We start from the raw sequence: 72,089 nt of genomic DNA, 5'->3' as shown, positions 1-72,089 counted from the left end.
CTTGATTTCTCTCAAATTGGGCTAACTCTTCCTGCATAGCTATGATCTAGTCCGGGTCAGGTAGTGCTTCTTCTATTGTTTTTGGTTCGATTTTAGAAATTAGGGCAATCTGACTGTGGATTCTATAGGAGGATCTAGTTCTGACTCCTAGATTTGGATCACCCAAAATTTGATCAGATGGGTGAGAGGTGCTGGCCCTAGTTGGTCTTATAAGTGGGTCAGGGGCTGGTTCCTCTGGTTTATTAAGATTTGGTTGAATTTCATCATCTTCTATATTTCTTGGATCAATATCAACATTCTCATTTATATTTGGTAGATTATTTTCTTCATCAAATATTATATTAGTTGTTTCTTCAACTTTTAGGGTGTTTTGATTGTAGACTCTATAGGCTCGACTGTTTGAGGAGTATCCTAAAAATATTCCTTTGTTAGATTTGGGTGTGAACTTTCTTAAATAATCTTTAGTATTTAAAATGTGAACTTTACATCCAAATACTTTTAAATAATTTAAGTTAGGAATTTTATGATAATATAGTTCATAAGGGGTTTTCTTGTGAAATTTGTTGATCAAAATTCGGTTTTGAATTTATTGCTTTAGCCCATAATTGGTGATTTAAATTATATTCATTTAACATGGTTCTAGCGGCTTCTTGTAGAGTTCTATTTTTACGTTCCACCAGACCATTTTGTTGGGGGGTTCTAGGACATGAAAATTCATGTTGATATCCATTTATTTTACAAAATTGGGTAAATTTATGATTTTCAAATTCCCCTCCGTGATCACTTCTTATTCTTTTAATTTTAGTATCTTTTTCATTTTCTATTAATTTACAAAAGTTACTAAATATTTCATAGGTTTCATCTTTAGTTTTTAGAAATTTTACCCATGAAAATCTAGAGTAGTCATCAATTATTACTAAGCAATACTGGTTCTTGCTTAGTGACTTAGCTCCATGTGAATCAAATAAGTCAAGGTGAAGGAGCTCAAGTAAGGAGCTGGTTCTTTCAAGATTTGTTGATTTGTGTGTTGACTTAGTTTGTTTTCCTTGTTGACAAGCATTACAGATTGAATTTTCAATGAATTTTAGGTTTGGTAAACCTTTAACTAGACCATTTTGACTCATTTTTGAAATGAGTCTAGTGTGAGTGTGACACAATCTTCTGTGCCACAAAGCAGTTTCCTCTTCTTGTGTTAGAAAACACTTTGTTGAGGATGTCGGTAGATTAATTGAATACATATTATTTATCCTAAGTCCCTTAAGTAAGATTTCAGGATTTTCAATGTTTTTAACTAAACACCTGGTTTTGTCAAAAGTTACTAAGTATCCGCTATCACACAATTGACTTATACTTAGTAAATTAAACTTGAAATTTTCAACTAAAAGGACTTTTCGAATAATAAAATCGGAGTTGAGTTCGATATTACCTCTTCCGATTACCTTAAGTTGACCTTCGTTACCGAATGCAACTGATCCTAAGTTCTTGTATGTGAGTTTAGTAAACTTCAATTTATCTCCAGTCATGTGTCTGGAGCAGCCATTATCCAACATCCATTGATCCAATTCCTACATAGGAAGTGGTTGAATTGTTTTAATGGATTTCACGATAGTTAAATTGAAGTAAACTTGTTAGAGATAAATTTTGAAGGAGTTTTGAAATTGAATTTTTTAAATAATTTTGAAATTTAAGTTTTTAAAAATAATTTTGAACTTTAAGTTTTTGAAATTAATTTTGAAATTTAAGTTTTTAAAATAATTTTGAAATTTAAGTTTTTTAAAATAATTTTGAAATTTAAGTTTTTAAAATAATTTTGAAATTTAAGTTTTTTAAAATAATTTTGAAATTTAAGTTTTTTTTTAAAATAATTTTGAAATTTAAGTTTTTAAAATAATTTTGAAATTTAAGTTTTTAAAATAATTTTGAAATTTAAGTTTTTAAAATAATTTTGAAATTTAAGTTTTAAAATAATTTTGAAATTTAAGTTTTTAAAATAATTTTAAAATTTAAGTTTTTAAAATAATTTTGAAATTTAAGTTTTAAAATAATTTTGAAATTTAAGTTTTTAAAATAATTTTGAAATTTAAGTTTTTAAAATAATTTTGAAATTTAAGTTTTTAAAATAATTTTGAAATTTAAGTTTTTAAAATAATTTTGAAATTTAAGTTTTTTAAAATAATTTTGAAATTAAGTTTTTAAAATAATATTTAAGTTTAAAATAATTTTGAAATTTAAGTTTTTAAAATAATTTTGAAATTTAAGTTTTTAAAATAATTTTGAAATTTAAGTTTTTTAAAATAATTTTGAAATTTAAGTTTTTAAAATAATTTTGAAATTTAAGTTTTTTAAATAATTTTGAAATTTAAGTTTTTTAAAATAATTTTGAAATTTAAGTTTTTAAAATAATTTTGAAATATAAGATTTTAAAATAATTTTGAAATTTAAGTTTTTAAAATAATTTTGAAATTTAAGTTTTTTAAAATAATTTTGAAATTTAAGTTTTTAAAATAATTTTGAAATTTAAGTTTTTAAAATAATTTTGAAACGATTTTGAAAGGATTTTATAAATAATTTTCAAATGAATTTTATCACTTAGTCATCTCACCCGATCTAAATTTTCAATCAGGGAATCCTATGATTGATGTGAGATGATTTATAATTCAACTTTTAGGTTTGGGTTAACTTTGTGTTAAATTCAGGTTTAGCTTTGGGTTCAACAAGTAAGCATTCTTTGGATAAACTTCTGGGCTATGGTGAGTCACAAGGAACTCATTAAAGTAACCATGCCTTCGAGGTTTTCCAAATAGTCCTACCCATTGAGCTTAGTACTAAACCTTGGTCTAACTAGTTAGAATCCATTTAAGGGTAGCTTCGGTCAGTTCCACTTGGCCAAATGCACCAGGTCGAAACCATATCTTCCTAGACATGAGATGCCCAAGCTTCCCTAACGTACTATCATCCAAAAACTTCACCAGTACTGTGGTTCAAGTTAACCTTAGTCCGTTTTAATCTAACCTTAATTACCCTGCCGGGTAATCTACTCTTGTTTTACCCATTTCGGGTAGATTAGGTTTAATTACCCTACCGGGTAGTTTCGTTGGGGGTGACAGCGAGTCTGGAACCTCCATCTTTATTTTGAGTTTTAATTTATGATTTTATTTTGACTTTCAATTTCGAATTTTGAATTTAACTTTAATTTTTAATTTCAATTTCAAATTTTAAATTTTAATTTTAATTTTTAATTTCAATTTCGAATTTTGAATTTAACTTTAATTTTTTAAGTTAATTTCAATTTCGAATTTTGAATTTTAACTTAATTTTGAAGTTTATTTTATTTTTGAGTTTTGAATTCATAATTTAATTTCAATTTCGAATCTTGAATTTAACTTTAATTTCAATTTCGAATTTAATTTTTAATTTCGAATTTTGAATTTCAATTTCGAATTTAATTTTTCATTTTTAATTTAAATTTTGAATTTTAAATTTTTAGGATTGTTTTTCTTTTTGCTCCCCCTGGATCATGGCCTCGATATGGTCTTTCGAGGTAGTATATTTGATCCTTCGGAACCCAGTATTGGCCAAGTCCAACTTGATTGACCAAGTTAGACTTGGAGACCCATGCTTGGACTGATTTAATACTTTGTTTGTTTATTAGTGATAAATAAGATCTATATTTACTTTTGTATCCCAACCCAGTTCTGTTATAGACGGCTCTTTGTGTCCCAAGAATCAAGTCCAAATTCTTGGAGCCCAAAGTAAACCGTTCTAAGGTATTTTCTAAATCTTTAACCTTATTTGTTAAACTTGAATTTTCTTCCTCAAGTTTTTGAACTTGAGTCGGAAATTCAGTCTGACTCTGGTCAGGTATGGGTTTGGTGTTAGCCACTTCTTTAAGGACACTTACTTCCTTTAGAAGTGACTTAACTTTCAGGTTTGACTTAGCTAATTTGCGCAATAAATAGCTAACTAAAATGTTCAACCGGGAGATACTTACAGCGGTCCTTCGGAAGCGGATACGGATCCGTGGCTTTGCTCGGACTCTGCCTCAGACTCGCTCTCGCATCCGTATTCGACGACTTGGTCCCGGGCCATTAATGCGAGTAGACTTGTTTGTTCGAGCTCGTCGTCGTCGTCCTCCGATGAAGATTTGTCCCATGTTGCCTTAAGGACCTTTTTCCTTCTTTGCTTTTTGACCTCCTTCAGGTTAGGGCAGTTGGTTTTGATGTGCCCTTTTTGGTTACACCCGTAGCATGTAACTTCAAACTTCATCTTTGTATTTTGTGGGCCTTCCTTTGATTTCACTGCCTTCTTTAGATCTCTTTTGTCGAATCCTTTCGTCTTGTAGAGCTTCTTCACGAGATTTACCAGCTCGGTTGTAATGTCACCTTCTTCATCATCAGAGTCTGGTTCAGCTTCCGATGCTGGTTAGGTTCTCCGTCGTGGTCTCGGTTCCCGGGTTCGGCCTGTACCTGCAACCAACGCAATACCTTTCTCGGTAGGCTGTGCATTAGTCTGCTCATGAAGTTCAAATTCACTAAAAAGTTCATCTAGTTTTAAAGAAGATAAATCCTTGGAAACTTTGTAGGCATCTACCATTGATGCCCACAATGTATTCCTTGGAAACGAGTTTAGGGCATACCTTATTATGTCCCGATTTTCTATCTTCTGGCCAATTCCGTGAAGAGAGTTAAGGATGTCTTGTATTCTCGCGTGAAGAGAACTCGCCGTTTCGCCTTCCTGCATTTTTAGATTATATAATTTATTAAGTAAAAGATCTCTTTTACTTACCTTGGTGTCGTCAGTGCCTTCGTGGAGTTCGATTAGCTTTTCCCAGAGCTCCTTTGCAGAGGAGAACGGGCCAACTCTGTTGAGTTCTTCCTTGGTAAGACCACACTGGAGGGTGCAGGTAGCTTTGGCGCCGGCTTCAACCTTTTTTATTAAAGAAGCGTCCCACTTCTCGCAGGGTGTAGTTTTGTCGTCGTCATCGATTGGCAGTTTCAGTCCCGTCTTTATGATCATCCACGTTTCGAATTGTATCTTTAGATACGTTTCCATTCTTCCCTTCCAGTAGCCAAAATCCTCTCCGGAGAATAGCGGGGGGCGTACAGTGCTGAAACCCTCTTGTTGGGCCATTTATAATATGTAACAAAAGAAAACAACAGAATATGTTCCAAGACTAAGTCTTGGATTAGTAGTGCTGGAATAAAGAATAATAAAAACGAGCTCGAGTGGTGTTGCACCTACTTCGAGCAAAAGTCGATTCGAGGGAAACAAAAATTAGAATATAGCTATAAGGCTAAATTCTAATTCGACTCCGAAAACGAAAAAAAACTGCGAAAAATTTGTTTTGAAAGGTGGTTGCACCAATTCAAAACGACCCCGCTCTGATACCAATTGTTGGATCGAGACGCGCTAGAGGGGGGGTGAATAGCGCTCGTGGCTATTTGTTCGATTCATAAAAATGTCGGAGTTAATAACGCAGCGGAAAGAAACAAACACACAGAAAGACAAGGGAATTTACTTCGTTCGGAGCCTGTGACGACTCCTACTCGAAGGCCCGCGATCCTTGATCGCTTTCCGTGGGCAACAACTATAAGCTCGACAAGAGTACAAGTATTACAGTTAAGTATAATGAAAAAGTACAGTTATACCGATTACAATATCGTAATCTGAAGATTTCGAAGCTCCGGGTCGTCGGTGTCTCGTAGCAGCACTTCGGGATCATCTCGTGAGCAGCTTGTAGCAGAAAGATCGCTTGGAAGAAGTTATTGAGAGCTGCTGGTCGAGACCCCTTATAAAGAGGGTTCAAGGCGCCTTATACTGTTCATCAAGGCGCCTTGAACGAGCCGAGTCACCCGCGTGGATCAGCACTGACCTGGTCGAACTCTATCTGGTTCAAGGCGCCTTCAGCCTATCCAAGGCGCCTTCAACCTCCGGTCCAAGGCGCCTTGAGCTCCATTCAAGGCGCCTCCAGTCTGCTGCGCTACAGGCGCCTCCAAGCTCCATGGAGGCGCCTCACTATTCATCCGAGTTGTAACTTGCTCCTTTGTTCTCGAAAATGTGTTAGTCCAAACACATACCGCAAAACAAAGTTAGCACAGTACACATGATAAATAAAGTGTAGACAGTCTCCGGACTGACTTCGGGTTTCTGGAAACCCTAGGTCGACCCGACGCCTACTGTTCCCTCTACGGGGAACGCGTCCTCACCTACTCCACTCAGGAGATTTACCTGTTGCCAGTACGATCCTCCAGATCGACTGGACTTTTGCTCGGCACTCGATGTTTCCGGACTTTCTGCTGAACATCCGCTTCACCGGCCAGTTCAGACTTTCACCTGGTTCGCGACACCAGGACTTTTCACCTAGGGTTACCACCCCCTAGGACTTTTGCCTGAAGCCATCGACCTGCCAAGACTTTCCTCATAGGGTTACCACCCCCTATGACCTAGGGTTACCACCCCATAGGGTTTTGCCTTGCCTAACTGCAGTTAGGACTTTCCTGAAACACTCAGTAAAAGCTGTCAGACAACAAAGCACCTTAACTTTGAATCCTTTGCCATTATCAAAACTTAGGTTCGATCGTCGGATGCTTCCCGCACCAACATTCTCTAACACTCAAGGATGGAGAAGAGAGCACCCCAAGTGTGCTAGCACTTTCTAGGGCTCTCGGATGGGATTGGAAAGGAAAAATAGAGAAGATGAAATACAAGAACACTCTTCTTCTTCTTCTATGTGGCAATCACTCTATTTTTCTTTCATGAAACTCAAAACCACTCACCTTGTTTCTTCCTTGAAACTCACGGCCAAGAAAGAGGAGAGGGAGAAGAGAATGGCTAGAGGAAGGAGATGAAATCAATAATCACATGAATGAAAATCAATTTTCATTCCAATACTAAAGTGGTCGGCCATTCACAAGTGTAACCCCCATTCACAATTAATGTAGCCATTAAAGAGAATGGAATTGTAAATCCCATGAGGTGGCACACTTTGATGATGTGGAGCATCATCATTGGTCCACATCTTGTCATCTCACTAATGATGTGGCAATTAGTCAAGTCAAACTTGACTCTTCCTCTTCCTCTCAAGTCAAGTCAAACTTGACCAAATCTCTTCCATGGTTGATCTAATCTAATCATTTGATTCAAGCCAACTTAATATAATGAATCTAATTCATTAAATTAGGTTGATTTAATGAGTCATAATCTAAATTAGACTCATTGAATACATGAATCAACTTGAGTCCAACCCAATTAGCCCAATTTGGATTACTCTTAATCCAATTTGATTCATCAAATGAATCTAATCCTCTTGATTCATCATATGAACCTAATCTCCATCCACTTGTTCTTTGTGTGTGACCCAATAGGTTCTTGTAACGTTGGCAATGCCCCTAAACTCATTTAGAAGTATAAGTAATGAGCGGTATCTAGCAATACATCATTACTACTCAAGTTACAAGAATGTTGAGATCCAACATCACCTTGTGACTACTAATTGTGACTCCTCACAATATATGACATTGTCCTTCTATCCTAAACATCTAGATTGATCAATGTGAGGCATAGACCGTGTCATCCTCTAATCAATCTAAATCTTGAACTCCAAGTAGACTCACTCGATCAAATGAGCTCAACATCTCATGTTGACTCATTTGGGCATGGCCATGCACTTCGTGGTCTAACTCTATCAAGAATACCGATGTCGCTCCCGTCATATGGGAGGGATAGATCCCATCTACATCACTCACATCCCTCTGCATAATTCGTTATATACCCAGTAATCGCCTTTATAGTCCACCCAGTTACGGGTGACGAAACCAAAGTACATAACTCCTTATGTAGGGAACCATGGTGACTTCAGGTCTAAGGACTAGTAGTCATACTAATAGCCACATGAGAAAGTATATGACACTCATATAACGATCCATGATACTTTCTCATGGTGGGTCATTCAGTATACATTCTCTAATGCATACTCATGTGTCAACTTGATATCTCTATATCCATGACTTGTGAGATCAAGTCATCGAGTTGACCTACATGCTAGTCTTATTGCATTAACATTGTCCCTGAATGTTAATACTCGACTAGGAATGATTAAGAGTAGTGTTCCCTATATCATCTCACTATTGATTCAATCAATCGATTGATATAGGTAAGAACCTTCTACTCAAGGACGTTATCATACTTAGTTTATTTGGCACCAATACAAGTAAGTATAATAACCAAAAACCAAATGCCTTTATTTATATAAGAATATGATACAATAAGTCCATAATACAATCATCTAATGATTGGCTCTAGGGCTCTAGCTGACAAATGCAAAATATGTACTCACCCTCGTTATAAGAATCGTACTCGCATACCAGGGAAGAAGAAAAAAAAAGCTTGGAAAGTGATGTATTACTTTCCTTTTAACTGCTAGACTTCAACGTTTGTATGCATCTGTCGCTAAGCTTGTCACATGACGTGGCATCATGAACATGAGCATGGAGGAATTATGTGTCATCCTTGTGATTCCTCTGCATGGAAACATCTTGATACTGTATTTCCCTCATTTGCAATGGAACCATGTAATGTGAGATTGGGACTTTCCGCTGATGGATTTCAACCATTTGGTCAATCGGGACAGCAATATTCATCCTGGCCAGTTATATTAACATGGTATAATTTACCACCCTGGATGTGTATGCAAGATGAATTTATGTTCCTTACTGTGCTTATTCCTGGTCCAACCAATCCCAAAGAGAAGATTGATATTTTTCTTACAACCGCTAATTGCAGAATTAAATGATTTATGGAATGTAGGGTTAGTGACTTATGATGTTGCAAGTAAAATGAATTTTAGATTGCATGTTGCATTATTATGGGCGATCAGTGATTTTCCAGCATATTAATGTTGACAGGATGGAGCACAACGGGTAAATTAACTTGTCCACACTGCATGACAGATTCTGATGCCTTTTCATTACCTTATAGTCGGAAAGTATCTTAGTTTGATAATCAACCGAAATTTTTATCTGTTGATCATCCTTTCAGGCGGAATAAGAAAAATTTCCTAAAAAATGTTGTAGTCAGAAAACCTCCTCCAACATTCCATACATCAGGTGAAGAAATCATTGAACAAATAGACAGTTATGGATTTATACCAATATCTCAATCTGGTTTTGATGAGATAAATAAATACATTGTTAGGATGTGTCAGTGTGGTTGGAAAAAAAGAAGTATTTTTTGGGAGCTCCCTTATTGGAAGTATCTGCTCATTCGATATAATTTAGATGTCATGCATGTTGAGAAAAAATTCTTCAATAATATCTTCAACACTGTGATGAATGTGCCTGGAAGAACTAAGGACACTGCAAAATCTCATGAAGAATTAAAATAATTAGTAAACAGACCAGAGTTGCATCAAAATGAAACAATCAATAGATTTCCAAAGGCTTGTTATATATTAGACCAAGACGGGAAGCAGGCTTTATGTAGTTAGTTGAAAGAAGTAAAATTCTCAGATGGGTATGCCTCAAATATGGATCGTTGCGTGGATATAAATAGGTCAAAGATGTTTAGGATGAAGAGTCATGACTGTCATGTATTCATATAAAGACTTGTTCCAGTAGCTTTCCATGACTTACTTCCTTATAATGTTTGGCAAGCCCTCACAGAATTAAGTCTATTTTTTAGAGATTTGACAACGAGGTGTATTATGATGGATGATATGCTTCGGCTAGAAATAAACATTCCTCTCATATTATGTAAGTTATAGCGCATATTTTCACCTATTTTTTTGATTCAATAGAATATCTGCCAGTACATTTGTCATATGAGGCACAAATAGTTGGTCCTGTGCAATATAGATGGATGTATCCATTCGAACGGTTTTTGAGAAAATTAAAGAATAATGTTCGTAACAAAGTAAGAGTTGAGGGTTCAATATGTAATGCTTATCTGGTTGAAGAAGCATCTTCATTCTGCTCCTATTATTTTGTTGATAATGTCAAAACCAGACATTGCAAGGTTCCTAGAAATTATGATGATGCTCAAGCAATAGACCATTCGATGCTTTCTATTTCTAAATTTCCTGGCAAGCCAATGGGTGTATCTATTTCTAGATTCTTAACTCTAGAAGAATACCATGCTGCAAGAACATACATACTCTTAAATTGTGAAAAGGTCAAACCATACATAAAGTAAGTTGACTTCTCTAGTTAAAAATTTATCCCCCATTTAATTTGTTGTTTGATATCTCATTTACCTTAAAATTACCTTCTTTTCTAGCTTATATGAACAACAACTATATCTACAAAATCCATCAATGGATGCAAATGGCGTAGCTAAAAAGTTAGAGGTTGAATTTGCATTATAGTTTGAAATATATGTAAGTTGGAGATTTTATCAAATGTTTAAGTTCATGTGTATTAAGTAGTGTTCTAATGTCTACTAATTGTATAGGTTAAAGACTGTAGAATATCAAATGTGACAGATGATAGGATCATGAATCTTGCATCATGACCCCTTCGTAAAATAAAGGTCTACTCTGGTTTCTATGTTGATGGCCTCAAATTCCACGTGACCCAACGAGATTCACAGAGATTAACCTATAATTCTGGTGTTTGCGTCAAAGGATCTATGAACAACAATAACACTCAGTATGATTACTATGGTAGACTTGAGAAAATCATAGAAGTTGAATATCCTGCATTACCTATTAAGAGGTGTGTGCTATTTAAATGTGCATGGTATGATTTTACCCCAAGAATAGGTACCAGAATACATCCAAAGTATAATTTAGTTGAGGTTAATGCAAAAAAAAAAGGTTCAACAAGTTTGAACCTTTTATTTTCGGGGTATAAGTGGCGCAAGTTTTCCATCTTGAATACCCTACAAAGAGAAGAAGACCCAATGAATGGTTGTCTGTTTGTCGAATGAAGCCTTGCTCAATTATAGAAATGACGAATACCATCACTGCTCAGATTCCTGATGCATTTTAGAATGACGAAGTGGAGAGATATTCAATTGATACACAACTTGAATCAACATCTCAATTACTTGTAGATGTTAATGTCACTTATGAGGAGATAGACAATGGAGAGATGTCCAATAGTGAAGATGAATTTGTACTAACAAAGTCTAGCGATGAAGACTTTGAAACTATTAATGTTGATTAAATAGTTGCTAAAGTGATGTCTGAACTGTTATTTTATATATAATTTTGTATTGTGATGCTAATGTTAATGTTATGCATGTTTGTAGATATATTTTTGTATTGTGATGTTAATGTTAATGTTATGCATGTTTGTAGATATATTATGTAGATATATTATTACTAGTACATGCATGCTATGTTATTGTGCAGATATATTATTATGGTTGAGCAGCAGACAGTAGCACTCCGTGGCTACAAGGTTATTAGAGTTATCGGAGATACGTATATATTTTTGTTATTAGTAATACAAGTTCATTGGTTTCTTCAATAATTTTCATATCTATTTTTTTTTTCCTTGCATATTTATTCCTGATGGCCACCGGGTAGCCTCTTATATCACTAAGTTTAAAGAGCAAGTATGTACTTCTGGTACTACATGGAGGCATGTAGACCATGAGATGAAGACATTTTATTACCATGAATTCGTAGTAAGTAAAATTAATATATTTGGTATTCAATAATATATTTATCCTTTCATATACTAAAATCTATACTTATAATTGCAGAAAAGATATACATGGGAAGATGGCCAAGAAGAACAGTTCAAAGCTACATGGAATAGTTATTATGCTAAACCTTACAGAGACCTTATGTATTATATAAGGAAAAAGGGCACTAGGACAACGTATATTTCAGAGACAACATAGAGTGCATGGACGACCACCTGGGCTGCAAAAAGATGGCGAGAAAAAGCTAAAAAGGCTCGATTTAATAGAAATACAGAGCCAGGTGGCCCGAGCATCAGAATCGCTCAGCATACATCAGGATCGAAATCTATTGTTAAGCATGCTATGGATTTGGTAATTTAATTTAAAGTTATACTTTCTAACAATTTTTTATTTTATTATCACATTAATATGTATAACTATGTCCCAAATTATTTGTGTATGCAGGAGCATGATCTTGGTCGGCAACCCACATGCATGGAGGTCTTTTTGAAGACCCATAAGAAAGATGGGTCATTTGTCGATTCTCGATCTCGGGCCCTACACGTAAGATTATTAACTTTATTTCATTTTTTCATGCATTTTTGTTTTGATTAACTTTAACAATTGTTATCAAATTAAATATTGATCAATATTATAATTTTGAACACAGGAGCAAATGACAGAAAGAGTGGCTCAAGCCTCTTAGCCACCATCAGAGGGGGAGGAGCCACAGTCTCTATCCACCGACGCGCTAAATGAGATATATTATGATGTTGTCGGTGGAAGGACAAAAAACTCCACCCTATACAGCCTTGGCTCCCAAGCCAAAGTGGCATTTGATCGTTTGAGGACTCCTAGGGGTCGTGCTAGTTCCTCTTCTTCTAGTGAGGTGCAGTCATTAAGACACAAAAATAAAGAACTGTGCACTCAACTGAAGTCAATGGATGAGAGGATGGCTTCTATGGACCAGTGGAGGGCTACTGAAGAGAAGAGGAGGATCGATGAGGAGCAGAGGAGAGCCGAGCAGGATACTCTCTTTGCCCGTATGCAAGCGATCGTAGCAAATTTCGCCTGCACCCAGACGCCACATGGTCTTGAGTCACAAGAGACTCAAGATCCATCATATTGTGGTGATTAGCATGTTTTGAGGTTTGTTCAACTACTATTTAAATCTTTATTTATCATACAAGTTACATGCAAAATATATTTGATTGTTTTATTCTACTATGCTTATTTCTAAATATTACATTATTATATGTTTCAAGCGTCAAGGTGTACATATTCAGCACGATCATCATCATCATCATCATCTTCTTTCTATCTAGGTATTTATTTTTTAAATGTAAAATTCATTATACATATATGTAATATTTCGAATTATACATCAATCTCATCATAATTTATTGTATTTTACTTTCTGCAGAATTTTACACTATTAGTTATTTTGTAGTATTTGTTATCATGATATGGATTTATATATTTGAGCATGGAAATATTATGATCTATATATGGATACTTTGTTTATATTATGTTTGTTTCTATATGTTTTTATATGTATGGAGTGTTTGTTTCTATATGTATGGATTGTGTTAGTTTGTTTGTATCTATATATGGATTGTTAGGATTTGTAAACTGTGATTGTATGAATTGTTAGTATGTGTAAAATATAATTGTGTGTATGGATTGTATAATATGATGTTTATATGTATGAAATACCATTTATTGTGATGGTTTTATATGGATATATAATTTGTATACACGGTTGAATGGGAATACAATTGGGTGTAGTTTGTTTTTTTTTATTTTCTGACGGAATACCGACGAAATATGTATTCCGTCGGTATTTTGTATCGTAATTTGCCAACAGTCGGCAATTGCTGACGGAATTGATAGTTCCGTCGGCAATTGCTGACAGAAATCACATTTCCGTCAGTATTTTACGATACAGGGCCTACACCGGGCTCCAACGAAATTAATTATTCCGTCAGAAAAGTTGGCAACAGCTGTCCAGTGGGGTTTGCCGACGGGATTATATTTTCGTCGGTAAGCTACCGACTGAAGTTTTATTTCCGTCGAGAAAAAAGGTTCCAACGCATATCCTCGCAACCGATTATTTTCCATCGGAAATCCGTCGGGACAAGACCGTACCGACGGAATACCAACGGATAGTTCCATCGATAAGCCTAGAAATTTTCGTAGTCGACGGACAAACTTTAGAGATTGGTGTGGGAGCAATAGTGTCATTTGGCACAAATTTGAGTCCTTTCACGATTGCCAAATATTTTTGACCCATAGTGTTTGATGGTTTTAAAAGACACAAAATTTGAAGGAAAAAATATATAAACAGACTCAATGGACCAATATGATTTAATGGTGTCAATTTGCCATGAATTCAAACTCTTTTTATAATGATCAAGTTCTTAAAGTATTTGATGACCTTAAAAAACTTATCTTAGAGTAAAAAAAATAAAATAAACTTAATAAATTAATAAGAGTGTAACAAGGTTAATTTGGTATGAATTTAATTTCTTTAAAGTCATCAAATGCCTAATGAGTACAGAACTTGAAACAACAAATGTGAAAAAAAAATTAATTATTGCTCAATTCTGTAAACATTAACCAACTCAGCTATGCTACCAAAGGATTCCAATAGATAGAATATATAAAACTCATCAATTATGTGATATTATATAACCTACTAGTAAGTTGACTACTTGAAATGATATCAAATGACTTATCTTATGTTGGATCATCAACTCGATCGATCGGTTATTGCCTTACCATTGTTTGATCAGCTCTTGAATTAGTTTATGGCTGGCTAGTTGTTTGGCAGCCTTGTTTAGTTTTTAATTAGATAAAGAGATTTGATACTTAATTTTGTGATTGAAAGGATAAAGCAGGTTTTATTGTATTAGTTGAATGATTGAAGATATTTGACTAAGCACCTTCAATCAAAATACTTGATTTAATAAAATATACGTGATCCATTAATTATATATGGTTGGGCCAGTACTGTCACAGCGTCTACCAAGCCATGCAAACCATACATCCTATTGTTGAAGGTACATCAATTATTGTGGTGTTCAGTTAACTACATCGAGTAGAAATTAATTTTCAATGGGCATATGAAGGATGGGTTATAAGCTGATCTCTCCTATTCCCTACTTAATTTGACAGTCAATTATAAATTAATCTTATAATTTACTTCTCTTCCCGTAGCTTGTAAATAAATTATAATTAAAGTTATTTTCCATTTCAAAGGATATAAAGTACAAGTATGGGAGGTAAAACACAAAGGCTGGGGCTCATTTTAGGATTTAGGGAAGAAGCCAATATATTTTATAAAAAAAAACAATACATTTAACTATTTTAGCCTGGGGTTCTTTGATCAGTTCAGGGATTTTATATATATAAACTCTATTATCGACCGACTAACAGATTATAATTTTTGACTCCGCGGCTAAAACTATAGCAATTTTACCTTATATTCAGACATTGCTAAAGTGAAACTTTTGAAAGTATGCTTTAAGATGAAGAGATCCTTTACCTTGAAGCCTAAGCATATTGCATTTGCAATTTTTGACAGTAGCATGTACCATCCAAGTACGGCAAAATTTATTTCTTCATAACAGAGGTACACAGCATGCTCGTTGCTCGACCAGCATCAGCTATTATTTTAACTCGAGCAGACAACTTTTAGCTAGGCAACCACTGAAATGAGCAAGAAGCGTAGCACATATAAATTGGTTTTCTGACAAATAATAAATTCAGTGCTCAAGTTCAATGAACTACAAACCTACACGTGAGATCGAGAAGCAAGCTACGGTGTTGGATTAGTTTGGAAGAGCGGTAGGAGACAAGCAGGACACGATGGCAAGGCATCTTCAAGAAATATACAGGAGACAAGCAACCTAAAGATTATAATTCTCACTGGAATAATAGCAACCATGTGTTGTGGGTTTTAAACAAATGGGGATTGTTTGCAGATCTCCTACATTGCATAGTAGGACTTAAATTTTCATCACATGGGGGACTTGATGATTTAGGATTCTCTGTGTCTCCTAATTTCCAATTTTTTAGATAAGTTGTTGGTGGAATTTTCAAAGTATATAAGTAGAGCAGAAGGATCAGAAACACTTCACTCTCCTACTCAAACTTTTCACAGATAGAAAGCAAAGACCTTAGCAGAGAAGAAGACGGCAATGGCCACCTCCAAATCCAATGACGCAGAGTTTTCAGTCAATAAATTTCACGTTCGTTCGATCAGTTTACCATCTCAAACTCATCCTGCCACTCGTAGAGTAGAAGATGAGCTGCAGAAACTTAGAACCTGGATGGAATCATCGGCATCTTCGATGACAAAAGAGATGATTTGCAATGGAATGCGACGGCTGGGCGAACTATACGATGGCATGGAGGATATTTGTCATCTCCCAGGCATTCGTCAAGGTCTGCTCCACTTTGAGCAGAAGAAACGGTTGCAGCAACACGCGGATGGATCGATCAAATTGTTGGACTTGTTCGGCACCATCAAGGACGCGGTCATTTCAATGAAAGAGAGCGTTCAGGATCTTCAACTGGCAGTCCGGAGAAGAGGCGAGAATCCCACGGAAGATAAAGTAAAGGCTTATATTCGTTCGAGAAAGGAATTGTTGAAGATGATCAAAAAGAGTTATAAAGAGTTGAAGCAAGTGAATGGCAAATGCAAACCGGTGCCTGAACAAACTGAGCTCTCAGTGATCTTGAGGATGCTGAATGAAGCGTGCTCGATCACTGTATCTCTTCTTTGCTCGATCATACACTTGACGTTTTTCCCGGAGGCAAAACCTAGCTGGTGGTCTTTTTCCTCGAAGACCATGAGAGCTATTAGTCGGACCTCTTATGAAAAAACCTGGAACATGGATGTCTCACTGTTTACGGGTCTCAAAGAAGCTGGTGCTGAGAAGATGGTGATTGTGCAGGATCAGTTGCAGAGCATTGAGAAGAGTCTCGGTGATCTTGAGAATGGTATGGAATGCTTATTTCGGAGGCTGATCCAGAATAGAGTATCGCTTCTGAACATTCTCAGCTTATAGACAATCAATCAATCACCTGGCAGCTGATCACATATTTTAATGGAGAAGCTAATGAATTCAAATTTTGCTTGTAAGATGCGAACTGTAGAGTTGTATAAATAAGAATATACCGTTTTCAAGTGAATTTACTCATCCATTATGATCCTCTATTTCCCTTCTCGTTCAGTAAATTTAAGAACAAAAGGTAACAATCAAATTGACTTAAATTTGTATCTCAACTCCAACACGGCATCTAATGAACTAAACATGGACAAATGAAAACAAAATACTGTAAGGGGCCTCAGATCTTAGAGATGATTGATTGGAAACTTGAAAGCTAAACGAAGATGAGTTTCATGTGAATTGCAAGTCTGTCAAAGATATTTGTTGTCTCTCTAAATCAAAATTAACGGTGACAAAAGGTGAATACGCTCGTCCCAAGTACCCCCGTCAATCCATCCCAGGATCAACACGGAGGAGGTAAATCACGGGCGACTATTAACCTTTGAAATAGTGAATAACACATAAGAAAGACATTTACCTCGACTTTGCGAGATTTGAATGCAGACCTCATGATGAAAACACCTTATGCACTAGCCACTAAATGCACATATTCACGATAGAACAAGGGAAAAAAAATGTAGAAGTACATCAAATAGTGTGCATCACATTGCAATTGGTTGGCATAGTTTGGACCATGCCGAGCATGGCTTGGGTTATGTTCCGTGATGGGTGCCCCATGTGTCATGTTGGTTAAGTAGATCATGATGCTTCTGTGCCAAACCTAGCCTCACTCAATATATATGATTTACAAAATGTTCATATAAAATTTTATATATTAACCCATCTAAAAAATATAAAATGAAAATTGTTTAATAAAATTATATTTTAGTAATTATTACCAGTTTTGTTTCTTATCATTATTACTTTTATTGGTTAGCGTGATTGTCCCATGGGTGTTAAACATGACCAATTTTGAGTTGTGTTGTATCGTGCATGACCCAAGATGAATCAGGTCATATTCGACCTGAGCACGACCCAATCACATGGCTAAGATCAAGTTAAACAATCGTATGAAACAATTAGGAATATACTAAATATTATTAGAAGAATTGGTTATCAATACTTTCAATTTGTTATTTCTTTAGGTGAAATTCTACGTTAAAGTCAAAACTTTAATTATATGCGCTCAACAGAGTGAACGTGAATTTACAGAGAATTGGTGGATTCGATCCGGTTGGAATTTGATCCCAGCCATTGATAATTAATTAATAAAGAACGACTATCAACTTTGTGTAAGAAAAATTATTAGCCTCTTCCATATTCTTTCTTCTTAGAAAAAGATACGAGTGGAGATATATGAACATACGATGGTATAAGAAACCTCATCTTACTGTGCTATTAATGAAGCAAAATGATACCAAATTAATAACTAACCCTCCTTTGCTAATCCATTAACGCTAGCTAGCCTGATGGGTATTTTTCAATGTTTATTCTCCTGATATATATGAAACTTGACTCTGGTTAGTAACTTGTATATTGGCAACATCCTTATGTGACACCAAGATGATCACTCATTAGCTTCTAAGCTTTTGTAGTTTTTTTAAAATACATCTTAAGATAATTTTGCGATAGTTCAAAAATGCTAGTAACTCAAGAATACATCTTATGATGATTGTCATTAGCTATCCATTGTATAATGATCTTAAGCAAATGATTCCATGATACCTCAAGAATAATCTGACAAAAAAACTCCTATATTGGCCAAGTTTTCTTACAAATAGAGAATTCACATTAGGGCATTTTTTTTTGTCGTGATAGGGTAGAGTGTTTAATCTGATTTACTAGATGATACGGCTGGCAATGGAGGGGCCCCAAAAAGAAAGGATGAGAAGGGTCCAGGCCATTTAGCGGTCAAAAGACAAGATGATGTGGCAGTCAATAGTCAAGGTGACTTGGCAGTCAATAGTTAAGCTGACTGGGCAATCAAAGTCAAGTATATGGGATAGTCAGAGGCCAGGCAGACTTGTCGATCAAGGGGACAAAGCAGTAGAAAGACGAAGGGAGACAACAGACAAAGCGCAGGGTACAGGTCGGGATCGGCAGAGCTGTTTAGAGACAGCTCGACCTACAAGCCTACGTTCGAAGGCCAGGAAGTACAAATCACAGGTCGGGATCGGCAGAGCTGTTTAGAGACAGCTCGATCTACAGGCCTACGTTCGAAGGCCAGGAAGTACAAATCACAGGTCAGGATCGGCAGAGCTGTTTGGAGATAGCTCGATCTACAGGCCTACGTTCGAAGGCCAGGAAGTACAAATCACAGGTCGGGATCGGCAGAGCTGTTTAGAGGCAGCTCGATCTACAGGCCTACGTTCGAAGGCCAGGAAGTACAAATCACAGGTCGGGATCAGCAGAGCTGTTTAAAGACGGCTCGATCTACAGGCCCACGATTGAGGGCCAGGAAGTACAAAGCACAGGTCGGGATCGGCAGAACTGTTTAGAGACATCGCGATCTACAGACCATGGTCGAGGGCCAAGAAATACAAAGCGCAGGGTACAGGTCGAGATCGGCAGAGCTGTTCAGAGTCAGCCCAACTCGCAGGTGACGCTTAGAGGCCGGATCTGATCGGAGGATGCGAGGCAGACACAGGCCACAATAGAGCGGATGAGCTAAGCCGTGCTGGAGTCGGAGAATCACAATTGCCCGTCAAGGGGTAATCATTACATACCAGCGATATGTGCGAAGGCGGAGGTTTCTAAACGAAAAGATGCCCTCATAACCAATAGCGGCCTGACAGATGTCCTTCATTACAAGACAAAACTCATGTGTAGAGGAGGAAGTTCCTAAACGAGAAGATGCTTTCACAATCAACAGCGGCACGACAGGTGTCCGGGACTACACGACAAAGCCCAGCGTCTAACGCTTTCTGATATGCTGGCAGGTTCTAGAAGCAGAGGCGATGCATAAAAGGAGGAGGATTCTTCGTACACGGGTACGCTCTCTCATCACTTTTTTCCACAACTTTTCACTTTGAGTCAGTTTTTTCCTTCGCTTTGCGTTTTTCTGGGGAAAAAGGACCTGACTTGAGCGTCGGAGGGCCTGACCCGGGGACTTTTTCCCTGGGTTCTGGTCTCTAACGTGAGGGAGGGAGATCGTCTGAGTGTGTGCAGGGACCTGCAGCATCGTCAGCCGCCCGTGGGGGTCGGATCGCCCACGACTTTCTGTCAACAACCAGGCCATCACGACCAGCCTTCGTCCGACTCAGCTTCCAGACAGGATCAAATTTGGCACCGTCTGTGGGAAACACAACAGCCTGATCCAAAGCGTGAAGATGGAGGACTCTGGTCGAAGTTCCAGCAGGAGGATTAACGTTACCATGACTGCGGGGGAGTACGAGCTCTTCAAGGAGGTCAAAAAGCGAGCCGCTTCTGAAAAACAAGGGACAGTTTCACGACCTCGCCTAGCGCCCGAAGCATCCAAAGAACCAGCTCCTGTCTCCGACAGGGGCTCAAAGAGGAAGCAACCCGAAGAACTCCCCCGTACTTCATTCCGAGAGCCTCGCCGCGACTATCATCAACCTAGATCTCGCAAGCATAGTCCGAAGAAAGAAGAGCCGCAGACGTCGGTGGCGGAAAGCTCTCTACATCCACCCCGGGATTCAGGGAAGGGAAAAGCTATAATCTCTGCCAAAGATCTGCCCGAAGATCCAGACGACAAGGTACCCTTCTCGGCTCAGATCTTGAGGGAAAACCTACCAAGGGGTTATCGAGCCCCGAACATTGGAGAGTACGATGGAAGCAAGGATCCGAAAGAGCATATGCGAAAGTTCAAGAACGCGGCTATGTTGTATCAATACAGCGATGCTGTCAAATGCCGAGTATTCCTACATACCCTGTCTGGTTCGGCGCAGAAGTGGTTCGATGAATTGCCCCCATAATCCATCAATCGCTTCTTGGATTTCAAAACGGCCTTCTTACACCGCTTCGCCAGCAGTCGTAAGTATCAAAAAACCGACCATTGCCTTTTCGCTCTTAAACAGGGGCCGACCGAGTCTCTGCGAAGCTACATCAATCGGTTCAGTCAGGTGGCCAATGACGTCCCCTCCGCCACCTCAGAAATACTGATGAGCACCTTTTCCCACGGATTGCTAGAAGGGGAATTCTTCAGGGACCTCATCAAAAACCCCGCCCGAAGTTTTGATGATATGGTGGAGAAAGCCTCTTGCTACATCAAAGTGGAGGAAGCTCGGGCAGCTAGGAGGAAGGCCGAAAAGACAGTGGCTCCTGGCAACCGACCTGAGAGGAGAGCACCACAGCTAGCTCAGCCTCTTCAGCGCGTTCAACCCAGGCCTGCCCCCCAGCCCGCTCAGGGAGTCAGACCAGCTCCGCGAGTTGCTGCCATACACGCGCCCAGACCCGGACCAAGGGGAGTACCATATTGCATATATCATCGGTCCAGGACGCATGATCTCAGTAACTGCTTCCAATTCGCCCATGACTCCAGGCGAGCTGCGGAGCAGGGCTTGCCTCCCCCGGAGTTAGCGCCCCAAGTACAGAGGATGGAGGAAGAACGGGCCGCAGCCGGACGTGCTCGTCAGACCCGGCCCGACCTAGCCGGTCCTTCTAACCAAGCTGGTCCCATGGAAGACCGAAGAGATGTCGGGGAGCTGGAAAACCGGGGCAACGCTGCTGTACGAGAGATCGACATGATTTCAGGAGGGCCCACTGACGGGGACTCAGGCCGAGCTCGTAAGTCACATGGTCGGTGGTTATATGTGGGAGCTGTGGGGTGCAGCCACGAGCAGGCGTCTGGCCCTGTCATTAGCTTTGGGCCACAAGACTTGGAGGGTCTGGAGCTACCCCACGACGATGCTCTCATAATCAAGGCAGTTATTGCTAACAGCCGAGTGGCTCGGGTCTTTGTGGATACCGGGAGCTCGGTCAATATTTTGTTTAGAGCTGCGTTCGAGGAGATGCAGATTGATGCTGCTGAGCTCCAACCCGTAACCACTTTTCTATACGGGTTCACAGGCAACGAAGTCAAGCCCATGGGTCAGATCAAGCTGGCCATATCCCTGGGCACTGAACCACTGGTGCGCACCAGGAGGAGCACCTTTATAGTGGTAGACTCTCCTTCCTCTTACAATGTCATCCTGGGAAGGCCAGCTCTGCATGAGTTCAGGGCTGCTGTCTCCACTTTTCATCAGAAGATTAAGTTCCTGGTCGGCGAGCGGGTCGGAGAAGTCAAGGGAGAGCAGAAGGTGTCTCGTAGTTGCTACATTGATATGGTCCGAGTGGAGGCACGAAAGAGCAGGAGGACTTAGGACGGTGGTGTGCACGCTATCCAAGAGGAGCCTCTGCCTATTGCTGAGGAGCCTATCCCTTGGGAAGAGATTCAGTTGCATACTGACAGAGCAGAGAGCATCACTCGCATTGCTAGTGACCTACCACCGGAGCTTAAGTCGGAGCTGATACAGTGTCTGATCCGCAATAGGGACGTTTTTGCTTGGTCTCCGGAAGAACTGCCCAGAATCAAACCAGAGATAGCTGAGCACAAGCTGCATTTAATACCTGAAGCCAAACCAGTCAAGCAGAAGAAGAGAAATTTCTCTGTCGACCAGAATAAAATTATCGGAGCTGAAGTGGAGCAGCTCAAGAAGGCGGGACATGTTCGGGAAGTGTAATTCCCATCCTGGCTCTCTAACATTGTATTAGTAAAGAAGCCTAACAACAAGTGGAGGGTGTGCATAGACTTCCACGACCTCAATAAAGCCACCCCCAAGGACTGTTATCCTCTCCCGCGGATAGATCAGATGGTGGACTCAACTGCTGGCTGTGAGAGGATATGCATGATGGACGCTTATCAAGGATATCATCAGATACCCTTAGCTAGGGAGGATCAGGAGAAGGTTAGCTTCATAACGGCTGATGGTACTTTCTGCTATACGGTCATGCCATTCGGGCTTAGGAATGTTGGGGCCACCTACCAAAGGATGATGGACAAAATCTTTCGGAGTCAGATCGGGCGGAACGTTGAAGTCTATGTTGATGACATCTTGATCAAGTCCCCCCTGGCATCCAGTCTAATAAAAGATATAGAAGAAACCTGCGGGACTCTAAGACAATATAGTGTAAAGCTGAATCCTCTGAAATGTCTGTTCGGGGCCAAAGGAGGGAAGTTTCTGGGATATCTGGTGACTGAACGGGGGATAGAAGCCAATCCTGAGAAGGTTCACGCACTCCGAAACATGCAGATCCCTCAGAATCTGAAGGAAACGCAGAAGTTAGTAGGCAGGATAACGACGCTGTCCAGATTCATCTCCAGATCTGCAGATCGAGTCGCGCCCTTCTTCAAGGTGCTCAGGAAAGCAGCTAAGTTTCAGTGGACGGAAGAGTGCACACAGGCCTTCGAGGAGCTGAAGCAATACCTGGAATCTTTACCATCGCTGTTCAAACCTGTTGTTGGAGAACCCCTCTGGGTCTATTTATCAGCCACCCCCGATGCCGTGGGGGTCGTGCTAGTTAAAGAGCAGGACAATGTACAACGGCCAGTGTATTTTTTCAGCCATCTATTGAAGGGGGCTGAGTCTCGGTACACAGCCCTGGAGAAGTTGGTTTATGGACTTGTTCTCATGGCTCGGCGCCTCCGACCGTATTTTTTGGTGCATCCTATTACTGTCCTGACAAACAGTACGATGGGACGAGCTCTCACCAAGGTAGAGGTAGCAGGTCGGCTTATCAAATGGGCAACCGAGCTAGGGGAGTATGATATACAGTATCAGCCCCGCAGGCTTTGGCGGATTTCCTGACAGAGGTTTATCAAGCGGGTTCAGAGGAGGTTTGGAAAGTTTATGTAGACGGGTCGGCTACCCATCGTGGAAGTGGTGTAGGCGCACTCCTAATATCTCCGCAGGGAGACATTATGCAACTGGTTGTGCGGCTAAATTTCAGAGCTACTAACAATGAGGCAGAATACGAAGCCCTATTAGCAGGTCTGCAAGCAGCTCGGACATTTTGAGGTAAACAACGAAAAGATGCAAGTTTACAAGGAAGCTTATGAGAAGATGAGGAAAGATTTTAAAGAGGTCACAGTCACTAAGATTCCCAGGGCTGAAAATGAAAGAGCGGATGAATTGGCCAAGATGGCCAGCTCCCTGACTACTTGGGTACTTGACAGATCTATAGCACAGACCTGCCTTATAGCCCAGATAGACCTGCCTTATAGCTGAGAACTTCTATAGTGTCTTGTCCATTTGACCAATGGGGTATGGATATTGTGGGACCTTTCCCGATGGCTACAGGGCAAAGACGCTTTTTGTTGGTACCAGTAGACTACTTCTCCAAGTGGGTGGAGGCGGAAGCTCTGGCCAGAATTACTGAAGATGCGATGATCCAATTCTTGTGGAAGAATATCTTTTGCAGATTCGGTTTGCCTCATAAGTTAGTGTCGGACAATGACAGACAATTTCAGGGACGCAAGATACAAAACTGGTGCAAGGGGTTCGGCATAACTCAGGCCTTTACTTCGGTGGCTCATCCTCGGAGCAATGGTCAGACAGAGGTGGTCAATCGAGAAATAGTGCGAGGGCTTAAAGTCAAGCTGGATCACACGGGAGGCAATTGGGTGGACGAGCTGCCGAGCATTTTGTGGGCTTACCGCACGACACCCAGGGAAAGTACAGGTCTGACACCTTTCCATTTGGTATATGGCAATGAAGCAGTGGTACCTCTGGAGGTCGGGATACCATCCGTCAGAAGAATAATGTATGACGAAGGGAACACAGAGAGACGGTTGGCCGAACTAGATTTCATCAGCGAAATTCGGGAACGAACAGCGGCCAGGTTGGAAGCCTATAGACAGAGGATGAGGCAGAACTATAATAGAAGGGTGATCCCCCGATTCTTCGAAGAAGGAGACCTAGTCTGGAACAGGTGAAGCCCTTAGGGGAAGTGACAAAGTTGGCGCCTCAATGGGACGGACCATACAAAGTTATCAAGAAATTGGCATCGGGGGCTTATTATTTGCAGGATGCTCAAGGAAGGAAGCTAGACCGACCTTGGAGTGCTAACTACCTACGGCCCTATCGAGTTTGAGGGGTGCCGACTCTATGGGTGTAAGCCAGGTCGGTCGAGGGTTCCGAAGACGGTAGAATAGTCAAGTAAAAACTCAAAGATACTCATGTACATGTAAAAATCTCATCAGTTTAAGCAGTTGGAACAAATCATTTGAAAGGAGCAAAGATCTCATCCGGAAAACCTTGGATGATCTTGTCCTGATCCAAGAAGTCTGCGGGAGGGATGGAGTTCAAGAAGTTCTGTGCGTAAAGTTGTCGGATAACTCCAACCGCCGTGTAGGGTACGGTTGCAGAAAAACGTGCACCGGCCTGGGATAAAAACTCAGGAGAGCTCAGATATGACATTCGACTTTGAAGGCAATGATCACTCTCTCCTTCCCGATAGACCGCCAAGGCAGTGGATACTCCCGTCAGAGCCGCTCGAGACTGGGATAGTTCTGCTTTCAGAGCCCTCAGTTCAGCTGCTTGAGTTTCCAGTTGAGCTGCCTGAACCTCTAATTTCTTGTTCCTCTCCTGCAGAAGGGTATCCTTGGACTGTATTTCCTGAGCCTGGTGGGCTAGTTGTTGCTGATACCCTGCCTCAGATGCAGCTCTCTCCTCCTTCAAAGCTTGGAGCTCATCTTTGACCTGTACCAGGGACCTTTTCTGCCGATCGGTCTGGTTGGTTAAGGCTTGGATTTCTGCTCGCAATACATAACTAGCTTGGGCTGGGTCATTCAGTTGCAGCTCTAATTCAGAGACTCTCTCTCGGAGTTCTTTGCTTTGATGATGGAGGTTGTGGAAAGATTGGTTCAGAACTAAAGATTCTGCATGAGTCTGGATGGAAGATATAACCTTCAGTTAAGGCAAATTAATAACAAGTGTAAGGTAAGGGGTACTTACTTTAGCTCAGGACTTTGAGAATCTATCCATCTGGACTAATGGCGGCGCGCTATCCATTTGACTCATGCTCTCTGCCCACAAGCTGCCAAGACAGCCTTTCATCATCAGAAGGCTCGTGGGGACGTCATGCCGCCGAACTAAAGCAGCTTCAGAAGGGATAGTGGTTTTGTAGCGATAGCGAGCGGAGGAGGAAGGTTGAGAAGGGCCGGCAGCAGAACCAGGAGGAGCAGGAGGTGGCCCGGGAATGTGCTCAGTTGGCGCTGTGTCATGACGCTCGCCTGAGCTGGTTTCCTCAACAGGGGTAGGGGCAGAGCGGAATGGCGCGGGTCTTCCCCTGTAGGGGTTGGGAGAGGCTGCCAGATAAATAAAACAAGAATGAAGAAGGGAGTGGTGTTAGGGCCAGCCACGGTGGCAGCGGGGAGCAATATGGTAGTAAAAGGAACAGGATCAAGCGTTTGTGAAGTCAGACCTGGTCTTCGACGTCGTCTGTGAAGCAGGGGCTGGTTGTCAGAGTCAGAATTATCAGAGCAAGGCTGACCCCGTGAAAAGGTTGGAGCACCTCTATCTGTGGCGCCCCGACCGGATGAGCCTCGACCTAAACGATGGGGGACTGCGCGAGCACGTCTGGAGGCCCGGGAGGCTCCTCGGAAGACGCGTCTGGCCAAACGGCCGGCTGGATCACGACCCCGACCTCGGCTCGGGGCGACAGGTGAAGGAGAAGCGTTGTGTGAGGCGGGGTTGGAAGTAGGCTGAGGCGCTGCCCCAAATGAGGTGGATCCAAAATGAGGGAGTAGCCTCCTCTCCAAGATCACCCGACCGCGCCGCAGTATTTCCAGATCACTGAGGGGCAAAGGCAGAGCCTCTGATGCGCGATACAAAACCTCAGCTGTGGGCACCAACACGAAAGGTCATTCTAACATATAAAATGATCAAAAGGGGGAGCTCAGCACGAACTTACCTAAGGAGTGCGGTGTTTCAGGAGAAGGGGGGCTCAGCCTGAAATAAGAAAGTAGGTCGTCGGACTACATTCTTGTTAGATTCAGGCGCCAATCCTCCATCTGAGTTGCAGCCATAGTGAAGGGGAGGTCCATATGGAATTCTTCCAGTGCCGGAGGAAGAGGCAGCTCAGATTGCCAATGCATAGGCTAGCTTGTTTCCTCTGGAAACCGGAGAAAAAAAAACTTTTTCCTCCAGTTAGCGCTAGGAGGAGGAAGAGGAGAGAAGAAAGCATTGTGACTGCGAGCTTGGAAATAAAAAAGACCGTCAGCGTGCCGAGCAAGAGCGAAGAAGCAGTGAAAAAGGGGAGCTGACCAGGAAACCTCACAAACTTCGCAGAGTATTACGAAGCCACATAAAATCTTTATGAAATTGGGAGTTAGCTGACCTAGGGGGATCTTAAAGTAGCGACACACCCCAGACAAAAAAGGATGTGGGGGTAGACGAAGGCCAGATACAAATTGTTCAGTAAAGAAAGTACAAGAACCAGGCGGAGGATCGAAGTACAGGTTCACACCAGTAGGGATGATGGGGCGAAAGCTAGTAGAGATTTCATAAGTGTACCGTAGGTCATCCCAATCAAACTAAGCAAAAGTCGAAGCGACTGGGAAGTGCTCCGCCAACAAGGAGATCCAAGAAGGAGAGGTCATTGCAAAAGAGATTATCTCAGGAGATAGAAAGAACAAACGAAAAGAAGAGGCTTGGAGAAAAGGAAGGATCGCGACAAGGTCTCGGAGAAAGTCAGTCGGCGGCGGCGACGTTTGAGTGCTCCGCGGTGATGGCGAATCACAGCAGAAGGAAGGGAGTAAGAAGATACTTATAGGTATGGCGGGGGAAGGACATTTTCGTAAGTTGACAACGGACAGTTGATACGAGGGCTGAGATAAACAGGGAACGCCCTGTGATGATCCTCGAGAATATAACCAGGGGGCATTATAGGAAAGGCAAGGGCTCGAGATACGAAGCGCCTCATAAGGTGATCGCTTCGAGCGAGACAAAAGTGTACGGAAGGGCCATAGGACGGGCAAATCAAATCAGCGGGCTTCATGGACCTGCGTCAGAAATAAAAGGTAAAGTCTAGCTCTCGCCGGGCTCGGTATAAAAGCAATTATTGGAGGAATAGCGACGTAGCCGAGCAAAATAAGCAAGAACGAGCGGATTAGCAGAGATCAACCAAAGCCACGGACGACCTACTAAGAAAAGAAGCAAGTTAAGGACGCATGAAGGGGGAGCAATACGATTATCCAGATATAAGGGCAGATAAGTATAGTCATCCAAAGTTCAATATGATCACACGAGTAAGTACAATCATGGAAGATTCAGCATCAGCACAAAAAAGTTAACATTACAACATGTTGCCAATTACGCAACATCCGAGGAAGAGGGTGCAGGGTCATTGGAGGCCGACGGAAGGAGCACGGGCTCGGCCAGCACTGCGAAGGAAGACGCAAGATCAGCAGACGCTTCAGGAACGGTAGCAGGAAGAGCCTGGGCAGAAATATCAACGGAGGTCTGGTCGGTCGCGAGGGGAGGAGCCTCCAGAAGGAAGAGCCCGACATCCGCTTCAAAGGAAGGGAAGGTTTCCTGCGGCAATTCCCTAGATAAGCGAGCGGTGTCCAGAAAAGTGGCAGGGGGTGTCGAGCATAGAAAGCCTTGCTCGAATGCCTGTCTGACCCCGCCAGCGGCCCCATGACATAGCAGTAAGATCATCCAGCTCCCCAGCTTCCGAAGGAATAAGGAAGAGCGGATATAGGCCAGTCTGTAAGCCTCCAGCCGCTCTGGTTCGCCAGCCCGATACACTTCCAAGCTGTTCTTGTTTTTGGCAACCTCAGCGCGGGCCACGGACAGGTCGCTCTGGCTCTGAGAGGCTGCTTCCTGGACCCTCAAGAGATCTGCCCGCAAAGACTGAAGAGTGGCTTGGCACGTCTCCCATTGAGTTCGCATGGTCGCCTCCCGATCAGCGGCAGCAAGGGCCAGAGCCTGGGCATCGGCCAGTCCCATTTGCAAGAGCTCCTGACTTTGACGTAACAGTGTCAACTCAGCCGATCTGGAAAGCAGCTCTGCCTCCTTATTTTCTAATTCAGAAAGCGTCGTGCGATGGCCCTCCGCCTCAGAGGCCAATGAGGACTCACTCGTTTTCAAGGCCGCCTCCAACTTTTGCAGCTTATCAAAGGCGGCATGGGAGATGGCTCGGGCAGAGGCCGCAGATTCCCCAGCGGCACGCAGATATGCATCCAACAGTGAAGGCTCAGGGGGAGCTGAGGAAGCCACAGGAGGCTCTAGTTCCCGAAGGCGAGCCTTGAGCACCGCATTCTCTCGTTGAAGCTCGGCCGCTCGTTGAACGACACTCAAACTCGTGGAACAGGTCTGCAAATGGTCGTAGGAAAGGAAAGGGGGTTACAAAAGCGTATGAATGCCCAGGAGAAGAAAAGGAGCTTACCGATACCAAGGAACGGGCGATCTGATCAAACCCCTCCAAAGGGGAACTGCTCTCCCAGAATTGACGATTTGCTGATTGTCAGGAGGTAGCCAAGTCCCCATAAAAGTCAACCCTACCAAGGATGGAAGATAGGGCGGCAGCAGGTGCGTAAGTCGGGTCGGTCTCGGAGGGAAGTCTCCAGGAAGCCTCGAAAGCTAGCTCCGTGGAAGGCAGTTCATGGGTCGGTGAGGCTGAGCTTGTAGGCAGAAGAAGAGAGGAGGCTAAGGGAGTCAGCGAGCCCTCGGGTTGGTCGCCAGAGGGCGAAGACGGGGCAGGCAATAAGCTCTGGACCGGTACCGGAGTAGTCAGGTCAAATGACAGGTCTGCAATTTCTATATCAGAGGCCCTCTCCTGGGCCAAGCTTATATCTGGGGACCTGGAAGGAGAAAAGATACCAACTACACGTTGACGGCGAGGGGGTGGCGGAGAAGTTGCGGTGACCGGTGCTACTCTCTTGCCCTGGCGTGCAAGACGCAGCTTCATAGTAGGAAGAGGAGAGGGCACTTGTCCTGCTGGCAACGACTCAGTCGCAGGACGAGCAGGGACTCGGAGTAGGGCTGAGTCTGCAGGGCGGGGAGCAGGTGGTTCAATAAGTGCCGAGGTGACCACCGCATCAGAAGTTTGGGGTTCCGAAGGCGGCAGACCGACGGAAGCGGCGGGATCAGAAGATAGGCCTTGTGTTAGCTCCTCGTTCAGAGCTTGCAGAACGGCCACGGATGATTTTTCCTGGCTGGCAAAAGAACGGAGAATGGCAGCCACTGCAAAAATAAGAGGAAAAAACACCTCAGTTAGCGAAGAACGGCATATGAAAAATAGCAACTTACCAAAAGGAGCTCCGATTTCTGTTGAAACAGGACTAAGGCCAAAAGCGTACAGAATGTCTTCTAGCGTCAGCACGGACAAGTGAACAACAACACCGGTCAGTTTGTCCGAGGTTGTGGAGCAGGCAGATTCATGAACATGTGAAGGGAAGTCCGAAGGAAGGATGGAACGCCATTGGGAAGGCCCGGCTAAGGGGACGGGGGGCTTAAGAAAAAAAAAGCGAGATCTCTAGCCTTTATTGGAAGAAGGTAAGTCATCAAAAAATTTATAACCCGGCTTGGCCTGTACATTGAACACCCCTGGCTCAGCCCGCCTGAAGGATTAGAAATGATGGAATAGTTGAGCGGTCAAGGGAATTTGATAAATGCGGCACAAGATGATGATTCCGCAGACGGCTCGGAACACATTGGGGGCAAACTGAGAGATACCAACACCGCAATATTGACTCAACTCGGAGAGAAAAGGGTGTAAAGGAAAGCGAAGACCGCCTAAGACTTGATCCCTAAAGACAGTGATAAACCCTTCGGGGGGAGAAGAAGGATGTTCATCAGGCGAAGGAAGACGAAACTCATATGCGGCGCCTAGTCCCAAGTTGGATTGAAGTGAAGACAGGTCATGATGGTCTAAATCGAAAATGTAGCATGAATACCAGAAGGTTTCCTTACCATCCATGATTACGAGGAGTAAGCAAGTGAGGAGGTCGAAGAGAAGAGAGGTCACAGGTCGGGCGGAAGCAGGAAGACGAAAAGTTGCACCACCAGAAGCGGCCACGAGCGGAAGGAAGAGGATAGCGAAGCGTCAGAATGAAGACGACGGATTGCCTTTAGGGTTTATAAAGCCCATTCATTCCTAGGAAACATCGAGAGTCGAGCCAAGTATCTTTTTGGGTAATACGCCCCAGCGCCGTCTGATAGAAAGTAAACGTCGAAGGGTGCGAAAAAGGGTAAGAGGCTGGCGTCAGGAGGCGTGAGCAATAAAGGCGTCGGACAAGTGTCATCCCGAGAAGAAGTGCATTAAGGATTGACATGGCAAGGCAATCATGAAGGGGCGTGGCCTAAGAAAGATGGACTTTTCATGAAAGGCCCGAGACTAAGCGGGAAGTTTCACAAAGCTGCAGAATCCAGGCAATTCAAAAGGGCCGAGAATGAGACAGGGCAGGTCAGCAGGAGTGAGGGTCAGATCGGAGGAGTAGCAAGCAGACCTGTGGGGGTGTTGCTTGCTCGGATCATCCGAGTAAGTAGCTTTGCGTAGGTATCGCCTGATTAGATCGTCTAACCAAGCGCATCACGAGAGCTGCGGGGTCATCGCAAACTACGAGGGCATTAGGGCTCAAGGGTCAAGTAAGGTTTATGTGCTCCCTTCCTTACTCTTAATCCTATATCATACATAATGCGATTGCAGGGAGAAGAGTGGTGCGAAGGAGTAAGCCTCAGGGCTAGCAATAACGACCAGATCGACAAAAGCAATTAGGTCGGCATAGGCAAGATGGATAAAAGCGGAAAGGAGCAATTCCTCTACATCACTGGTCTCGGACCAGCGTCATCGCCACTGGTCTCGGACCGGAGTATCATAACTGGTCTTGGACCAGCGCCATCGCCACCGGTCTCGGACCGGAGTATCATCACTGGCCTCGGGCCAGCGCCATCGCCACCGGTCTCGGACCGGAGTATCATAACTGGTCTCGGACCAGCGCCATCGCCACCGATCTCGGACCGGAGTATCTCAGACTCTCGCCTCAGTGCGAGTTATAAGTGAGCTCTGTTCTCACGCCCAACGACCTTTCAGGTCGGCTCCCATGCGAGAATCAAAAGTGAGCCCTGTGCTCACGCCCAACGACCTTTTAGGTCGGTTGCCCCAGACTCTCGCCTCAGTGCGAGTTATAAGTGAGCTCTGTTCTCACGCCCAACGACCTTTCAGGTCGGCTCCCATGCGAGAATCATAAGTGAGCCCTGTGCTCACGCCCAACGACCTTTTAGGTCGGTTGCCCCAGACTCTCGCCTCAGTGCGAGTTATAAGTGAGCTCTGTTCTCACGCCCAACGACCTTTCAGGTCGGCTCCCATGCGAGAATCATAAGTGAGCCCTGTGCTCACGCCCAACGACCTTTTAGGTCGGTTGCCCCAGACTCTCGCCTCCGTGCGAGTTATAAGTGAGCTTTGTTCTCACGCCCAACGACCTTTCGGGTCGGCTCCCATGCGAGAATCATAAGTGAGCCCTGTGCTCACGCCCAACGACCTTTTAGGTCGATTGCCCCAGACTCTCGCCTCAGTGCGAGTTATAAGTGAACTCTGTTCTCACGCTCAACGACCTTTCAGGTCGGCTCTCATGAGAGAATCAAAAGTGAGCTCTGTTCTCACGCCCAACGACCTTTCAGGTTGGCTCCCAGGCGGAAATCAAAAATCGGCTCCCTTGCGAGAATCAAAAGTGAACCCGACACCCACGCCTAACGACCTTTCAGGCTGATATGCCTCAGGCTGAGCCGAGCATCTTCAAATAATCAGGTCAACTACAGCTGATCTTATTTTAGTTCCTTTATGCAAATTGCGAATATGCAGCAAATATGCAAAGTGCTGAATACTGGAGGTCATCCATCACACCCATAAAGCATCGATATTAACTGCGAAATCAGGTTTTGCCCGTTCATTACAGTTTTAATTTCCAAATATTATACTGGTTTGATTATCCACAATTCATGAAAATGAGTCATGACGCAACTCTTGTCTCTTACATACGGGCCAGTTTCTAAGAATGCTTGCTAGATGAAAATTGATCAGGAAAGACTATGCAGGAAAAGGACAAATATACAAGTATAGCAGCACAGCTCGGTAAGTGAGCGATACTGCTGAGGCTACAAGAAAGAACGTCCCGTGGGTCAAAAGCCCCGGAGACAACTACAGCTCACTAGCTACATTACCGTATCTAAGTTACATAGGACCATTAGGCGATACAGCTGAGGCTACAAGAAGGAACGTCCCGTGGGTCAGGAGCCACTGAGACAACTAAAACCCGGACTAGCTTTAACTCGGGGAAAGAATTGGTTACGGAGCATGAGCACTGCCGTGTGAAGAAATGTCTGGGGACTCAGGAGCCTCTGGGGCGTTCAAAGCCCGAGCCAGCTCCGCGTGTAAGGAGTCGATGACTGCTTGTTGCTGAGCGATCGTGTCTTGCTTGACGTCAAGGCACGTGCGGAGAAGAGCTAACTCCGTCTCATGCTCTCGCTGCAAACGTTCTTGGAGGCTAAGTTGGCGTTGCAGGCTAGACTGGTATTCGTCCTTCATCGCCTTTTCCGCATGCACGCGAGATTTTGCAAGACGATACAGGGCGTCCAAGTCCCGCAAGGCGGTCAGCTGACGAGCTCGATCCCTGGACAGGCGCTCCAGTTCGCGTTCTTTCTCGGCAAGTTGCGAGGTGAGTTGATTTATCCGCATTTGGGGGGATGGTTGATCAACTTCAACAGAAGAAGGAGAATGCATCGCGTGGGGAAGAGACTGGTGGAATGCGGGTTATCAAAAGGAAGTAGGAAAGCATGAAAGAAGAATGGCATGACAAAGAAGCGGCTGGACGGTTCTTTAAAATGGAGGGCTCGTCTTTAAGTCAAAGCAGCTACATGGGCACGATATCCCAAGCGACTGGTAAAGTAATTAAGGAGGCATAGTATCCCAAGCGACGGGACACAACGGTCAAAGGTTGGTACTTGAGGCAGGAAGCAGAGGGCGCAGAGGTGTGGTAGAACACAGAGATATGCTGAGGTCGCAAAGATATGCGGAGATCTTAGAGATGCGCTGAGGTCTAGTCAGTCAGACTGTCGTCCTCCTTCGACTAGACTTGTGGGGGAGGCTTGTGATACGGCTGGCAATGGAGGGGCCCCAAAAAGAAAGGATGAGAAGGGTCCAGGCCATATAGCGGTCAAAAGTCAAGATGATGTGGCAGTCAATAGTCAAGGTGACTTGGCAGTCAATAGTCAAGCTGACTGGGCAGTCAAAGTCAAGTATATGGGATAGTCAGAGGCCAGGCAGACTTATCGATCAAGGGGACAAAGCAGTAGAAAGACGAAGGGAGACAACAGACAAAGCGCAGGGTATAGGTCGGGATCGACAGAGCTGTTTAGAGACAGCTCGACCTACAGGCCTACGTTCGAAGGCCAGGAAGTACAAATCACAGGTCGGGATCGGCAGAGCTGTTTAGAGACAGCTCGATCTACAGGCCTACGTTCGAAGGCCAGGAAGTACAAATCACAGGTCAGGATCGGCAGAGCTGTTTGGAGATAGCTCGATCTACAAGCCTACGTTCGAAGGCCAGGAAGTACAAATCACAGGTCAGGATCGGCAGAGCTGTTTAGAAATAGCTCGATCTACAGGCCTACGATTGAAAGCCAGAAAGTACAAATCACAGGTCGGGATCAGCAGAGCTGTTTAGAGACAGCTCGATCTACAGACCCACGATTGAGGGCCAGGAAGTACAAAGCACAGGTCGAGATCGGCAGAACTATTTAGAGACATCGCGATCTACAGACCCATGGTCGAGGGCCAGGAAATACAAAGCGCAGGGTACAGGTCGAGATCGGTAGAGCTGTTCAGAGTCAGCCCAACTTGCAGGTGACGCTTAGAGGCCGGATCTGATCGGAGGATGCGAGGCAGACACAGGTCACAATAGAGCGGATGAGCTAAGCCGTGCTGGAGTCGGAGAATCACAATTGCCCGTCAAGGGGTAATCATTACATACCAGCGATATGTGCGAAGGTGGAGGTTTCTAAACGAAAAGATGCCCTCATAACCAATAGCGGCCTGACAGATGTCCTTCATTACAAGACAAAACCCATGTGTAGATGCGGAGGTTCCTAAACGAGAAGATGCTTTCACAATCAACAGCGGCACGACAGGTGTCCGAGACTACACGACAAAGCCCAGCATCTAACGCTTTCTGATATGCTGGCAGGTTCTAGAAACAGAGGTGATGCATAAAAGGAGGAGGATTCTTCGTACGCGGGTACGCTCTCTCGTCACTTTTTTCCACAGCTTTTCACTTTGAGTCAGTTTTTTCCTTCGCTTTGCATTTTTCTGGGGAAAAAAGACCTGACTTGAGCGTCGGAGGGCCTGACCCAGGGACTTTTTCCCTGGGTTCTGGTCTCTAGCGTGAGGGAGGGAGATCGGCTGAGTGTGTGCAGGGACCTGCAGCATCGTCAGCCGCCCGTGGGGGCCGGATCGCCCGCGACTTTCCGTCAACAACCAGGCCATCGCGACCAGCCTTCGTCCGACTCAACTTCCGGACAGGATCACTAGATTAGCAAGAAGTGGATTGTTGTAATTAGGTTTAAGTGTAGAGGAAAAGTATTAGGTCATGGTCCTAATTAACAATATGTGAGTTTAGCTAATCAATGAAGTTCTACTGTGATAACAAAATGGTTATACACAAGACGTCAAATCCAGTGTTTAAAATGATCATCATGCATTTGTAACAGCCCTAATGATTAACTAGCACGCTTGCTAACTAAATTTCTAAGGCTCTAAAATTGAGTATAATTGTAAGGAGCATCATCATCCTAAATATAGATATCATTAGGATCAGAGGCCAACTTCTACTGTAACATATCGTATCGTGTCCACTAGATAAATATTTTTGGCGTACAAGTCACAGACAACTAGCATTTGAAAAATCCACCGGTGAATCGCAAATATGTTGGCATGAAACAACAACAAAACTAGCCAAGAGCATATGTCTAGAGTTCCAAATACAATGGATCATTTAATTATATTATAAATTTGAAAGACAATTTGCAACATATAGAACATCTCGAGCTTCAGGATGCATGATTCTGTCTGAAGTAGTAGTAGTAGCAACAAGAAAGATTAATTAGAATAGCTAAAAGATGGTCCTGGATCCACCATCATGCTCATAATTTAGCAGATAACTTGAGGCAAGCACCCTACATAATTATGATTAATGGTCGAGACAAAAGTAGCAATCATGTATAATAAAGAACAGAAGTGTGTTGGCATGCATATCTTATACTGATATGCAAGGCTCAGCTTACCAAGATTCTAGTTGTCTCCTTGTTGAGATGAGCATTTAGTGTGTATATATATAAGAAAGTAGAGCAGAAGGCTGAGAAACAGATCCATCATCTTCCTCTTCTAGCTCCAATCCTTCAAGAGATTGGCTGAAAAGAAAGCAGCAATGGCCTGTTCGGCTTCAACAGAAGAGAAGACTTTTCATGTTCGCTCAGTCAGCTTACCTTCCCAAGCTAATCCAACTACGGTCAGAGTTGAAGAAGAGCTACACAAACTTAGAATTTGTGTAGAACCATCGGCATCTTCGGTGACGAGGGAGATGATCTGCAATGGGTTGAGACACCTTGGTGAAGTGTATGATGGCATGGAGGATCTTCTTCACCTCCCAAGCATCCAACAAGGTCTGCTCCACCTTGGACAGAAGAAAACATGGCAGCAACATCTGGATGGCTCGATCAAATTGTTGGACTTCCTTGGCATAATTAAGGATGCAGTCAGCTCAACTAAAGAAAGCATTCAGGATCTCCAGCTATTGGTTCGGAGAAGAGGCAAGAATTCCATGGAAGATAGACTGAAGGCTCATATTCGTTCGAGAAAGGCAATGCAGAAGATGATCAAGAAGAGATATAAAGACATGAAGCAGGTCCATGGCAAATGTCAACCTGAAACTGAACCTATGGAGTTATCAGTGATCATGAGGCTTCTGAACGAAGCAAGCGTGATCACTAGGTCTCTCCTTTGCGCAATCATGCATTCAATGTTTGCCCAAAGAACAAAAGGTAGCCAGTGGTCACTTTCCTCAAAGGCCACGAGAGTGGCTTGTGAGAACTTGTGTCAGTCCTGGAACGTGGATGTCTTGCCGTACAACCTTAAAGATGCAGACATTGAGAAGATCACAATGGTGCGAGGTCAATTGATGGCAATAGAGAACAGTCTTGCAGACCTTGAGAATGCTTTGGAGAGCTTATGTCGGAGATTAATTCGGAATCGAACTTCAATTCTCAACATTCTTAGCGTCTAGAAGGGCATCCGGCATTTAGTAACTGATCACCACCTTAGCATCTGCATTTTAAAGGATGTGCTGATGCAATCCAATTTTTGTTGTTATATTTGAGTGTAAAAAGCGTATAAAAGCAACAGTTCTTGAACTTGAAATACAAAATTTATACATCAAGGACCACTCACTCATCTGTTGAACTCTCTTTTTCCTTGGATTGTTTCTGAATTTGTTTCCTTATTATTCACTAAATCATAGAAGAAGAAAAACAGATTTTAGAAAATCCATGAAATAATTTAAATCATTATTTAAGACTGAATAACCCGTGTTTAGAATAATCAATGATAAAAGCATGATGACTAAGTAGCTCACAAATCTTTTAAAAAGTATTCTTGGTTTTTCATTGAGCTACAGGCAAATATTAACTTCATTAAAATGCTGTAAAGATTCTTCTTGTCTCTCCAAATCTAAATGCACACATGCATAATTAAGTAGACACAAGGAATCAAGATGAGCAATCATACTAAAACAGTGATTATTAAAACTCAAATCTGATCTTAGATTATGTTATCTTCTGATGGATGGAAGTCAAGTTTTCATTCTATCCTCCAAAAATGTTTGTTCTTTGATTTACTGATGTTAATTATATTTGACGACTTCATGTTATGAAGGATATTACTTATAGAGCACAAATATCACAAGAAAACATATGTTTTAATAATTTTCATAATTCTGATTGTCTTGTGGTCCATCTTTGACTTGCACACTACATTACAACATCAAGATCAGGGGTGGTCAAATTATACTTGCAATGAATGATTCAAGCAATTATAATACATTGATCAAAGCACAAAAGAAAGCAATGCTTTCCTTGCCAATATTTGGAACCACTAAAACATAGTACATGACAAATAGCATGCATAAGCATATCATGAAACATGAGTAATTTCCACTATGCACATCTTATGCAAGTTATTTTATGTAGGTGCATAGATTCTAACAATTTGAGCAACCTATTAGCTGACGAGTAATAAACTTATAAAATTGTTTTCTCGCAAGCAAGAAGCTAAGAATTAGTACATCAAATTGTATGCACTACATAGTAGATTGGTTAAGTTAATATCTATTAGAATAAAATGAAGTGCTCATCAACAACTCTGGTTGCATTTCAGACAGAACTTAGCATAGATCTATCACCTATATCATTATCATATGATTTATCCTAGAGGCTTCAATTTGTAAATCCACAACAATGCTATGTTCAGTTCTGGTTGCTCTGTAAATTATCCATAGCAGATCATATGTAACAACTATCTAAGCTGATGAAGCATACTTTCTGAACTGTCATAAAAAATTTGCAATGCTATAGAAATGAATGATAACAACTTATCATGAATTAATGGTCAAAGATCAAAAATAGAAATGAACCGTGAATTACAAAGAATTTTGAAAATCCTAACAAAAAAAAGAATTGCACTAGATAAAGAACCATCAATTTTGGCAGCATTCAACCAAATTACACAAATATAAAAAGGAAAGAAAGTATTAAAAGACGTTTAAGCACATTTAGATCATCGAGCCAGCCCACACCAAAACGTAGCAAAATTTTATTCCTGTAAAATAAGTAAATCCCAAATCCATTTTCTTCTTGTCCAACTGATAGAAAGCTTATGTTATTTGCTTTCCTCTTATCAAAACATGTACTTCGAACGCTTAGATCCAGTGGGATAGTCCGTAATAACTCTTTCTCAATTAGATCCATCGGAGAAAAATAATAGCATTCTCAACCCAGAAAACATCCAATCTCACTTAGCACAAGAAGAATCTTCGAGATTAGGAGAGTTCTTTGCAACAAAACCTAGAGTTTTTAGAATTACAACAGTAAACCAAAGAATCAAGTATCTAAACCAATTAAGACGAAAACGAACCATCACGAAGGGGAAGGGAAGCGATTCATGCGTTGGCTGGAGAAGGGCACCCTGAATCTGCTGCACCTTCTTCCTCTCTTCAGGCTCACGGATCTTTTGCATCTGGAGCATCCGCTCCATGACGAGCTCGTACTCGCACTTCTCGTAGACGTGGCGCTCGTTCTCGCACTTCCATGGCAGGAAGAACTCAGCGATGCGGCACTTGTTGAGAGGAATAAGGAGATGGGCGCACTAGTCGCGGTAGGGAGTGGGGACCCTGTTCTCCTCCTCCATCTCCTGCTGCGTCGCGATCATCGGCTTCGAAGATCCCAGCTTCACCTGTTCCGCCATTGCTCGACCAATCGTTCTCAATCCGCCTCTCTCCGTATCCCCCTTCTATCGATCGAATTTCTCACCCTGGAGACCGCAGTGCCGTTTCTATATCCGCCAACAGCGGTCGTGATCGAATCGAACCCTTTCGGGTTTCTCTTCATCTTACTACAAGTGATGAGGAGCGCTCGCCTTCATAATTGCCTTATGTATGAACGATTGGAGCCAACTTAGTTACATTTAAATTTATTTATTAAAATTTTTATTGATTTTAAGTCTAACTTAAATTTTATTGTTAAGTATTAAAAAAAAAATATGTGACAACCACCATACCACTCACGTGCCACCCCGTACCTCTTTTATTTCTCCCTTTCTTTTCTCCTCTTCCCCCACAACTTCTCTTTCTCTTAGTCCTTCTCTTTTCTGTTTCTCTTCAACGACATAAGAGAGATCACAGTAGCCCCTCTTCTTCTCCAGCACGAGTCCTTCTTCTCCTTCCTCTTCACCAACAAGCAAGAGGAACGCGAGCAACATCCCCTCCCTTCCCTCTCTTTCTCTTCTTCCTTGTTCTCCTGCATCTGGTCAGCACCACTGGAGCTCGCTGGAGCTTGCTGTTAAAGGAAGGGAAGGAATCCTAGCTGTTGCCCTCTTTTGGCAACAAGAGCAGCAAGTTGTTACTCTCTCTTTTCCAACCAATCACAACTACTGTCGGAGCTCCACCGGAGCTAGCTGAGGTCTCGCCGAACTCGCCGAGGCTACTAGTAAAGAGAGAAAGATCATCCATTTCTGTGTTCTTTTATTTTCAGCCCTCCCTTCTTCTCCGATAGCTTCAACAGCAGCACCCTAGATGTTTCCTTTCTTTTTCCTAGCAAATAGCCACTCTTGTTGTCTTTGCTTCTTGGCAGCAACCATCGAAGCTCGCTGCAACTTGCTGGAGTTGCCAACAAAGAGAGGAAGATAACCCTAATTGCTACCCTCATTTCCAGCAGCCACAATAATCTTTAGAAGGTATACTTTATGCCTTGTATTAATCAATATGTAGTTAGGACTTAGGAGGGCTATCTAGATTAGAATAGTGGTTTCTTTTAGGAATGTGAAGTGGTATGAGCTAGCGGATCAAAATAATTCACCGATTTCGAATGATAGACAATATTTAGATTTTAGGTCATTATTCTTATTAGATAGTATTTTGATTATTTGAATTATGTTTGGTATTATGTTTGTGGACACGAGCTCGAGTAGAGCACGGTGACCTGCCGACACTCGAAGATTTTGCTGTATATAAAGTGAGTACATCTATCTTTGACTCCTATATTTATCCTTGTGCATGAATAAAGATGTAAAATACCGAAAATAGGCGAATATTAATAAGGAAATTTTTCGGAATTTTTGGGAATTTTTCGGAGCTCGTATGAACGAGTTTACGGGGATAAAAACAGGACCTCGGGAAGGCCTATTTGGGCTACCCTATCTTAAAGAGGAAATGTTTATTTTCTTTAACTCATTTCCTTTTTCTTTTAATTTATTTTATTTTGATTTATTTCCTCTTCTTCGCCCCGTGTCTCACCCGAGCTCCCTCACGCGATCTCCCTCTTCGCGCCCGACTCTTTCCCCGTGCCCTAACCGGCGCCGCACGAGCGGTTCCTCCTCCCCGAGTGCACAAAACCCCTCGGCCACTTCTTCTTCTTGCTTCTTCTCACCACTGCCCGAAGCTTCTTCATCTTCCTTGACTCCGAATTGGCGCCGACTCCTCCTCCCCTTTGGGCTCTCGACACCGCCGATCCCTTGCCGCTGCCCTAGCGCCGATGCCTCATCCGAGCCTCTACTTGGTTGTGCTCTAGATCCCTCCAGCCGGCTGCCGCCGATCCAACTCGAGTCTGTATTCTACAGGTTCGAACAAGGGCATGTGGTGGTGCCCTAGACCTCTATCTTTAGTGAGTTTATCCTCTATGACCAGTTTGATCTCAGATCGGCACAGTTGAGGATATATTGATTTCTAATTGGGCTCTTTTCTCCAGCACTGACTTAGGGTTTTGGCAGTGGGCTGATAGAAGAGCATCCCAGCCACTGCTGCTTGCTACCATCGTCGGAGAAGAAGGACAGGTGATGGTTTTGTTAACTACAACAGTGATGTAGAATTTTTGTATGCTGCTGTAAAGATTTCCTATTTGATAGATTTGGAAATTTTGGTCCAATTGCCAGTGGACAGTGGTGTGAAGTTGTTGGATTTCCGACTACCACAGCACTGAACGCCTGGTTGTTTTCTTGATTTACATCTTGATCTGATCAGTGTAAATGTTCCAACAAGTGAGTTTTTGTTTTGTAGATCATGTGTATTAGATCCTGTTAGATGATTAGGTACATGATGAATTAGGAAGGGTTAATGTTATATGATTAGAGTTTTTACCCTAAATTAGTTTAGGGGATTTTATTTAGCTATTCAATGAGTTGTAGCTAAATAAAAATAAAATATATATTTATTGGTGACACAGGACTTTGACGCGAGATGAGTATCTCGGAGTCAGATTTGGACCATTTCTTATTAGAGACGGGTACTTTTGACTTATGTCATTTGATATGCATAGTAATGAATTTAACAACTAGCAAAGATTATGTTTCTTATTTGTTTCGGTTAGTCACTACCCGATACCTGTTACATGTTTGGTTGTTTGTTTGTTTTGCATCTCATGTTATGGCTTATCTGATTATACATGATTAGGGGTAGTGATATAACCATGTTTCACCATGTTCAGGACCTAGGTGTGATACCTTATCTGATCTGTGTACCCTCGATATGATTTATTGACTATGATGCACATCATATATGTATATAGACTGGTTCAGTATGTTACCATGCTTAGTGTCATGCACCATTTGCATGATTGCATGCTGTGTGATAGATTGCTCCATTATTGTCGAGCACATCACCAGTTTCATCTCTGTTCGGTGCTCCGTTGTTGACGCTCATGGGTAGCGTGACGCAGTGTGGTAGCACGTCAGTTTGCTCTTCCGGTGCTCCGTTGGTCCACTCATGGGTAGTGTGACGTAGCGTGTAGCACGTTAGGGGCCCCTCCCCGTCATTGTGTACCGAGAGATGAGAGCATTGCGCTCCCCCATTTATGATTTGGGGTAGGAGTATGTGTGTACTCCGACAGCATCCCGTCCTCTCAGTCACTCATCAGGAGTAGTGATGCAGAGTGCACGGTCGTCACAGCCCTACCCACTTGGTCCCACTTTTGTTGTGAGTTGGCTGACTGGCGTCAGGGGTGACCATGACATTAGCATCATATGCATGATGCATTTGTTGATTGTGTTTCTGTTTGCTGCATTTATATGCTGCATATTGTTTAGATGCCTGTGTTTGACATGCATACAGGATTTCTATACCACTCGGACTGTTTGTCCTTATACTCAGGTCCTGGTTAGTACAGTTTTTCTCCTGTTTACTTCAGTTGCATTTTTATCTTTCTTATATCAGGAGATTGTATGCATGATTAGTGCTAGATGTTAATTCCTTACTATATATATCAGTTGTACCTGCTGAGCGTTGGACTCACCCCGCCTCCATTGTTGATATTTTTCAGGTTGATGCTGTCAAGAGAGAGTTCTAGTTGATAGTCCCCTGCAGACCACGAAAAAAATGTTGGATGATCTTTTAGTTTTATTGTTTAGAGTATGTCCGACTTATTCTGGTTTTGATACTATGGATTTTTGATACTATGGATCTGGTATGAATGTATGTGTTGATGGTTTTGGTGTTTGGATATGTTTTACTACATGCCCGCCTGGATGGCAGAAGACGTAAGTTGATCTTATTATCGGATTTGAGCTTTACGAGTATAGTTGAGTAGGGTTGTTTTTGAGTCCTCCTATTTCTGTTTCAGTTTGTTATCTATTAAACTGTGTGGAATGTCTGTGTGTTATATTTTGTTTCTGTTATTATTCCAGCCGCATGTGGCTGAGGTATATGAGATGTAGGAAGTTTCAGATTGTCTGCTGTACAGGGGAGATGCTGTCGAAATTTCTTCGGACAGGGACTCCTCCGGGGCGTGACAAAAGAACTAATGAAATTATATATATTTGTATAATTGTTTTCAAAAGGAAATTAAAATGATATTACAATTAGCGAAATAGGTTAAAATAATAAAAATCATGGAGGGCAAATAATTGATATTATTTCTTGTTCATATATGGGTTCATACTGAGATTAATATTGTAAAAGTTGTTTTAAAAATTAAATGAATATTCTGAATTACTCTTTTGTTAATACCTGTCTTTTTAACTTGTTTAACCTTTCATACTCTATGTTTTTAATGATCTACCTATTGATACTTGTAGTTTTTATCTGTGAACCCTAGGATGATAAATTAACATACTTGATACAAAAAATGTTAACTTGATTAACCATTTGTTATGAAAAGAGAATAATTATGATAAATGAATAAAATGGAATCCTTAAAGTGAAATAATAAAGATTAATGAAAAATTAAAAAGTGAAGACTATGAGTCTAGCTTTATACCAGAGCTTTATATTAGAGTATTGGACTGCCCATATATTATTGTAGTAGCGCGGTGGTCGCAGTCCAGAGTACCTGACCGTACACCCGAGGCGTGGTGGCGTGATGTAGCCATCGGTCAGTGTTTATTATGTCTTCCACCGGTGAAAGTTGATAGCTCATACGTCAGATGACGTATGCGACAGATTTATACTCTGAGGAGGCTTTTCGCTTATACATATGACATTACACTATGATGATATTAGCTCCAGTAATTCACTTTTTAGTTGATCTATCAGATTTATCCATGTTGGTATTATACCATAGATGACATGTGCGACTATTGATTAAATAAATAAAATTTGAGAATTTATCTTAATTGATGATAATATATGAAGATGAATTTTAATTCTAACAAATAAATGTTAGATGATCATAAATATACAATTATGTATATTATCTGAAAACTTAAAGAAGAAATAAAAATTGAAATAATAAATGATACCTCTTTAATTTCTTAAACAAGATTAAATTTATCCACATCTTTCATAATTACCCACTTAGTCATTTGACTAACTTTCTACATTCCTTGGCCTCTAATTTTGCAGGCACAAGGATCCTTTTGATATTGTGGTTGATTTTAGACTTCCATAGAGTTGTTCCTCAGAGATCTCTACGTGCTGATTTTTCTGGTTTGTCTTATTACTTGTGTTTCGATGTATTTACATTTTGTAATTTTATTTCAAATGTCGTTTATCTATATAGTCTTATAGTCTACGAAAACTATATATATATATATATATATATATATATATATAGTTTTCTTTGTTATTCTGTTTTGATAGTTCTAGGATTTCTTTTTATTATATCGTCACCGAGAATTAGACCTCGGGATGTGACATTTATTCATAAATATTATTTAAACTTTTAATCGAATTTTATACTTTTTTATTTATTTATAAATTACTTTATTTTTATTTTAATATATGAATACTATATTTAAAAGAATAAAAATTTATTTATATTATTCATGAATATTATATATATATATATATATATATATATATATATATATATATATATATATATATATATATATATATATATATATATTAATAAAATATTCATGAATATTTCAAATAATATTCATGAACATTATTTTCAAATATTATTCATGAGTATTATTAAGGAATCAAATCCACTAGTATTCAAATTTATTTATTTTATATATTTTTTATAATTAAAGGAATATAGTTTTATTAAACTAAAAATTAAATTTATTTAGGAACATCTCATTCATTTACAACACTAATGCCTTGAGCCTTGTGAATCTTGTTTCTCCTCTGCAGCCCGTTCAAGAGTCTCTCCATGCACAAGCTCTGGGACATCATCATCATCTTCACCTTTAGCAGCAGCACCAGCAGCATCAGGTGCTTGCTTCTGCAAGTGCTCTGCAAGCCTCCCCAAGTTCTCTAACTTATCAGGGCCTGGGAGGATCAGAAATAGCATCGTTTAACAGCTACAAGTAAGCCAATGAATTCATCTTGCTCTCAAGCTAAACACCATTTTTCTCTAGTAAATGTCTAAAAACAAACGTGTATATATAGACCTTTTATATCTATCTAAAATGTTAAGGCAAATCTAATGGCCAGAACAATTATCAAATAAAAGAGAGAACAAAAATTGATTCTGTAATATGACATTGAAGGTGCTGGTTATTTTCATGAGGCATATAAAAGGTTTACAGAACCCGCTGAAGAAGCTTATAACTAGTGACATTATTCTGAATAGATGAGAGTGTGATACGTGAGCACATTACTGGTACTTAATAAAAATACAATTGGTGCATTTCACATAGAAGTTAGCCATGGCATGCATATCAAAGATATGACTTACCTAACTGGTTGATGACTGTAGGAAGCAAGTACTCAAGTTCTGAAAACAGAAAATTCATAAAGTTACACGCCATATAGAATTTTTCAAAAGACAAATTGTGGGCAGACATCAAATTGAGCTAAACGGATGGTGCTTGAACATTATCTTTTTATCCTGAACTTTACAACCAAAAAATTGTGAGGTCACAGGTGAAACATCTGTATAAAGTACTGGCTACTAATAATCTACTTCATGTCACAACTAAATTTCCTTGGCCTATTTTTTTACCTTGATTTATGAATGCAGTTTCCTACTCTCGCAATATAATTAATATGAGAGGGAAAAGATATGTACTTTTAGTCTGAGGAGAACCGCTAACCACCCATGTATTGGCTGCAATAGAAGCTTGCACTAAAAAGAAACAAAAGGAGTTGAATGTCAGAATATAACTTTATTACTCACAGTACCTGATTATTGACTTGCCTCAATCAATGAGCATCTTTTTTTACCTTTGGGATTCAGAAACTGGATGACAACATCATCTTTAAAGATGTTGACTTCTTCTATGGCAGGTATAGTATTTACCCCAATTCTTCTCAGTGAGCTCTGAAGTTTTTTGTCATGTGTAGTAGGGCTCTTATGAACTGCCTTCTTCTTCCTAGATTGGATTTTAGAAGTAAAATAATTGGTGAAAACTAGACAAATAATGCCAACTCAGGAGTCTGTGAACAACATCAGCAGAAACAACAGAATCATACAATTTCAGCACCGTGTCATGCTTATAAGATGAGTTCAAACTACTTTTACTCAATTAATCCTCTTTCACAAGGCTCATTGCCTTGTGAAAAACCGAGTTAAACCTTAAAACAAGAATAAAAAATATAACAATGCCTAAATTGATGATATACCTTACTGATAGGCAATGCCATTGCAAAAGAATGTTTCTTTCAGCCGAGAACAATTAGGTGTATCTTTAAGCCTCCAATAGATGATAAACGAGGGGAAAAAAGTTGAGATGGAGTTAACATGTTTAAATGGGATCAATAGATTATATATAGTGAAAAGAAATTGATGTATCAGAGTCAAAGGTGTAAGAGGTAGAGTAAGATAAAGTAAAATATTAGCCAATGTAATAAAAAAATGGCTTCATTGATCTAAATATTACTAATGATATTGATGCAAAAGAAAACTACATAATCAAGCTAAATATCTTTCTAAATTGAAACAATGAGTCATGATATGCCAATCAGCCCAAAGAAAATGATACTCCAGAATATCTAATATATCTAATAGAACCTGCGCATACTGCCTTTCCCACCAGTGCGGACAACACCAGCCATCTTGATAAGCTTCTCACGATTCATCTGCTAGAACAATAAAGTTTAGAATGCAGTATCAAAGGTTGTGCTAATATTTTGATCAATCAAACCAGGAACCAGTGACAAAGAGAATAGATTAGATTAGAAAAAACTGTGTAGCAACAATAATATGACAGGAGAATAAAAGGCACTGTAGATAGAAACTATCATGGAAATTCACATAAACAAATGATATTCAGAGGAAAGGAATTGATTAGAAATGATTGTTCTAGATGTATTCCTTAAATAATGTTTGAGAGGTTTGTAATAACCTTTGAAATCACCTCTATCTAACTTATTTGCCGGTCGTTGTGCTAGGATGAGAAATGTGCTTTGAGAAATAGAACGGTTCAAAATTCCCTTTCAAAGTATCAGAAGCAATTGGGATAGTAGTAGGTGAACTATATAGGCCGTTGTCAACTTGCTATCTACTTTATTATTAATTTTCTAGGTAAACAACCGATTTAGCATGAATGACATTTTTTTACTAGATTATTATGACATGTCATAGTTTTTATAACCAATATTAAGTTTTGGCATCATATAATTCAAGAAAAATAACTATCCAATCAAGTGCAAGCTAGGTTAGGTTTCAACTTATTTTATTTTTTATGATTTTTGTTTTTTTATTAGAATCAGTACTAAATTTTATTCCGAAAATTAAATTCATACATGTTTGTGTAAATTACGGCGACAAAACATTTTTAGTCTTTTAGAAATTATTGTACTTGAATATCTGTTTGGGTTCACTCAATTAATTTCTTTTAATGTGCCGAACACCCTTCGTAGTAGTAGTTACCCTGCCAAATATCATAAGGGAAATGCTTTCACGTAGAATATTGATCCTCATTTCAAAATAATAATCAACCATATAATATCCTGGTCCTCTATGAAGATCACAGATTGACAAATGCAGCTCACACAGATTTAGTGCCGTCACCAATTTTCAAAATCTGGTTAACACCACCAAGCGACATAAAACTACCATGCAATCTTCTCGAAGGGAACATAAATCCCAAATTTTTATGCTTCAAAACCACATTCTGTAACCAAATCACTAAACGTAGGAACAATTGGCAAGTGAGGCAGCCTAATCTCAAATTAATCGTACCAAGGGGAAAGAAGGATCCAGGAATCAATTTAATCCATGAGCATCGACTAAACATTGTACAGAGAAAAAATAGTTACCGGAGGAAGGGCTTACAGTCGATTGGAGGCGGCAGCGAGACGACAATGTCCTTATAGTGCGGCGCGAAGCTAAGAAGTGAGGGAGGGTTAATGGAAAGAAGACTCGAAGTCTCACGAGTGTTTGGGACTAATTTCACACAATGGATCAAACGGCCTAACAACGACCCAACCTAATTTTGAAAGACTAGATGCGAAACAAATAATTTAAAAGAGAATTTCAAATATATTTATGAAATTTCTAAATCGATACCCTACACACTTACGGTGGGCGACACCCATGGGCAATTGAATGCACTTTCGGGCACCCCACGCATTCAGTCGCCCATGGTGGGTATGCACATGCATGTGCGGTATCAAACCTCTATACACACAAGAATGATACCCTGCACCATCTTACCTAAGCGATGGTGGATGACATCTAACGTGAATGATCTGACATGGCTAAAATCAATTTTTTTAATCTCTTATCTACATGCAACTCTCTTCTCTCTCCTACATGCAAGGTGGTGCTGGTGTTTACAAACCAACACCAAGATGGAGCTGGTCTTTAAAAAAAAGTAGATCCGTCACCTTAACAACCCCTTAGTATTACCCTACGGATATGAAAGGAGATAAATGCAAGTACACAGGCGTTAGGCGCATGATGGGTAAATCTCAAATCGTTAGTTTTTGAAAATCAACCCTTGGCCATTATGACAGAGATATCATACTCTCACCATCTGTGCTACGCCCTACGGGTTGGAGCTGGTCTTTAAATATCAGCACCACATTGGTGCTGATTTGCATAAATCAGCACCAACTACTGGTGCTGGTTTGCACCACATTGGTGTTGGTTTGCATAAACTAACATCAACTACTGTTGCTGGTTTGCACACGTTATTGTTGATTTACGCAAACCAGCACCATGTTGGTACTGGCTGGTGCTGGTCTTTAAAAATTAGCACCATATTAGTGCTAGCTTCAAACCAGCACGGGTGCTGGTCTTTACTGGTGCTGGTATTTAAAGACCAACACCACCACAGTGCTGGTTTATACAAACCCGCACCACCTTGCATGCAAGAGAGAGAAAAGAGTTGCATGAAGATGAGAGAGGGAAATAAAAAAAATCAATTTTGGCCGCGTTAGATCATCCACGTTGAATGTCGCTCATCGTCATTCAGGCATGATTGTGCAATATATATATATAGAAACGATATCCTAGGCGACTTATCTTACACGATCGTGAGCAACTAATCCCTAGAGCTAAAACCCTAAATAGCTAAACTCAAAGCTAAGAAAAAGGTTGGAGGCTGCACAGGCACGCACAGCGCAACGCGCAGCATAATAATAACGTGTATATATAGAGAGAGATGAAGTTTTGCTAGCTTGTACATCTCATGGTGCACACCTTATGAGCATCATGTGTAATTTTATTTATTTTTATAATTTTTTTTCTTTTAGAACTTCGGGTTTAGAGGTTATGGTATAGTATTTAGTTTAAAGAAAGTGAAAATAATAATAATAATAATAATAAATTCATTATTCATTCCATTTCTTTCTTTTCAATATAAGGATAAAGAAAGCCTGGATCTATTAATTTAGATGAAAATTAAGTGGATTGGATTGAATGAATCAATCAATGAGGGATAGGTTGAGTCAATCAATTTGATTAGTCCAACTAAAATAGTATATATAACTGGGCTCTCTTATGTAGGCGGTGGTGGGACCTCCTACCGACACAAAAATGCCCTGGAAAAGCATTGTTCCAGTCTTCTACTTTGCTATCTTATATAAGTAGCAAACTAGTAACAATTTGTATACTCCAACTCTAGCTATTCTTAACTCCTGAAGGTTCCAACTTACATCAGATATTATAGGAAGGTTTTCTGCCTTAGGTTCCCACAAAAAGAAGTTTACCCCTGGATAAAATATGCAATAGAAAGGCCTAAAGACTTTTAACTAGCCCATTACACGAAAACTAAATAGTGTCTCAATCTAGAATTATGAAAATAGGAGAAGCAAGGATTCAAACATCCATCTCTGAATGCTCAAGCTAACCTTTACAGTTTAGCCCAAAACATAAGTTAGCAGGAAATTTTATAACTAATCGGTTCACACCATCATGGTTTAACACAAATCAACAACTAAATTTGGACACTTGGTATAATCACCATTCAATATAAGTTAGTAAATTGATTCCCATAAAAGAAATTCTAAACCTGGCTAATCATGATTCATTCACATTGAGTAGAAACACACTGAGATTAGAAGTAATGAAGCTTTGATGGGGAATCACAATTGCACTTGGTAGTAGAAACTACAAAGATTAGCAAAATAAGATAACTGTAATTTACCTGAATAGCAGGGGGAAGAATAGACTGGAAAAGATTATCATCAATAGACATAGCCAATGAAGCCACCTGACTAATAATGCCTGGGTTGACACTCATGCTGTTTAAAAAGGAAATTTCCCTTTAAAAAAAATTGTCTTAAAAACTATAGACTGTACTTAGAAAACTTATAAGTAGATCATACCTTGTCAAAATGTTGTCTATGTTTTCTCTGACATGATAAAATAGGTTTATGTTATCTTGTACCTGAAATGTTTCAGCGAGACTTGAAATGACACTAAAAATTACTTGACAAAATACTTTCAGAAAGTTAATCACTGTCTATTTAAAAATATTTGTGCCCTCCACAAAATTCTTAGCAAAAAGTTAATAAAAGAACAAAGCCATTGGCCAAACAGAATTAAAGAAACACCCTTAACAAATGATTTGAGAATATAATTCAGAGATTATACATAAAACTATAAGATACTGTTTAGTGCTTACAGAAGATACTTATGATACAACACAAAAATTGAAACGAGAAATAAAATTAACTATGATGCGTTCAAACTAAAAAACATAGGACTCACAGACTGTTATGTTTGGTTTTGCTGTGTCCTATTTTGGCTTTGATTATGTGATGAAGTTGCCATGGTGTGCAAAAAATTTATGATAATTAGAACTGTGACAAATACCATGGCAGATGGATCGACAAGCCACACAATGGGAAGGTTGAAGGTGCTTTTGTAACATTCAAGTTTCGACTATTGGTCAACCAAGAACATTGACAATGGATGGCAAGATTTAGATGAACCTGTATCACTGGCACATTTGACAGCATAACTGTAAGGAAGGTCCAACAAAATAGGAGATATTCTGTACAAAAAGTCAATGATGCACTATACAGATATGAAAGAGAAGCATAGATTATAATACTTATCAAATTGCATAATGTCCCATTATTAATCTTTCTGATGATGCCCATATCTCTAATGAATTTGAGAATGCTATTGAAATCATTATCAACTTTTATGATCAATTGCAATTTTCATACACAAAAAGAAGATTTCATTTATACTCTTATTAGTTTTGGATACTGCTACTTATTGATCAACTCAGTACTTCTATGGGCTTCAGATCTTGGGAGAAGCATTAACGAGTAGTTAATGAAACAGATATGGCGTACGAAATTGTTCTATGAATTGCAAAATCTAAAGCAATTTAGTCAAACTAAAGTTGGCATTTCAATATAAGAGGTGAAATTGATTGTGAGTATTTATACAATAACATTAATATAAAACTTGAAGGCAAGAAGGAAAAAATTGAGGTAGAGAATATAAGATATCAACCTTACTCATTTCGAGGTTTGATCCTATCTGATTGAGAAGATTAAAATTCTCCATTAGAAGGCGCTGTGCCTCTATATTTATTGGTGAATCTGTTGGAAAACAAAATCTTATTATTCAGAAGTGAAAAGTAAAAAATAAAATAAAAAAGAACTATCCATAATCACAACAGGATTTTACATGAGAACAATGTGAAATTATGGGCTTGCTTGAATATTAAAAATCTTACATTTAAACAACTATTAATAATTTTCAACCTAAATATTCAAAAGAAGTTAATTACTAGTCTGCAGGTATGGTTAATTGCTTGTAATCCAGTCGAGGAATAGGATACAATTCCAATTAATTATGTTCTGCAAGTATGTTCTCATTCAATAAGTCATTACATCGTCATAAAGTGAGGGATGAATTAAGTAGACATAACACTCACAAAAGGAACTAACAAGATCATGCATGATTGGACTTGTTACAAAAAGTCATTGACAACATAATATTCGGAATCTAGTTAGCTAGGTTTTGCTATTGTCATCCCTAAAACAATTTTGGGATAAAACACATTGACAAATCAGAAACAACAGATCATATTTTACTAAATATAGCAATATACCCCATATACACAACTAAAAATACAACAAGAGCATACCAATAGTCAAACATAGTAAAATAGAAGGGCAGTTGAGAAAATTTGTGTTCATTAAATTACAAAGGCACATCTAAATTGCTTTATATGGTAACTACTGCATTTTGCACTTGGATTATTTAAGTTATATCAGATAATTCTATCCTCATTTTCCTTATTTAAGAATCACAAATAGAGATTAATTATGGGACAAACTTAAATTATGATAAAATCTGAATTAATTCAACAACCTTGAGAAGGATGATTATTGTTTGGCATGTTGTGCACCCTGAATAACAAGGGGGTCATGCTCTCTGGTTGGAAAGAATGCTCGGTGCTCAATGAGGAAGAATGCACCACATTTTCCTGAAGAAAATTCCCATATCAGCATCTATTTAACATGTGCAACATAGAAAGATAAAAATCCTCTCACAGTGGAAGTTTGTTGCCAAGTTACAAACAAAAACGATTAACATGTTGCCAAGTTTATTGCCAATAAGGAGACTGTCTTATAAGTTATAACTATGAAAGACATAATTGAATAAAGAAATCTACAAAGTAAATGGATGCAATTCTATCATTAATGTGTGAACAAATAAAAGGAGCATAAATTATTGAGAGAAAAAGAATGCCCCACTATTACTACTAGGATTAAACAAATACAAAAATGAATACATCAGTTTTGCAAACAAAAGTGAAGGAAATTTTATTAGGTTGGAGATTTGCTCCCCTTTACCTTTTTTTCTGCATGGTAATTTTCTAGGTTGAGTCTTTTGCCACTTTCCTCCTTCTAAAAGGAAAATCATTGTATCAGTTAGAAAATACCTTGTAAAAAGTGTGCAAACAACCAAACAGATAAAACACTTTTTAAAAATCATTCAGCTTAAGAAGCGTCACAAGAACCTGAGTACCAACAGAGACATGATTATGTGAAATAAGAACTGCATTTATTGTGTAATAAGAAGACCATTCATACCATAATGTTTTTTAGTACAAAAATGCAGCAGCCCATTTTATTACAATAAGAAGATCTTTCCAAAATTTTTCCAAATAAGAAGAGATAATGATAAGGAATATCAAAATTATGATAATGTGATTTATTCCAGAATGTCCTTCAGGAGAAAATCCATTATCAGGATTATGAATGGTGAAAAATTTTCTAAGTGAGTCTGTCTACTTATATATTTTCTTAAGTAGCATTTGGATGCAAAAGAAATGGAAGTTTGAGATTTTCAAACATATCCTTTGTATTGTTGTGTCCTTTATTAAATGGTCTGAAACTTAAACAATCAGCTCAGTTTTCTCCTGATCTTATAATCTCTCATATTAGTCATCTGGTCATAGAAAAAAGCTTACTAGTTCATCTTCATATGGAGATTGGACACTCTTATAGGAAATGACATTACCAAGGTAGATTATCCTTTTTCCACACATCGTTTCAGTTGCTTTGAACATGGCATGTTTGGGCCTTTCATGAGAATGGCAATGCCATTATCAGGGGGAAAATGATTCAGAGTTTCTAAACAAAAGTAATTTCATTAAGAACACAAGGCATGCAGATACAAAAAATGGTGTCAGTTAGTTATAAAGCATCTTGAAGTAGAATCCAAGGATACAGTGTTTCATCTCCTTGAAAAGGGTGTGCTATTTCTCTGCAAAACAATGGTGGATGGTACAGTCTCTACCAAAAAAAGAATAAGATTTCCTACTGACTCTATAGAAGGTTTATGATTACAGATAGATTCCTCAAATTTCAGTGGATCTAGGATCCCCTGATTTAAATAAGAGGGTGATGAGAGCAAGATTTGTTTATTTCATAATTATTTTTAATACAAGTTTGGACCTACTTCTCAAACACACAGAGTGTGCATCCGTTCTGATCTGACCTTTATGGGTGATATCCATTCAAGCCATAAAGTACGGGTCCAATGGCTTGTCCTTTCATAATTGAGTCGATTGAATTTGGAGGATTAGAAATAACATTGTTACTACTACTACAATCAACTGAAGCAATATGGTATGAATTGTAGAATGTGATGGGCTAAGTATGTGAGAGACATGCATTAAAACGCTGTGAAATTATGTAGCATATAAAAATGTCAAATCATATACATATCCAAGTAAGTACTCACAGCTATCAATTGACACTTCATTGCGACATCCCTTACTTGCTTCTCAGGCAGCTTAGCATGTCTGGACATATGACATAAAACAGTAACGTCAAGCCAAAATGTATCAAGGATCAGATACTGGAATAGGAGTAACATTTCAAAGGACAACATTTCTAGTGTGCTATAAAAGAAAACACATTTCCTTAGGAGCTAAGACATGAACGAGTAATTACTGCTATCATGTTTGAGAAGAGAGGAGTTCTAGATATCTAACTCAAACACCATTATCAACAAATAATCCATCTCCACACTCTAGTTCAATTGAGGTGTTTACATAATATGGCCCCATGTTTCATGTCTCTCAGAAAAGGGTGTGTTTGGTACGCACGTTTTCCATTTTCATTTTATGAAAAACGCGCATTTTCTAGAAAACAGAAAATGACTTTTTGTCATTTTCTGTTTTTTCTAGAAAACGCTAGCTATTTTTTTTTGAAAACAAGTACGAAAAACACTAACCAAACATCATTTTTCAGAAAACGCGTGTTTTTCAGAAAATAAAAATGGAAAACGGCCGTACCAAACAAAAAAATATAATTAAAAAAAATAAAAAATATTAAAAAAATACATAAGTAAAAAAAAATATAATTAAAATGGAAAACGCACCCTAATATGTTTGAGCCATATTAAAAAATATTTGAAAAATAAAAAATTATAATTTTCAAAGCAAGAAGTCAAAAGGACCTCAATCCACAATACATCTATCTATGAAAATAACAAGAAAATTTATACAATGACAAGAAATAAATTAATTAGAGTAGCAATTACTGTTTTGGGTTGGCGTTACTGTCCATTATAGGTTGAGATTCGGATCTGTCCTTCGTCATGTAACACGGTAGGAGAAAAAGAAGAAGAGACACTTGTCCTAAACAGAGTTCAATTACTCAATTCTTATATAAGGAGTCAAACATGACGCGATTGAGGAAAGATCAACCATAAAAGAAACAAAGAATTCAAAATAGGAAAACAAATTAGGTCATTATTTATTTCTATTATAGCAATAGTTAAATTAGGTCATTATTTATTTTCTACTAATTAGGTAATAGTTAATTTATTTCTACTATAGCAGTAACTAATTAGACAATATCTAATTTCACCTAAATATATTTTTACGTTTTGATATTGTTGTAGTAATTATAAGCGGGTAACTATAATAATATAGTAATTTAGAGTGTGGATAATTAATAATTATTACAATATGAGTATTTTATTTTGGATCAAAACTTATGAATGTTATGGATGATTGTTATTATAAAATAGATAATTTTATTTTTAATATTAAATTGTTATAATTACGGAATTGTACTTACTATATAATTATAACATATTATCTTTAATCAATATTTATTAATATTATATTATAGCAGCTATGAATTGGATTTGTTATTGTATAGGCAATTTATATATTTATAGCGCTATGAATGTATAATTAGTAGGAGTTATTATCTTATAGTTACAATATAGTTAAAAATTAAAAGTATTTTTGAAAATAAAAATAGGTTAAAATGGGATAGATTAATGGGGTTGTAAAGTTGTAAATAAAATATCACAATTAAAACATATGAAAAAGATCATAAGTATATATATAAGGAAAGATACCTTTATTATTATCAAATTTTTTTGGTAAAGTCTAAAATAAAATTATGAAAATTTACTCTTAAAATGGACAATAATATATTATTGTCCAAATTTTTTCATTACAAAATGAATGTTTGTTTTTTTTAATTATCCCTATCTAAATCGAAGTGTGATTACCTTACGATAACATAAAAAATATTTTCATAAAATTTAAACTTAGGAAAATTTGAAAACATCTTTTTTCTAAATTACCATAATATATATTGGTAAATTTATTATTATTTTTTCTATTCTCATTATTTCCTATATTAATGTATTTTCCTCATAAAGGCACATGACCCTTTACCCATTATAACTTTATATGCCTTAATTAAATATACCTTTTCAAAAATTAAATAATAAAGAATAATAGCATTTATTTAAAATATAAATAAAGATACAGTTGAATATCGAGGAATAAAAAATTTACTTGTTGTATCTCAATAATTTTTGTATATAGTAATTACTTAAAAAAATATTTGTTGAAATGAAGTAAAACTAACTAATAATATTAAATAATGATCAGCGAATAACAGTTGTATAGTTGTTTTTAATTTTTAGACCAGCATAAAATTAGAGTATTTTTGTGCATGGTATTTTTTTAAAGCAAATTATTTTAAATAAGAAGGACGAAAAGATCCCAAAAAACTCCACCAAACAAATTAAAAGCAAAGATTTAATAGTAGAAATATAATATTTTTATTTTAAAATTTCTTTTGATAAAAATGAAAAGAAGGAAGATCCTAAAAGAACTCCACCAAACAAATTGAAATAAAAGAACTAATTAATTATTATTTTTCACTTTTCTTTTAGCATCAGATTACCGCAAATAGTGACAGAATATTGGTGACGACCATTAAAATTCATTCGCCCATTAGTGACAAAAATGTTAATAACTATCACAATTAGCTACAGACTAAAATTCATTCGCCCATTAGTGACAAAAATTTTAATAACTATCACAATTCGCTACTTCACATAAATTTAGCAGTTGGGGCACTAAAACCAAATCTTTTACATCGGATTAACGACGTATTAATGTCACTAGTAGTAACGGAAATTTAAATAATCTATCTTTAATAACGACGGATTATTTAATTTTATGTCGCTGATAAAGATAGATTATTTAATTTTCCATCGTTGATAGCAATGTCGTTCATCCGTCGCTAAATCGACACCAAACATTTGGGTTAGCGCCTTAGTTGCTAAATTTACACGATAGCCATGAATTAATATAAATTCTGTCGCTAATAATAATCTGTTTCTATTAGCAACAGAAATTTAAATAATCCATCCCTATTATTGATAGAATTTATATAATTCCATCACTATTATAAATCCGTAGCTAGGCCTCACATGTTATTGACTAACCTAACGATTTGCGTTGGATTTGGCCGTCGCTATATTTAGGATATTAGGGCTAATGTGCCCGACTCTTTCTTCCTTACGTGAACAGTTCTCCATGCTCTGACGATTTCTTCCCTGCTCCGGCGATCGACTTCTCCTCCTCCAGCTTCTCCTCCTCTGGCGTTCAGGTACTCCTCTTCTTCTTGTCTTTGTTCTCCTCCGATTTCTTCCTTGCTAACCTTGGCTTGCTCTGGCCGAGCGGTGTAGGTGCTGGATGTGGCCGGTAGAGCAAGGGCGCGACCGCCACTGCTCGGCCTTAGCCAATAGAGCAGGGACATGACCACCACTTCTTGGCTATGGCTGGTAGAGTAGGGTCGTGGCCGCCATTGCTTGGCCTAGCTGACATAGCAGGGATGCAGGGCCGCGATCTTAGCACTATAAGAAAATTAGTCTATTATGACACACATAAATGTCTTTATAGTATATTTATGGTGACACTAACATTTTGGTGACATCTACCAAAAACGCCCTATAAAGTGATGTCATCTTAGACCCTCCTCAATTTTCTGACATTTTATAATGTCGTTATACAATATCAATGCTAACATTAAAAGTATCGCAATTTAAAGATATAATGACACTCTATAATGTCAGGAAATATTTTTTTAAGGACATTTATATATGTCATGTTATCATCATAACAATGACAAAACTAAATGTCACCAAAACTCATTTATTATGATATTTATATTTTTTATAAAGACAATAAAAAGTGTTAGTAAAGATAATTTATTAGATCATTTAAATGTCAACTTCACTAATCTATAATGACATTAATTAAATGCCATTATAATAAGTTATAAATATATTTAAAATGTTCATTAATATTATTTAGAATATATATAACATGAATTCAATTTTATACATTATCACAATCCATCCACTATTTAGATAGAAAAAAATTCTAAAATAAAATTTAAAGTGCAAATAGATAATCTACATTCATCCAACAAATATTTGAGTCAAAGGTTCAAATACAAACTAACTACAAGTTCTCTACATCCAAAACTAATTACACACTACACTCAAAATATTATGTTTTACAACTAATAAAGTCTTATAAAATAAAAATTCAACTAGGCAGACCATCTTCAACCGTCATATTGATTCACAAAAATTTAAGTACCCATCACCTATAAAATACAATGAATATATTTGTATTAATGAAATAAAACAATATTGCAGACAAAAAGTTAATAGAAATAATGATAAAGATAGAATATCATACAAAACCAAAAGATGTAAAGTATCATTTCATATTCACGTAATAATAATCTTCACTTACGGTTAACTACAAATACATTTCATATTTATTAAAAATTATAATAACATGATAAATATAAAAATAATAATATTTTAATAAAAAATTAAAATTATACCAGATGATGAGGCCATGCTATTATTCCTCCAAGTGTATCATCAAACTTATGTAAAAGATCAAAAGTTCAAATCGAACTCTCTTCTGGTTCTAGAATAACTTGTATTCTTATTTTACACCAATTTGATCCTAGTGCTTGTCTCCCTACTATAGTATTTGGATCCATGCTACAAAGCACTCCTTTTGCCACACCAATTGGCATGAGTGAAGCAAGCCTAGAATAGTTCAACTCTTGATGGAATATGACCCTTTTCTTTTTCCTGTATATATTCAAGTTTAATCAAATCTAATGAGTATGTTTTTCACCTTGAATGACTTCAATAAAACTAATTAGCAAAAGTTGATAAACATGTACTTGGTGATACTAAATCTTATGCTTTCTAGCCGCTTTATTTTTTCTGCTCCTTTTCTATATCTGAAATACACATGATACACAAAATAAAAATCTATATATAATTTGAATCAAAATATATTCTAAATAAAAAAAATATTATCTATCTTTGATTTTTCCTTATTCCAAAAAGTAATTAGTCTCATATACTGTTCTACGTGAGCTCTCTCATCTCTCTATTATAAAAGAACATGAATTGATAATTCAGGATTATAGTACTTTTTAAGTTCTGACTTTCAATTTCTCCATTTTTTTGCTATTGAGCGTAACACCCAACTTTCTATCCCAAGGGGAAGATCATACTTTTCCTATCAAAAATATTTAGATAAATTATCATTACATAAATTAAAAGACTTAAATACTAAAATAATGAAAAAGTAATTTATGGAGTAAGGATTAACTAAGAATAGTAAATAATACAAGTCTGTCAAATATAACTTGAGAAAACAAATTATGAAATACGGCAAATTAGCATTTATATATATAAAATACAAATAGAACTTGAGAAAATGGATGAAAATTTTCATCTAAAAGTATTTTCCAACTTTGAAGGCACAGGTTATATGATCACAACTAATAAAAATTGCAAAGGGATACACATTGAGAAGCACATACCCACTGGACCTATTGCAATCATATGAATTATAAAGCTCTAAAGTCATAAATTTGTCCAAGTTTTTCTACATAAGATTTTTAGCAAGTCAACTGTTCTATATGATCCAAATATTTAAAGTTGCATACTCAATAAGTTATACGAATAATTTTGCATGTTTTATCACTCAGCCTTTGTGACCATTAGATGCCGACTATAGTAAACAACCAACACACAAGTGAAGAACAAACCTTACATGTAGTATCAAATCCAAAACTTAATTGTAGGAACTTCTTTGCATTTGACATCTCCATCAATCATTTTGGGGCATCCATTGAGCTGAGTTTTCATTTTCTTTTGCCTAATCAAATGTGAGGTTCAAGAATATTATTTGATCAGTATTCATCAAAATGAGTACAATATTAGTTTAATGAATTGTCTCAAAGTTCAACTTAAAATTTTTGGTAAACAGGCATGCATAGCCACAGCCACAGCCGACAGAGCAGGGCCACGACCGCCACTGATTGGCTATCGCTGGCACTGCATGGCCTGGTCCGACACTCATTGGGCACGACCAGCACTAAGTGTAGACTATTGGCATTTAACATATCAAACATCAATACTCTCTCGACTTTGCAATTAGTGACAGATGTTTTATTTGACATCGCTATTAGCGACGAATAGTTTAATTTCCATCACTAATTGTTCAACGGAAATTCCATTCCATTCGGCTATCAACAAATAGAGGAAAACATATTTCGTCGTTAATGACGAATTACGATGGATTTGCGATAGAATGCATACCATCGTAAAGGTACCGTATCAATCGCTATCCCATTGGTTTGCTACAATTTTTGTAGTGCTCATAACTTAGCTATGAATTGTGGCCACAACATCCATGAGTTGTGACCTCATTGCGAATTGTGGCCACAACATCCATGAGTTGTGACCTCGTTGCGAATTGTGACCATGGCCAAGGAGAAGACTCGTGTTAGTCTACCTGGAATTTCGCTCCGTCCATTTTAAAGTTTAGGGAAAAAGTCAGTATATTTAAGAACTTCTCGATACATTTAACTATTTGAGCCCAATGATCTTTTTTTCTGTGATCAATCTAGGATTATATAGAGAGAGTATGTATTTTGTTACGTTGCATATAGAACTGTAAATGAACCAAGCGTTTGTAAAATACCGGAAATAGGCGAATATTAATAAGGGAATTTTCTGGAATTTTTGGAAATTTTTCGGGAATTTTTCGGAGCTCGTACGGACGAGTTAACGGGGATAAAATGGGGCTCGGAAAAGTCTGTATTGGCTACCCCAATTAAATGAGGAAAAGTTAAATTTTTCTTAATTCTTTTCCTTTATTTATTTTTCCTTTTTCCTTTTTCCTTCATTTTTCGCCGTTTCCTCAGTTTCTTCTCCCCGACGCCGCCCGCGCCCTCTCCTTGCCCTAACTGCCTCGGTGGTTCCTTTCTCCCCCTCCCACGCGACAAAAACCCCTCGACAAGGATTCTTCTTCTTCTCCTCTGCCGACGCCGACCCCTTTCCCTGTGCCCTAGCCGCCAGCCACCGAGACAATCTACTTCCTCTCCTCTTCCTTCCTGTCCAAGCACCGGCGTCGCGTGAGCCACTGCCGACCCACTGTCGTCTTCCCTAGCGTCGCTCCGTTGTCGCCGCCACCACACGGGACAGCGGCGACGCCCCCACAGTAGACGCGGCCGAGACTCCTCCCTGCCCTAGCCGACTTCACTCTCATCCCTTGCAGCCGATTGGTGGTCGCAACCCACAGTGCGCCTCTGACCATCGCCGGCCATCAGGTTCTGCCGAGCCACTTATTTGGATCTAGTGCCACTACTAGCTTCTGTGCTGCTTGCTGCCACCGTAGAGCTGTTTACCCTGAATCGCAGTAGCCGGCAGCCCTATTCTAGCCGCCACTCTTAGCTGTAAATAGAGGTAAGGAGCACAGATTGATCTAGAGTTTGGTTATCGTTGGTGTGATGATTTCTTGAGCTCCATTTTTGATATGGACCGTGAATCACAGGTTATTTCTTGGGTTCCAGCAACTATCCCTGTTTCGGCAGTAACATCACTGGTTGAGGCTTCAGAATTAGGTAAGTGGAGGAGGTAATTCCGAATACGAACTAGATTTAATTTTAGTTATGAAGGGGATATGGTTATTAGGGCGATAAGAAATGATTAGGGTTAAGGAACTAACCCTTGTTGACCAACTGAATTTATTTACTTAGGGTTCATTAATTGTGTTGGATGGATTAGTTGTATTCAATTTAGAACTTCTTAAATTGGATTAGAATTTAATTTAGCTAATTGTGGTATGATAGAATTAGCTAAACTAGACCTTATGTTTAATATACAGGACCTTGATGCGAGACGAGTATCTCGGAGTCAGATTGGACCTTTCTATTTTCGGAGGCGGGTACTTTTGACTTATTGTTTTTGATATGCTTAGTAATGAAATTAACATGTTGCATTAATTGTGTTTCTTATTTGTTTCGGTTAATCACTGCCCAATACATGTTACCTGTTTGAGTGGTTGTTTGTTTGCATCTCGTATTGATCTCGTACCTGATTTTTCATGCTCATGAGTAGTGATATAACCATGTTTCACATGTTCAGGACCTAGGTTTGATACCTTATTGATCAGTATATCTTGATATGATTTATTCACTATGGTGCCCATTGTTATATGTCCAGAGGTTGGTTTAGTATATTACCATGCTTAGTGACATGCACCATTTGCATGATCGCATGCTGTGCGATAGATTGCTCCATTATTGTTGAGCACATTGCCAGTTTCATCACTGTTCGGTACTCCGTTGTGACGCTCATGGGTAGCGTGACACAGCGTGGTAGCATGTCAGTTTGGCTCTTCCGGTGCTCCGTTGGTCCACTCATGGGTAGTGTGACGCAGCGTGTAGCACGTTAGAGATCCCTCCTCGTCATAGCGTACCGGGAGATGAGAGCATTTCGCTCCCCCATTTATGATTTGGGGTAGGAGTACGTGTGTACTCCGACAGCATCCCGTCCACTCAGTCACTCATCAGGGGTAGTGATGCAGAGTGCACGGTTGTCACAGCTCTACCCACTCGGTCCCACTTTTGTTATGAGTTGGTTGACTGGCGTCAGGGGTGACCATAACATTGGCATCATATGCATGATGCATTTATTGTTTGTGATTGTGTTTGCTGCATTTATATGTTGCATATTGTTTGGATACCTATGTTTGACATGCATACAGGTCTTCTATACCTTTCGGACTGTTTGTCCTTATACCGGGTCCTGGTTAGTACAGATTCTCTCCTGTCTACTTCAGTTTGCATTTATCTTTATTTTTATCAGGAGACTGTACGCATGATTAGTGCTAGGTGTTATTTCTTTACTTTGCATATCAATTGTACCTGCTGAGTGTTGGACTCACCAAGCCTCCATTGTTGTTATTTTCAGGTTGATGCTGTCAGGAGGGAGTTCCAGTCGCTAGTCCTCACTGCACGTAATGCTAGATCCCTGCAGATGTAACGACCCAATTTTTCTTATTTCGAGTTCCAAATGTCCATAAAAATATTTGGAAATGCTTTTAAAATATTCTAGAGATTTTTGGAAATTTTTAGAGTATTTTTACGCAATTTTTGGAAGTCGTTTAGTATGTTTACAAAAGAAAGAAAGTTTGACAAAAACCGTTAAAGGCGAGGTTCGAACCCACGACCTCGGGTCGGACTGACCCAAGCAAAAATCGGCCCAACCAGCTGAGCTACACGGTTTTGTTAACCTTATATGGAGTGAATAATATTTAAGCAGTAGTTAATGAATAAAGAATAAATAGGAAGAAAAAAATAGTTGCAGCCGAGACTCGAACCTGCGAGCCGCGCCTTAAGCAGAACGCAGCCAACCAACTGTGCCAGCAGCTATTGTTAATTAAGGAAAGAACGGGCAAATATTTAAGGTATAGTATTTAATAAAATAACCCTAGGTTATAAAAAGAGGTTAAGTTAAGAGAGGAAAACCTAAAAATTTTCTCTCGAAATTTCTCCTCTCCTCTCTCGCGACGGCGCCGGCTCTCTCGGGCGGAAACAGAGCCGAATCTAGGGCTCGTCTCCAGCGGTCGGCGAGGACTTTTTCCGACGAGATCTTCACACCTTCGTGATCCCCTCGTCGAGAAGAACAAGTAGATACCAAGAGATCGTTGAGGAAACAACTTCTCCGAACCCTAGCAGCCCTTTCTCTTCGGTTGTAAGTCCAGGAACCCAAAGTAAGTGCTTCTCACCTGCGGTAGGAGTAGCTTTCGGGGTTTTGTTTGCATTTTTGTTGTTGTGTAATGAACAAGAGCAGCCCTTCATCCTAGCATATTGTCTAGATTTCAACCTTTGCTCTAGCAATTCGGTTTGAGCTTTAGTTCAAGTCCTTTTGTTGTTTTTTTTAAGAGCACGGACAGAATTTTTTTATGGTTTCCTTGATTGTTACAGCATGCTTATTTAGATGTATTTACCTTACATTTCAAGCATGTCTAAGTAGTTATGCTTCTTTCCAGTCACGGCATGATTAAAGAATTGTTAAGATTCAAAAATAAATTAGTTTTACAAGCTTGTTATTTGGAACCTGTTGTTGCCGTGGGCCTGACCAAATTTATTTCCTATGACCACGTAGTCTTTTAATTACTGTTGAGTTTTGTTTTGAATATATACAGATATATATCAGTGGCATATGGTTTTAGACTCTCTTGCATAATGTATATATGTGAGAAGTACAAGCAAAGCAAGACCAAGGTCACAAATTGATCCTGAATTCCAGAATTTAGAATCAAAGCACACTAAGTGCTTAAATAAATGCCAAGGCATTTTATTATAAGAAGTATTTAAAGATAAAAAGTATTTTACTTTTAAAGGGCATGTACCGGACCCAAGGTCCAAGGGATGGGCTCCAAGATGCCCCTAGGCACAAGGCCTAGAAGTATCGTAGTAGTTTCGGGATTAGCTACCTCGATTCTTATTAAGAATGCGCGCAAAGTGGTACAATGTCGGGCCTAAGAGAAGTTGATTATTATTTTAAAGTATAAGAGTATAAGTTGGGAAACAAATAGAACAGTTTCTTTCATCTAAGTTGCAATTTTGGCAAGTTAAATCTATTGTTCCTTTTAGAGATGCATGATTTAGTGTTAGTTGCTACTTTCATGTGGAATATGCATTTCCTGCTTTCTTTTATGCACATGCATTTCTTATCGAGTTTTTGTGAGTAGATAGCACTTACTAAGCTTTTAGCTTATAGATACTACTTTCCTCCTACTGCAGATATAGATAAAGATAAAGGAAAAGCTAAAGTGATATAAATGAAGGCGGCAAGGAGGCGACGATGGTGTGTGTGGTGGCTGATATGGAAGCTTGGGACCTTGCTAAGAAATTTCTGCGAGTTAATTTAATTAGTTTTATTCTTAAATAATTAGGAGAATTTAGAGAAATGCAGATTCTTGCTCCTTCTGTTTTGCTGATTAGAGGTGTCCTTAACGGTATTTGGCTTTGTTTCGGTTGTTCATTTGTTATGGTTGGATGTTTATTTGTTATGGCTTGGATGTTTCCTTCCTTACCGTCGGACTGTCCAGATTAAATAATGCTGGGATTGTTTTGTTTTCGAGAATTTTGTTAGTCACTGCCATGTATGTTAGTTTCATTGTTGACATGCTAGTTGTTTGTCCGAGTTTGATTTTTATATAAGAAGTTCATATCTGATTCTCAGCTTGCAATCACAGTTAGAAGTGTGACATGGTATGTTCAGTTGCTTTAGATTCTATTATAGCATGGAATTTCTGCAGTAAGATCAGTTTCCATGATCAGCAAGTTTTATTTCAGTAAATTGATTGGTTACCTTGTATTGCTGAAACGTTTCTTGGTACTGCTTGATTTAATTCGGACTGATAATTGCTGAAGTTGAGTCTCTTTGAAATTCTATTATAAATGCATGCGAATTTTGTATAGCAGAAATCTTATGCGTAACCAGTAGTATGCAAGTAGGAAATTTGAAAGTTGTTGGAATTTTCTTCCCATTACAATTGCAGCATGCCATACAGATTTTCCTTTTTATGTTGTTGCCTTGAAACTTAAGTACCGTAGTTTTAAATCTCAGAATGAATCACTACATACTTTTTAATAGATATAGAGGCATGTTTTACATATGATCAGTAGTCAAGTAGCTATGCTTATTTAGGTACAGTAGGCATGTTCTACTTGATTGGGAAGTAGAAGTATATAAGCTACATATGTCCGTATGCTATGCTTACTTGTGGTCTTATTTAATTGCATGTCTGACTTTGTAAGAAAAAAAAAAGTATCAAGAAATCATATGCTGCGATTTGGAGGCATGTTCTGATATGTTCCCAATAGTTTAAAGTATCTCTAGTATTAGAGTAAGTAGTACCAGTTACGTGAAGTTAGCAGAAACAGTAGCGGTCACCCTTAGAGTAGTAGTAAGGAGGGTGGTCGTTACAGTAGACCTCGATGATTTATCTATCATTTAGTTTTGTTCTTATTTGATTATGTGTGGACTTGGTTATTTGGATACTTGGACATTGTATGCGATATTGATGGATGTTCTATTCGATATGTTTTTACTACATGCCTGCCTGAACGGCAGAAGAGGTCAGTTCGTCGGATTTGAGCTTTACGAGTGTAGTGGAGTAGGGTGGATTTCGAGTCAGAGTATTTTTCTTTCTGTGTACTTATATATAAACTGCGTGGATGTATGTGTGGTTGTATTTTATTATTTTTATTATTCCAGCCGCCTGTGGCTGAGGTATATGAGGATGTAGAAAAGTTTCAGATTGTCCACCGTACAGGGGAGATGCTGCCGAAATTTTCTCGAACAGGGACTCCTTTAGGGCGTGACCAACTTTTCCTCATTTAATTGGGGTAGCCAATACAGACTTTTTCAAGCCCCATTTTATCCCCGTTAACTCGTCCGTACGAGCTCCGAAAAATTCTCGAAAATTTTTCAAAAATTCCGGAAAATTTCCTTATTAATATTCGCCTATTTCCGGTATTTTACAGCGTTCGTGAACAAGCTTGGTGTTCATCTTAATAAGAGTTTGTTTATATTCGTTCAATATACACAAGATTAATTAAACAAACAAACTTGAACAGTTCGTTAAACTAAACAAACAAACTTGAACACATATATGTTCAGCTCGTTAACGTTCGTAAACAATATTTGTGAACAATGATCACGAATCATGTTCGTTAATAAAACTCTTTTCAATATGCTAAATAAATAATAAAATAAAATAAACAAATAAGTTTAAATTATCAAGCTTAATGATCAATCAAACAACTAAAAGTTTCAAACAATGAAACAAACTTGAATTGAGAGCTCAATAACATCTAAACGAACTAAGTTCAAACCAAGCTCAAGCCAAGCTTAAGTCAAGCTTGAATTGAGAGCTCGATAACATCTAAACAAACCAAGCTCAAGTCAAGATTTAAACAAGTTTCTGCTCATAAAAAATAAATCAAGTCAACTTGAATAATCATTTCAAAAACTTAGTTCATTTTAAACTCAGCACGATTCAACTCGGTTACCTTATCAAATAAGCCTGAACACCCCAAAATTCGGCTCGGATCGGCTCGACTCATTTACAACCCTAGTTGCATACTTATCTATGGATAACTCTCATGGGTATATAGTGTTAATTTTTTGAAAAAAATATTTTTTTTGGTCTAAATACTAAATCCTAAATTCTAAAAAGGAATTAAAATAAAATTAACACTACATACTAACAGTTAATAATCCCAGTTAACCTCGCTATATATGTTTTGATGGGGTTGCACAGTCTAATTCAATTAGTTTTTTATTTCGATCATATCTGCATATCCGACTTTTATTTTGAAGGGTTGGGTTGCTAACTCATTTTAACTCCGTCACTTACCACGTACTGTGGCTACTAAAGGTTGCCACCACAACACACATTGCAATGCGAGCTGAAGACTAGGCCATAAATTGTAGCCACGATCGAGATCGCTACCTGGATGTGAGCTCCGATCCGTTCTTTTCCTTTCCTCCATTTTTTCTAAAAAGCTTTTTTTTTGTCCTTTTCCATTTTGCAGCTGTTTAGGGTTCAATCAAAGTCCCGCATTAGAAATATTTGGTAAAGATCATGAGTTTAAAAGGATGTAGGATATCTCCAATGACACAAGACCTTTTGGGGAGATCCCAAGAGCAAAGTCATGAGGGTCTAAGCCTAAAGTGGACAATATCATGAAATTATGGAGATATGTGGACATCCTTTGGGCACAACAAATGGTATCGGAGTCATGGTCCAGACCAGATGCAATGTGGGAGGCCTTGAACGAAGTTGAGGGTGGGTTCGGAGTAGGTCAGGGTGATCGGATGTTTGTGAGGAGGACCGGAGTAAGTCAGGGTGATCGGATGTTCGCGGGGAACTCGGAGTAGGTCAAGGTGACCAGATGCTTCTGGGGAGGCCTAGAGCAGGTTAGGATGATCAGATACTTGCGGGGAGGCGAGTAGGTCAGGGTGATCAGATGCTCATAGGAAGGCAGGTCAAGGTGACCGGATACTCGCAAGGAGGCTCGAAGCAGGTCAGGATGACTGGATGCTTGCGGGAAGGCCTGGAGCAGGTCAGGGTGACCGGATGCTCGTAGGGAGGTCCGGAGTAGGTCAAGGTGACAGAGTGCGGATGCTTGCGGGGAGACTCAGAGTATGCCAGGGCGACCAGATGCTCGCAGGGAGGCTCAGACCATGAGAATAATGTGGTTCTTCGTTTGAGGGGAGGATTGCACTGTTGTGCATCCTTTTGCAGATTCCGCCCCAGTTTATGTCACTCCCTCCCCGTTTCGAAGCTCTAATATCAAGAGTATCAATGATCTCTCCATCATATAATATCAAAGCAATTCTTTGTGTGAGTTTGAGTGCTAATGCTAAGCTCTGGATAGGATGGTGGATTATACTTTTTACTACCATTGAATGCTAATGCTAAATCTCCTAGAAAAGTTCATATTACATGCTATGATTTGGTTCTAATTAACTAACTATACAAGTGAGCAACTTTGGGTCTAATCATATCAATCAGTGATTTGATTTAGTTTCCTTTTCTATGGGTATCTGTGAAATTGGATGACAAAAATTATGTTCTATGGGCATTATATTATACATTTAAAAAGGGTTTCTTGGAAGAATAAGATCTTTAGAGCTATATCGTAGGGGAGATCTTGAGATCATCTAAAAGCATCAAGTGGGACATCAATAATGCAAAAGTCAAGGCATAGTTTATGGAATCTATGGAAATTTTTTTTTTAATCACCATAGACTTGAGCCCTTTCATATCGCTAAAGAGATATTGAACTACTTAGAGTGCATCTATAGACAAATTAATGTATTTATCACTATTTCAATTTTAACAAGAGATGTCTCATGGTAGATTTTTTAATTTTATTTTTATGAAGATGAGACTTGAGTTTGAACATGTTCGTACTATTATTCTAAATAGATCAAGCAGTCTTAAACTTGATGAGATTTTATTTGAGTTTATGGCTAAAGAAACTAATCTAAAGTCTGTAAAGATAAGAGGTCCCCTACTTGACACAACTCTTCTTGCAAGTGAAAATATATATGCCTTGTAATTTAAGTCAAGTGGAATGTTTCATATGCCATGAGAATTGAAACCTAGAAAATCAATGAAAGAAAGATTCTAAATTTTGTAGGAATTAATTACAAGAGAAAGAGACATCAAATTATTGAAGATTGTAGAAAACATCCTCTAAAACAAGAAGTTTTCACTATATGTGCCACAAGCTCTTTTGATGAAGCTCCTCCATCTGAACAAATTGTTGTGACATCTAGTGACTAATGCTCTACTCCTATAAATCCAACTTCCATCTCACCATAACTAATCCAACAAGTTATTCAAGCTCTTCATATCTCTATCTTTGGTAAGGAAAATCTCTCAATGTATGATACTTTTTACCTGAAGCTACATATCAACTACAATTTAGTAAATTTGGAGTTAGTCAGACCTGGTGTAGCTCTCTTTTATATATATATATATAGAGAGAGAGATCTACTCAAGTATATTTTCATTTTCACGTGGCTCTCCTATTGTTCCATTATCCTAGTGGAGAAGTTGTTGGGACTAATGATGCTGCTAGAGGAGATGAATAGTGATTCATGATTCATCAGTTATCGATTGTATGCTAGTCTACAAGAAGTTAACACGCAACGAAAAATAAAAATAACAAACATAAAAATAAAACACAAGCACAAGACCTCGTTAGTCGATTGCTCAGGTCAAACTCTAATGTTACTATGTCCAATGGTTTCATCCGGCTCAACAACAAATTCATCAGTCGACTGTTGCATCAACAGTCGAGTACTGTAGTCAAATTTTAAACATTTTGTTTGCTCCAATAGTATAGTTGACTGATACACAACAAACTCTTTTAAACCCCTTTAAACCCCTTTAAACTTCAAACTCGGGTTTAGAGACTCATTAGTCAATTATTAGTCCATAGTAGTCAAATGAGATCTCTGTTTTAGCCTTACGAAGACTGAAGTTTCACTTTACCAAGTATCAGATTGACTTCAAGCTAATAAGGACTTTCTTTGTTTAACATTCAGTTAATCTTAACTTGTCAAAAAAATTTTTATCTAACATCCAATCAATCTTGACATGCAAACTTTCTTTGTCTAGTATTCGATCAATTTTGATTTATCAAGACTTCATTATTGCCTAGACAATCTTAACATGTCAGGACTTCTCATCTCGTGAAACATTTGGTCCATTATATTGTCAAACATCTAGTTCTCTTTGATCTATCATGACTTATCCATTGCCAAACATCTTGTTTTCCTTGATCTCTTTGGACTTTCTTCGTTGTAAAATGTATAGTAAACCTTGACCCACTTGGACTTTATCTTTGTCAACTCTCTATTAGACTCTCAGCTATCAAATGTTCTATCCTCCGTTACCCATTTGGACTTCTCCATTTGAACTCTCTAGCTTGTGAAATTTTAGAGATTGAGCAAGGTGTTATTCTTATTTGTAAATATTTATCTCATTAGCACTTCTGAAGACATAGACTAGAAGAATACATCCTAGTGCATCATAAATCATGGAAGAGTAGGAAGATCTCTATCTAAATCATATCATCTGCTTTTTGTTGGCATCATTTATTGTCTTTTTTTCCACGTGCCCATATTCTTGATATGACATATTATGCACTTGCACACTCATTCTACTTATAGTTATATTTGTTAATGAGAATTGATGATTTAAGGGTCTTGTTTATTGACCTCTTCTAGTTAGACCATCTGGATCCTACCAAAAATGTCTCAAAGGTAATAGAAGACCACCACCTGGATATAATCCAAGCACCAATATCGTGCGCAACATACTGAACTTCACCAAAGCCCTAATGATTATTCTCTATATTTTCTTCTTTTACAAATGTAGGTCACATGTTTTTTATCCTGGTCTATGGTGATGATATTTTAATCAATATTCAAGTGGGCTGCAAAAGAAACCTTCAATATGAGTAAGGACAGCTGATGCTCAATTGCATATCTTTAATAGTAAGTACAATTAAAGAAGAAGATTTGTTAAATTTAGGGTGACAATTAAAATTCACTTCGTATTTAGCCCATCCATTTCATACCAAAGCTCAGTCCACCTCTAATTCCTAGATCCATCTGGTACGGGAGAGATGGATATTTTTTAGCATGGAGATCTCAAAGAGTTCTTTGGGGGTATTTTCTCTCGATAAAAATATCTAGAAGATTTTATTTCTACCATAAGATTGATTATACTGGTTGACACTGTTGGATCGAGACGTGCTAGAGGGGGGAGGGGGTGAATAACGCTTGTGGCTTTCACTTTTCGATTTCGGAAAATCAACGAGTTAAGCAGCGGAATAAGAAAACAAATATACAAAAGATGCCAAGTATTTACTTGGTTCGAAGTCTAGGGGGACTCCTACTCCAAGGCCCACGTTCGTTAAGCGTTTATTTTGGGCAACAACTATAATAGCGCAAATGTTTACAATGAGAATATTACAATTCAACTTAAACAGTAATTATACCGACAATAGTAATGAAGAATCTGAAGCTCTTGGTCGTCGGGGGTGTAGCTACAACACTTCTGGAACGTTTCTTGAGCAGC

At 39.1% G+C, this 72,089-nt stretch overlaps 2 protein-coding genes, 1 long non-coding RNA gene and 1 pseudogene across 8 annotated transcripts; 2 read left to right on the top strand and 2 right to left on the bottom strand.

The window, feature by feature from the left end:
* Positions 1–15,782: 15,782 nt before the first annotated feature.
* On the top strand, positions 15,783–16,745 carry LOC121980493. Its single transcript, XM_042532590.1, has one exon. It carries the CDS (start codon positions 15,831–15,833, stop codon positions 16,701–16,703), a length of 873 nt encoding a protein of 290 aa, XP_042388524.1. The 5' UTR covers positions 15,783–15,830; the 3' UTR covers positions 16,704–16,745.
* Positions 16,746–37,127: 20,382 nt separating this feature from the next.
* Positions 37,128–39,255, bottom strand: LOC121980421 (annotated as a pseudogene).
* A 318-nt stretch (positions 39,256–39,573) lies between these two features.
* On the top strand, positions 39,574–45,155 carry LOC121970129. Of its 6 annotated transcripts, none has more exons than XR_006108857.1 (4): positions 39,574–40,184; positions 42,761–42,849; positions 44,281–44,364; positions 45,022–45,155. It is a non-coding gene; the product is annotated as an uncharacterized LOC121970129 (long non-coding RNA). The 6 variants fall into 6 exon arrangements; XR_006108853.1 differs by having other exon boundaries at positions 39,574–41,279; XR_006108855.1 differs by lacking the exons at positions 44,281–44,364; positions 45,022–45,155 and adding an exon at positions 41,195–41,279 and having other exon boundaries at positions 39,574–41,110; positions 42,761–42,942.
* Positions 44,875–47,262, bottom strand: LOC121970120 (basic transcription factor 3-like). Its single transcript, XM_042520597.1, has 6 exons — positions 47,178–47,262; positions 46,844–46,911; positions 46,057–46,205; positions 45,902–45,958; positions 45,569–45,607; positions 44,875–45,159 (listed from the first exon to the last, which is right to left on the bottom strand). Exons 2-6 carry the CDS (start codon positions 46,909–46,911, stop codon positions 44,981–44,983), a joined length of 492 nt encoding a protein of 163 aa, XP_042376531.1. The 5' UTR covers positions 47,178–47,262; the 3' UTR covers positions 44,875–44,980.
* Positions 47,263–72,089: the final 24,827 nt, after the last annotated feature.

The sequence above is a fragment of the Zingiber officinale genome, chromosome 1B, assembly GCF_018446385.1.
Source record: "Zingiber officinale cultivar Zhangliang chromosome 1B, Zo_v1.1, whole genome shotgun sequence".
NCBI lineage: Eukaryota > Viridiplantae > Streptophyta > Magnoliopsida > Zingiberales > Zingiberaceae > Zingiber > Zingiber officinale.
This window is presented reverse-complemented; position numbering and strand designations above follow the sequence as displayed.

Excerpts from the sequence above, each read along its gene's own strand:
- LOC121970120 (XM_042520597.1), bottom strand. The coding sequence starts at position 46,911 with ATGAATCGTGAGAAGCTTATCAAGATGGCTGGTGTTGTCCGCACTGGT. Across the intron at positions 45,608-45,901 it reads CGGTTCTCCTCAGACTAAAA|AACTTGAGTACTTGCTTCCT; the intron begins GTACATATCTTT and ends TTCTGTTTTCAG. Across the intron at positions 45,160-45,568 it reads TACAGTCATCAACCAGTTAG|GCCCTGATAAGTTAGAGAAC; the intron begins GTAAGTCATATC and ends TGATCCTCCCAG.
- LOC121980493 (XM_042532590.1), top strand. The coding sequence starts at position 15,831 with ATGGCCACCTCCAAATCCAATGACGCAGAGTTTTCAGTCAATAAATTT.